Source organism: Symphalangus syndactylus, chromosome 9 (assembly GCF_028878055.3).
Source record: "Symphalangus syndactylus isolate Jambi chromosome 9, NHGRI_mSymSyn1-v2.1_pri, whole genome shotgun sequence".
Classification (NCBI taxonomy): domain Eukaryota; kingdom Metazoa; phylum Chordata; class Mammalia; order Primates; family Hylobatidae; genus Symphalangus; species Symphalangus syndactylus.
Genome location: NC_072431.2, coordinates 70232790 through 70302985, shown reverse-complemented (window position 1 = coordinate 70302985; position 70196 = coordinate 70232790). Strand labels below are relative to the sequence as shown.

At 48.6% G+C, this 70196-nt stretch overlaps 3 protein-coding genes across 3 annotated transcripts; all 3 read right to left on the bottom strand.

The window, feature by feature from the left end:
- Positions 1-4722: 4722 nt before the first annotated feature.
- Positions 4723-17100, bottom strand: LOC129490689 (uncharacterized). Its single transcript, XM_063609958.1, has 4 exons — positions 17092-17100; positions 14604-14752; positions 14232-14532; positions 4723-14010 (listed from the first exon to the last, which is right to left on the bottom strand). Exons 1-4 carry the CDS (start codon positions 17098-17100, stop codon positions 13651-13653), a joined length of 819 nt encoding a protein of 272 aa, XP_063466028.1. The 3' UTR covers positions 4723-13650.
- Positions 17101-34569: 17469 nt separating this feature from the next.
- Positions 34570-44868, bottom strand: LOC134731480 (uncharacterized). Its single transcript, XM_063609957.1, has 3 exons — positions 44809-44868; positions 40030-40305; positions 34570-39808 (listed from the first exon to the last, which is right to left on the bottom strand). Exons 1-3 carry the CDS (start codon positions 44866-44868, stop codon positions 39449-39451), a joined length of 696 nt encoding a protein of 231 aa, XP_063466027.1. The 3' UTR covers positions 34570-39448.
- A 1867-nt stretch (positions 44869-46735) lies between these two features.
- KCTD7 (potassium channel tetramerization domain containing 7) lies at positions 46736-68034 on the bottom strand. Its single transcript, XM_055293003.2, has 5 exons — positions 67685-68034; positions 63512-63681; positions 57838-58016; positions 57045-57417; positions 46736-47400 (listed from the first exon to the last, which is right to left on the bottom strand). Exons 1-5 carry the CDS (start codon positions 67826-67828, stop codon positions 47268-47270), a joined length of 999 nt encoding a protein of 332 aa, XP_055148978.2. The 5' UTR covers positions 67829-68034; the 3' UTR covers positions 46736-47267.
- Between the last annotated feature and the right edge of the window lie 2162 nt (positions 68035-70196).

The window sequence follows — 70196 nt, the reverse complement described above, 5'->3', positions numbered from 1 at the left end:
TGGACACAGGGACCTCACCCAGGGACTTCCTTTTGCTCTCCCACACCTGCCAGTGTTTCCCAGCCCTCAGCACACGACCACGCTCCATTTTCTTTCTCTCTTTTTCTTTTTTTTTTTTTTTTTTGAGATGGAGTCTCGCCCTGTCACCCAGGCTGGAGTGCAATGGCACGATCTGGACTCACTGCAACCTCTACCTCCTGGGTTCAAGTGATCCTCCTGCCTCAGCCTCCCAAATAGCTGGGAATTCACGTACCTGCCACCATGCCTGGCTAATTTTTGTATTTTTAGTAGATACAGGGTTTGACCATGTTGGCCAGGCTGGTCTCAAACTCCTGACCTCGAGTGATCCACCTCCCTTGGCCTCTCACAGTGCTAGGATTACAGGCGTAAGCCACCACGCCCAGCCCCACGGTCCACTTTCTCTCATTTAAAAATTTTTAAAAGTCCCTTAGCCATACTGGATGACTCACGCCTGTAATCCCAGCACTTTGGGAGGCTGAAGCAGGCAGATTGCTTGAGATTAGAGTTTGAGACTAGCCTGGGCAACATGGTAAAACCCAGTCTCTACAAAATTATAAAAATTAGCCAGGCATGGTGTTAGGCACTTGTAACCCCAGCTACTTGGGGGCTGGAAGCGAGAGGATAGCTTGAGCCCAGGAATTTGAGGCTGCAATGAGCTACGATTGCGCCACTACACTCCAACCTGGGCAACAGTGAGACCCTGACTCAAGAAAAAAAAATATATATATATTTTAAAGTCCCTTGTAAGGCCCACGTCCAGCCCCACCCAGCTCTATCTCTCCCTAGCCAAGGTGCTTCAAAGAGTCATCTACACTTTTTTTTTTTTTTTTGAGACAGTCTCGCTTTGTTACCCACGCTGAAGTACGGTGGTACGATCTCAGCTCACTGCAACCTCCGACTCCCAGGTGTAAGTGATACTCCTGCGTCAGCCTCCTGAGTAGCTGAAATTACAGGCGTTCGCTACCACATCCCTCTAATTTTTGTATTTTTAGTAAAGACAGGGTTTCACCATGTTGCCCAGGCTGGTCTCAAACTCCTGACCTCAGGAGATCCTTCTGCCTCAGCCTCCCAAAGTGCTAGGATTACAGATGTGAGCCACTGCGCCCGGCCAGTCGTCTACAAAGTGCTGGGATTATAGGAGTGAGCCACCGTGCCCAGCCAAAGTCATCTACACTCCTAATCCCTCACTTTCTCACGACCCACTCTCTCCAAAACTCTCTCCAGCTTGGCTTTTGTCCCCAGTCCTCCCCGGATGGATGGACAGACGGGGGCTGCAACAACTCTTGTCACTGAATGGTCGCTCCACCTCCCTGACATGGGCCAAGCCACTGCAGAACCTCTTGCTGCAAAGCCCCTGCCCGTGACGGTCTCTCTTCCCGCCTCTCTTCCAGAGCCTTCCTCTGAGCTCCTCTTGCCCATCCCTTTCATGTGAGTGGCCCTCAGCTCTCATCTCAGACCCTTTCTTGAGGTCCTTTTTTTTGAGACAGGGTCTCGCTCTGTTGCTCAGGCTGGAGTGCTGTGGCAAAATTTCAGCTCACTGCAACCTCCACTTCCCAGGTTCAAGTGATTGTCCTACCTCAGCCTCCTGGGTAGCTGGGATTACTGGTGCACACCACTGTGCCCGGCTAATCTTTGTCTTTTTAGTAGAGACAAGGTTTCACCATGTTGGCCAGGCTAGTCTTTACCTTCTGACCTCAAGTGATCCACCCGCCTCGGCCTCCCAAAGTGCTGGGATTACAGGCATGAGCTGCCGCACCCAGGGCCTCAAGGTCCTCTTTCTGAGCCATTCCTCCACCCTGTGGCTTGACACCATACTCTCCCTGGGTCACCAACCTCGTCCTCAACAGGGCTCCAGGCCAGCATGTCCAGAACCAGGCTGACATCTCCACCCGGGGACCCATAGGCCCACACACCCCTAAGTCCAGGGCTAACTGATCCCCCAGCCCTGTTGCTCCCCTCATTGAGAGAAGGGCCCTGACGCCTATCAAAGTACCCAGAGGGTGATACTGGCATCATCGGAGGCTCCGCCCTCCCCCTCCCCTCCACCCTCTGTCCCATTGGTAGACCAAGGCCAATCCACGCAATCCCCGACTTCATTCTCTCCCTACTGCCACTGGCTTCATCCTAAACTCACACTATTTGGCCAGGGTATTGTGACATCCACGTCACCAGCTCCTGGGCCCTGCCCCTCCAGCTGGCTCTCCATAGGGAGCCAAAGGCTTGCATGAACTCCTTCTCAGGCAAACCTGATCGTGCCCCTCCTTAGCTCAATGCCCTTCGCTGGCTCCCCACTGCCCTCCAGGCCCCACCAGGCCCTCTGTGGCCTGGTCCTTTCCCACCTTGCCAGCCAGACCTTATGTTCCGTCCAACTCCCCAGGTTCATCACTCCTAACGGTGCCTCACTGATCCTCACTCCATCTTCTCCCAACTATCACTGCTGCCTGGAATGAACCTTCCTTCACTATTCCACAAACCACCTTGCCAAGTCAAAAGACCCCTCCTTGGTGAAGTGCCCTAGGATCTTTCTCATTCCTGCGGCACCCTTTACTTACCATGCCGGATGCCACCGCTGCCCCACGGTGTCCCCCGCTGCATTGGGACCTCTTTGAGAGCAAGGCTGTGTCTGATCCTTCTGCTCTCTCTGTAGGCTTGGAGCAGAGGAAGAGCAAGAATTTACTCAACAAAGCTGGGTGCAGTGGCTCACGCCTGTAATCCCAGCACTTTGGGAGGCCCAGGTGGGTGGATCACTTGAGGCCAGGAGTTCGAGACCGGCCTGGCCAACATAGTGAAACCCCGTCTCTACTAAGAATACAAAAATTAACCAAACGTAGTGGAACGTTCTTGTAATCCCAGCTACTCTGGTGGCTGAGGCAGGAGAATCGCTTGAGCCCCAGAGGCGGAGGTTACAGTGAGCCAAGATCTCACCACTGCACTCCAGCCTAGGTGACAGAGTGAGACCCTGTCTCGAAAAAAAAAAAAAAAAGAAAAGAGTTTACTGAACAAACAAATGAATGAATGCATGAATAATGAATGAATGATTCCCTGAGGGTCTTAGTCCTCTCTCTGGGGACCCTCCTGAGATGGTGCCATCTGAGTCCAGGCTGCACTCCCAGCCCTGGGCCCTGGCAGGTCCAAGTTCTCAATGTTTCTGAGCACTGGTAAGTGTGGAAAAGTTTTGCTCCTCCAGGATTCTTAACTCCATGGGAGACGGCAGGGTGGGTGGGGGCCTGGGAGCCAGGAGGGCTGGCAGCCGGGAGAGGGGAGAAGGAGGAGTCAGGGGACCAGACACTTGGCTGTGTCTCTGGGGGCAGCAGGGTCTTGGAGCCCAGGGAGGGGCATGAGACCTATCTTCTCACCCTTAGCCATCCCTGCCCTGGAAGCCCAGGCCAGGAAACCAGGGAGTAGGGAAGCCAGGGGAGAGACGGAGTTTGTGCAACAGCATTCAACGTGTTTGCAATAAAGGGGAAATGGAAAAAATGTTAGTTTACTTTTGATGGTGCCCTGGGGGCTGGAAACATACATGACTGTGAAGTCTCCAATTGCTACCCGTTCAGCCCTGCTCTGGACACTCAAGGGAGGGAGGGAATGTGAGGGTGAAGGGTGAGATGTTCCAAATATCCTGTCCCCGAATCTCCACCTCACACCCTGTCACTGTGCCAAATGCTCTGTCCATGAAGAAGCCCGCTCAGGGCTTCTAGAACCACGTGCCTTTCAGCTGAGTGAAAGCCATGGACCAGGGAAGTGGGACCAGCCGGCTCACTGCTTTTGTCCCCAGCTAGGAGGGCCTGGGGCTCTAGAAAAGATCCCCAGCTGGGAGGTGCCAGCCCCTTCCGGCATGGAGGGGCCTTGAGCCTGGTATTACCTGAAACTCCCATGATCCTTGCCTCAGCCCTCAAGCCTGGGGGCTAGGGTCCAGCCAGGACCTAGGTGCCAGGAACCAGCTGACTTCTCAGCAGCTGTGTGGACTCTGTGGAATCACCTCCCTTCTTGGAGTCTCCATGTCCTCCTTGGGAATGTGGAGGTTCCTTAGGAGGGAGTTCCCATCCTAGGCTCAGGGGGATGTAGGACATCAGTGCTTGGCTGCAGAGAGGGGTGGGTGGGAGCTTTAGGTGGGAGGCGGGTGGGGAAGGGATGACCAGGGCCTCTGACTCCCCAATCCCACCACTTAGAACTGGAGGGGCTGGACTGTTCGGCCCCAGATCTCAGGATTGTTGACCTTCCTGTGCAATCTCTGCCCGTCCCTTTACCTGTCACTTTTGGAGAGGTGACAGCAGGAACACAGTCCCTCAGCTCCTTCATGGTGATAGTTTTGGGTGGGAACGGCTGGCAGGGCCACTGTGCCTTGGAGCCACCCCAGCTGCCCCCACCTCACACCAATATCACTCAATGCACTCGCTGAGGTTCTTCTTACCTTAAGACAATGCTGTGGGTGCAGAACTTTTACATGGGAGGAGGTGCCAGGAAGCATGGGTAAGAGAGGGAGGCAGGGAAAGGAAAAAAAGCCAACAAAGGGTCCGCTAATGAGCAGCAGAGGCCCAGTGCCCAAGGGACCTTCCGAAACAGCACTGCCCAGTTGAACTTTCTGCGATGATGGAACTTCTTAACCTGCCAATGCAGATTGTTCAGTATGGCAGCTGGTAGAGCTACCGAGTGCTAGAAATGCAACTAGTGCAACTGCAGAAATGAAACAAATTTATACACTTTTATTTATTTATTTATTTATTTGTTTTTTAAGAAAACAGGGTCTTGCTTTGTCGCCCAGGCTGGAGTGCAGTGGCACCATCATGGCTCACTGCAGCCTCAACCTCCTGGCCTCAAGCGATCCTCCCACCTCAGCCTCCCCAGTAGCTGGGACTACAGATGCATGTCAGCACACTTGACTAATTATTTTTTTTAATTTTGTAGAAATGGGATCTTGCTACGATGCTCAGGCTGGTCTTGATCTCCTGAGCTCAAGTGATCCTCCCGCCTCAGTCTCCCAAAGTGTTGGGATTACAGGTGTAAGCCATGGTGCCGAGCCTTAGCTTAGCCTGTCTTAAACATGCTCAGAACACTTACATTAGCCTTCAGTTTGGCAAAATTATTGAACACAAAGCCTATTTTGTAATAAAGTGTTGAATTTCTCGTGTAATTTATTGGATACTCTACTGAAATTGAAAAACGGGAGGGTTTTATGGGTACTTTAAGTACAGTTTCTACTGAATGCATATTGCTTTTGTTCTATCATAAAGTTGAAAAAATCCCAAGTCAAACCATTTTAAGTCACAGACCACGTGTATATGTTTTTTGGGTCCAACTTTTTTCACTCGGTACATTTTTTGACACTCATTCATGATTCTACATATATTTTGTTCTGAGTACTATCCCACTATATGCATATACCATCATTTACTTTCCACTCTTCTAGGTACAGACATCTGGGCTGTGTACAGTTTTGTACTATTAGGAATAAAGCTGCTTTAAATACTTGTGTTCGTCCTTGTGTAGATGTATATTTTCAATTTCTCTAGAGTAAATGCCTAGGAATATACAGAATTATGTACAGTATGGCAGGTGTACAACTAATTCTTTAAGAAACTGTCAAACTGTCTGTCAGTGTGGTTGCTACTAGTTTACAGTTCCACCAACAATATATGAGAGTTTTCATTAATCCATATCCTCTGCAACATTTGATGTTGTCATTTTCTTTTTGTTTTTTTGAGATGGAGGCTCGCTTTGTCGTCCAGGCTGGAGGACAGTGGCATGATCACAGCTCGCTGCAACCCCCGCCTCCCGGGTTCCAGCGATTCTTGTGCCCCAGCCTCTGAAGTAGCTGGGATTACAGGCGCTCGCCACCACACTAGGCTAACTTTTTTTTTGTTTTTTTTTTTTGGTAGAGACAGAGTTTCACCATGTTGGCCAGGCTGGTCTCGAACCCCTGACCTGAAGTGACCCACCTTCCTCAGCCTCCCAAAGTGCTGGAATTTTAGGGGTGAGGCACCGCACCTGGCCTTATACAATCCTTTTAATAACATTCTGCTAAATTCAATTTGGCAGTGTTTTCTCTTTTTGTAAATTTAATTTTTTTAAATATTTATTCATTTATTTTCTAAGATGGTGTCTTGCTCTGTCACCCAGGCTGCAGTGCGCCATGATGCAATCATGGCGCACTGCAGCCTCAACTTCCCAGATCCTTTCACCTCAGCCTCCCAAGTAGCTGGAACCACAGGCGTGTAACACCACACCCAGCTAATTTTTGTATTTTAGGTAGAGATGGGGTTTCACTATGTTACTCAGGCTGGTCTTGAACTCTTGAGCTCAAGTGATCCACCTGCCTTGGCCTCCCAAAGTGCTGGGATTACCAGCATGAGCCACTGTGCCCAGCCAGTTTGGCAGTGTTTTCTTAAGAATTTTTTTATCAATGTTTATAAACAATATTGGTCAGTTGTTTTCTTGTAGTGCCTTTGTCTGGCTTTAGTTATCAAGGTAATGCTGGCCTCATAGAATGAGTTAGAAAGTATTTCCTCCTCTTCAAGTTTTTGAAAGAGTTTGCAAAAAATTGGCATTAATTTTCCTTTAAATGTCTGGTAGAATTCACTGGTAAAGCCATCCAGTCAGGGGTATTTCTTTGTTGGGAGGATTTTAATTACTAATTTAATCTTCTTACTAGTTATAGGTTTACCCCTATTTTCTTTTTTTTTGAGACGAAGTCTTGCTCTCGTCCCCCAGGCTGGAGTGCAATGGTGCAATCTTGGCTCACTGCAACCTCCGCCTCCCGGGTTCAAGTGATTCTCCTGCTTCAGCCTCCGAGTTGCTGGGATTTCAGGTGCCTACCACCATGCCCAACTATTTTTTGCATTTTTAGTAGAGACAGGGTTTCACCATGTTGGCCAGGCTGGTCTCGAACTCCTGACCTCAGGTGATCTGCCCACCTCGGCCTCCCAAAGTGCTGGGATTACAGGCGTGAGCCACCTTGCCTGGCCAGTTTACCCATATTTTTTATTTATTTGTGATTCAGTTTTGGTAGGTTTTGTGTTTCTAGAGATTTACCATTTCATTTGGTTATTCAATTTGCTGGTGTACCTATGTTTATAGTATTCTCTTATACTCACGTTAATTACTGTAAAGTCACAGTAATGTCCTCATTTTCATTTCTGATTTTGGCTATTTGAGTCTTCTTTTTTTTCTCTTAGTAAACCTAGCTAAAAATTTGTCGATTTTGCTGACCTGTAAAAAACTTTTAATTCTACCTATTCTCTTCTTTTCCTATTCTTTATTTATTTTCACTCTAATCTTTGTTTACTGTATTCTGCTAGCTTGGGTTTAGCTCTTCTTTTCTAGATCCTTTAAAGTGTATAGTTAGGTGACTGATTTGAGATCTTTCTTTTAATTTTTATTTTTATTGATTTTTTTTTTTTTTTTGAGATGGAGTCTCACTCTGTCACCCAGGCTGGAATATAGTGGTGCAATCTCGGTTCACTGCAACCTCCCTCTCCCAGGTTCAAGGAATTCTCCCGCCCCAGCCTCCCAAGTAGCTGGGATTACAGGCCTGCACCACCATGACTGGCTAATTTTTGTATTTTTAGTAGTGAGGGGCTTTTGCCATGTTGGTCAGGCTGGTCTTGAACTCCTGACCTCAGGTGATCCCCCCCGCTTCGGCCTTCCAAAATGCTGGGATGTTGACATGAGCCACCACTCTTGGCTTTCTTATTTTTAAAGGTAGATGTTTACAGCTATACATTTCCCTCTGAGCACTGCTTTAACTGCATCCCATAAATTCTGGTATGTTGTGTTTTCATTTTCATTCATCTCAAAGTGTTTTCTAATTTCCTGTATGATTTCATCTTCAACCAGTGATTGTTTAAGAGTGTGTTTGCATTCCATATATTTGTGAGTTTTCAAGTTTTCCTTGTTACTGATGTCTAGTTTCATTCCATGGTGATTATAAAATACTTAGCACTTTGGATACTTTCAATCTTTTAAAACATTAATACTTGTTTTGCAGCCTAATACACTATATACTCTGGACAACGTCCCACATGCTCTTGAAAAGAATGTGTATTTTGCTGTTGTTGGGTGGGTATCTGTAAACGTCCATTAGATCTAGCTGGATTATCATGTTGTTCAAGTGCTCTCTTTCCTATTGATCTGGTCTCTGATTGTTATAAAGTTGAGGTAGTGAGGTCACCAATGATCATCATGAAACTCTATTTCTCCCTTCAATTCTATCCTTTCTTGCTTCATATGTTTTGGTGCTCTGTTGTTAGGTGCATATATGTTTAAATTATTATATCTTCTTGTTGGATTAAACTTTTCATCAGTATAGAATTCCCTTGTCTCTCATAACCATTTTTGGCTTAAAACCTATTTTGCCTAACAGATGGCCACTCCTGATGTCATTCGGTTACTTTTTTTTTTTTTTTGACACAGAGTTTCACTCTTGTTGCTCAGGCTGGAGTGCAATAACGTGATCTCAGCTCACTGCAACCTCTGCCTCCTGGGTTCAAGTGATTCTCCTGCCTCAGCCTACCAAGTAGCTGGGATTACAGGCATGCACCACCACACCCAGCTAATTTTGTATTTTTAGTAGAGACAGGGTTTCTCCATGTTGGTCAGGCTGGTCTTGAACGCCTGACCTCAAGTGATCTGCCCACCTCAGCCTCCCAGAGTGCTGGGATTACAGTAGGCATGAGTCACTAAGCCTGGCCTCATTTGGTTACTTTTTGCATGGAAGTTATTTCTTCATTCTTTTGTTTTCAATCTCTTTGTGTCTTTGTATCTAAAGTGAATCTGTATTTATAGACAGTATACAGATGGATCATGTTTTATTTTATTTTACTAATTTTTTTTACATTTCCCAAGGCTCTGTCATCCACCTATTCATTTAATACATTCCACCAATCTCTCCTGGGCTCAAGAGATCCTCCCACCTCAACTGCCTGAGTAGCCTGGACTGCAGGAACATGCCACTACTCATAGCCTATATTCTTCTTCTTCTTCTTTTTTTCTTTTCTTTTTTTTTTTGGCTTAAACAACAGAAATTTACTTCTCTTGGTTGTGGAGTCTAGAAATCCAAGATAAGGGCTGGATGCGGTGGCTCATGCCTGCAATCTCAGCACTTTGGGAGGCCGAGGAGGATGGATCGCCTCAGTTCAGGAGTTTGAGACTGGCCTGGCCAACATGGCGAAACCCCGTATCCACTAAAAATACAAAACTTAGCAAGGCATGGTGGTGTGTGCCTGTAATCCCACCTACTGGGGGGCTGAGGCAGGAGGACTGCTTGAACTTGGGAGGCAGAGGTTGCAGTGAGCTGAGATCGAGCAACTGCACTCCAGCCTGGGCAACAGAGCGAGACTCTGTCTCAAAAAAAGAAAAAAAAAAAAAAAAGGCCGGGCGTGGTGGCTCACAGCTGTAATCCCAGCACTTTGGGAGGCCGAGGCTGGCGGATCACGAGGTCAGGAGATTGAGACTATCCTGGCTAACACGGTGAAACCCCATCTCTGCTAAAAATATAAAAAATTAGCCAGGCGTGGTGGCGGGTGCCTGTAGTCCCAGCTACTCGGGAGGCTGAGGCAGGAGAATGGCTTGAACCCAGGAGGCAGAGCTTGCAGTGAGCCGAGATCGCACCACTGCACTATAGCCTGGGCAACAGAGGAAGACTCTGTCTCGGCCGGGCGCGGTGGCTCACGCTTGTAATCCCAGCACTTTGGGAGGCCAAGATGGGCGGATCATGAGGTCAGGAGATCGAGACCATGGTGAAACCCCGTCTCTACTAAAAATACAAAAAAATTAGCCGGGCGTGGTGGCGGGCGCCTGTAGTCCCAGCTACTCGGAGAGGCTGAGGCAGGAGAATGGCGTGAACCCGGGAGGCGGAGCTTGCAGTGACATTGCGCCACTGCACTCCAGCCTGAGCGACAGAGCGAGACTCCGTCTCAAAAAAAAAAAAAAAAAGACTCCGTCTCAAAAAAAAAAAGAGAGAAAAAAGTTCTACTATAAATAAAAATTACACTTCCTATCCTACTGACGGTCACTTCATTGAAAATAGGAATTTCACAGGAAACTTGAAAACAGCACCAAAAACTATGATGTTTTCCTACAGCATTTTAGGAGCCTTATCCAAACATCAAACAAATAAACATGTTAAAGAGTATTAAATAGGATACCTGTTGTTTCACATGTTTACGTATTATGACAATAGTCTAGATTATTTAAACTCACTTCAGCCATGTGAAATAACACACATGATGTTTCTACAGTGCTCTATGATAAAAGTGTATTTAATAAGACTTTCAAAATGTTTGGCCTGTATTATGAAACTTCTTTTTATGGAGACAGGGTATCACTCTATCATGCAGGCTGCAGTGCAGTGGCCTGATCACAGCTCACTGCAGCCTGGAACTCCCGGACTCAAGCGATCATCCCACTTTGGCCTCTCAAAGCACTGGTATTAAAGGCATGAGCCACTGCATCAGCCTGAAACTTTTGGTTTTAGTGTGATCACCTTTTTTTTTTTTTTTTTTTTTGAGACAGAGTCTCACTCTGTTGCCCAGGCTGGAGTGCAGTGGCACGATCTCGGCTCACTGCAACCTCCGCCTACTGGGTTCAAGAGATGCTTGTGCCTCAGACTCCCGAGTAGCTGAGATCACAGGCGCACACCACCATGCATGGCTAAGTTTTTTGTATTTTAGTAGAGACGAGGTTTCGCCGTCTTCATCCAGGCTGGTCTCAAACTCCTGGCCTTAAGTGATCTGCCCACCTCAGCCTCCCAAAGTGGTGGGATTATGAGCCACCGCAGCTGGCCTATAGTGTGGTAACTTCACTGATGGGCTAAGAAGCCACTTCGTACCATTTCTATTCTGAGTCACAGGTGTTAGGTTTACACAGGTATTTCCTACATTTGAGGGATAGGTCATCTCTGCTAGAGATGTTTGCTCTGCAGCCAATAAAACCCCACGTGCCAGAAATTAAACGCACACAGTCAAGACTGAAATTCTATGTCTCTAGCCAGAGACTGACATAGGTAAACAGAATCTTAGTTGTATATGTAGACATCACAATGAGTAAGTACTGGTAACATTTTGTTCACTGAAAACCAGCAACAAAAATCAAAGAAATCAATGAATTATTCTTATCAAATCAGTTAAATACTCATTAAACACTTGTGTGCCCAGTTGGGGTTGAGAATGCAAACAGAGAAATGAATGCAGAATTCCTGTTTACAAATTAGCCGGGTCAGACATCCTTACAGAAAGAAACAACTAGGAAATGAGTATACATTCACTTCAAGCATCTTCTCTTTTTTTTTGTAGAGATGCAGTCTTGCTATGTTGCCCAGGCTGGTCTCCAACTCCTGGCCTCAAGTGATTCTCCCACCTTGGCCTCCCAAAGTGCTGGGATTACAGGCGTGAGCCAACATGCCTGGCCTCACTTCAAACATCTAATGAGCAGAGGCAGAGAAGATTAAAATACAAGACAGCAGTAATTAGCTTGGCATGGTGGCACGTGCCTATATTCCCAGCTACTCAGAAGGCTGAGGCAGGAGAATCACTTGAACCCAGGAGGTGGAGGTTGTAGTGGCCAAGATCACACCACTGCATTCTAGCCCGGTGACAAAGCAAGACTCCATCTCAAAAAAAAAAAAAGCAAATAATCCAGCACTATACCGAAAACATTTGTCCTTATCAGCTACATAACAGCCTGTACATAAGAGCTACATAAAATTCCATTTTAAGGCCAGGTGCAGTGGCTCATGTTTATAATCTCAACACTTTGGGAGTCCAAGGCTAGAGAATCACTTGAGGCCAGGGGTTGGAGACCACCCTGGGAAACATACAGGAATTCCATCTCTACAAAAAAATTTAGGCCAGATGCAGGCACCCGCCACCATGCCCGGCTAATTTTTTGTATTTTTAGTAGAGACGGGTTTCACCATGTTGGTCAGGCTGGTCTTGAACTCCTGACCTCGTGATCCGACCGCCTCGGCCTCCCAAAGTGCTGGGATTACAGGCATGAGCCACCGCGGCTGGCCAGGGAGACCCATTTTAACCACATAAGGACCTAGCTAACAACCCTTCCCTGGTGCTGTCACCATCAGATTAAAGCCTAAGCTTCTACATCTCTGTCCTGTACTTTTTCTCTTTAATAACCACCCTCCAGGCTCGGTAGCCGATGCCTGTAATTTCAGCACTTTGGGACAGTTGAGGCGGGAGAATTGCTTGAGTCCAGGAATTCAAGACTAGCCTGGGCAAAACAGCAAGTCCCCATCTTTACAAAATCTTTAAAAATCAGCTGGGTGTGGCAGCACCCATTTGCAGTCTCAGCTACTCGGGAGGTTGAGGTGGGAGGTTCACTTGAGCCCAGGCAGTTGAGACTTCAGTGACTCGTGATCGCATCACTGTACTCCAGCCTGGGTGACAAAGTGAGACCCTCTCTCTAAATAAATAAATAAATAATTAAGCACCTCCTTGTAGTTACTGGCCTCCTCTCCTTTGGTTCCCCCCTCTCCCTCACTCCACCCTGTTAGTCTGAATGTTACTCATTCTTCAAGACACTTGCAGAAAGTATTCCCTGATCCCTTCCAGACTCCACATTCAACAGCGTGGCCTAAATGCCCGACTCCTTCCTCGGTGCTCCATCTTAGCTCACACTCCTTACCACACTGTATTGAAAGTATCTTGACTGTCCTTTCTCTTCAGTTGGCTAACTTCTAGAGAGCAGAAACATGACTGCTTGGAAAGTCATTAAGAATTCAAATCCTCGCGGTGGCTCAAGCCTGTAATCCCAGCACTTTGGGAGGCCGAGGCGGGCGGATCACGAGGTCAGGAGATCGAGACCATCCTGGCTAACACGGTGAAACCCCATCTCTATTAAAAATACAAAAAATTTGCCGGGCGTGTTGGCGGGCGCCTGTAGTCCCAGCTACTCGGGAGGCTGAGGCAGGAGAATGGCGTGAACCTGGGAGGCGGAGCTTGCAGTGAGCGGAGATCGCGCCACTGCACTCCAGCCTGGGCGACAGAGCGAGACTCTGTCTCAAAAAAAAAAAAAAAAATTCAAATCCTGAACATTTCTTAATCCTGCGGATATGAATCAGTAACTCTTAAAAGCAAAATGTTATTTATCATTAAATGTTAACAATATAATCACATTTTCTTGCATCTCTGGCAAGTTTCCTGGTACAACAATTTTAAGGAACAGACTCTTTAACAGCAGTTAAAGCCGCGCAATGGCTCAGGTCTCTAATCCCAGCACTCCGAGACGCCGAGGCGGGAGCATCGCTTAAGGCCAGGAGTTTGCCACCTGCCTGGGCAACATTGTGAGATCCCATCTCGAAAAAAATAATAAGGAAAAACAAAGCAGTTTTAGATTTAGAGAGGGGAAAGTAGCTCTCCAAGCCAAAAACCAACTCCCAAGGTGCTCCTGTAAACTCGTCCTGGGAAAATTTCCTATCTTATCTCAAAGGCAAAACGAGTCCACGGGCGCCCACGACACATTTCCCAACCGCAAGGATTGGTCACCCGCACGGAGACACCGCCAGCTGCCTATGACCTAGCCTCCAAGGCAGCAGAGTCCCTCCCTCTCTCTCCCTAAACTGCAGTGATGGGCATCCCTCGGCTCTTCTCCCAGACGGTTCGGAAGTAGGGACTTCTGCTCCTAACCCCAGCCCCGCAGCCTCGCCCTCAGCCACGGGGTGGAAGTCAGGACCACAGGCTTCAAATCCCCTCCCAACTCCGGGACGCTTCTGTCCCCCCAGGGCGACACGGTATCAAGTCCCGGCGCCCCTGCCGTGGCCGGGGGCTGTGGTCTGGGTCCAAGCGTCCCATCCCGGCGCGTTCCGGGGAGGTCCTGGGAGGAGTCCCGCGCGACCACAGATGTTGCTTCGCAGTCAGCGTCCTGGACGGGGAAGTGGGAGCCGGGCCGAGGGGAGCCGCCGGAGAGAGAGGCGGCCAGGAAATGATCCAGGTCACGCCGTCGAAGCTTGGCCGGGCGCTGGAGATGCCGGCAACGAGCACGCTGGACAGAGAGGCCGCGCACTGTGAGGATTAAGGGAATCGAGGGCTGCCTGGAAAGGGGCAGGCGGCGCTGACGGGGCCGGAATATGGGACGAAGGACAGCTGGAGGCACCGACGCGCAACTGTCCCGGCCGCGCGGATGGCACGGACCAACAGCCCCGCCACCCCCGGCCCAAGATGCCCCGCCGCGCAGCTCTTAGCCCCAGTCTGTCCGCTCCGTACCTCGCCCGCGTCTCCGCCGGCATCCAAGCCGCAGCTCGCCCGCGTCTCCGCCGGGGTCCAAGCCACCGCTCGCCCTCGTCCCTCGGCAGGTCTGCGCTCCGCGGTCCGCTCCAGCCTCACACACACACCACCCTGCTTGCCCCGCACCCCCGGCACCTCCAGCGCACGCGTGTATCGCAGGGCGCGCAAACTCACTTCCGGCGCCTTCGGCCGATGACGTGACGAAGTGCCAGCCGGATCCAAAGGCTCATAGAGTAGGGTGCCGCTCTGACGCCCAAGAACAAATAGAAGAGGGCGGCCTCTGCGTTAAAGCTGGGGCGCTGGGGAGCCCCGGAGAAACCGGCGTTTCCTAGTCTGTGGCTCAGTCCCTGCTTCCGGCTCCCGATGCGCAGCAGCGGGAGGGCGACGCTGGCCCCGCGGCGACTCCTGGAGCCGCGGCCACGGTGGTAGCGCGAGTGGGAGGTGGAGCGGAGCCACTGCGCGAGGGACGCTTCAGAAACTGTTTCAGTCCTTCGCGGATCCTAGGATGTGACAGGTGTTCCAGTTAAAGGGTCTTAAGCCGATCGGTTGATCCAAAAGCAGCTGAATCTTTAGGAGGCCCAGGCAGGAGGATCGCTTCAGGCCAGAATTCGAGACCAGCGTGGGCCACAGAGGGAGATTCCCCATCTCTACAAAAGAAATTTTACAAATCAGCCGGGCGTGATGGCGGCACCTGTGGTCCCAGCTACTGGGGAGGCTGAGGTGGGAGGATCGCTTGACAGGAAATTGAGGATGCAGAGATCCCTCCACTGAACTCCAGCCCAGGTGACAGAGCAGAGGGAGACCCTGTCTCAAAAAGTAAAAAAGCATAACTGAGACCCAGAAGTGAAATAATTAGCCAGTGTCACAAAGTATGAATGGTTGAGTCACAAATTGGATGCTGTTTACTTTCTTTACGTGATTCCCACGTAAGGAATATTAAAAACAGTAGCTACATGCTGATTGCTTTGCGTCCTGGATGCCATCTATGGTGAAAGGTGCAGTCACAGCAAGAAAAAAAAGAAAATACAATGCTGTGGCTCTTAGACCTGGCTTGGAATCCCAGCTTTGCTAATTGACGCTGTGGTGTTCTTGGACAGGTTGCCTAATTTTTTAGTCTTCTTTTTTTCTGTTTTGAGACAGTCTCGCTCTGTCACCCAGACTGGAGTGCAGTGGTGTGATCTCGGCTCACTGCAACCTCCACCTCCTAGGTTCAAGCGATTCTCCCACCTCAGCCTCCTGAGTAGCCGGAATTATAGGCGCCCACTACCACGCCCAGCTAATTTTTTCGTATTTTTAGTCGAGACGGGGTTTCACCATGTTGGCCAGGCTGGTTTTGAATCATGACCTCAAGTGATCTCCCCGCCTTGCCCTTCCAAAGTGCTAGGATTACAGGTGTGAGCCTCGGCACCCGGCTAATTTTTGTATTTTTACTAGAGACAGGGTTTCATCATATTGGCCAGGCTAGTCTAGTACTCCTGACCTCAAATGATCCACCTGCCTTGGTCTCCCAAAATGCTGGGATTACAGGCGTGAGCCACTGCGCCCGGCCCTAATTTCTGTTCTTGCTCATTATTGGTAAAGTGGGGATTAATTGATTCGTTTCTCAAATTCTTCCTAGGTGCCTAATGTGTGCTAGGCTGAGGGTACAACAGAGTATAAAACAAAAGTATGACTGGGTGCGGTGGCTCACACCTGTAATCCCAGCACTTTGGGAGGTAGAGGTGGGCGGATCACCTGAGGTCAGTAGTTAGAGACCGGCAGAACCAACATAGAGAAACCCTGTCTCTACTAAAAATACAAAATTAGCTGGGCGTGGTGGCGCATGCCTGTAATCCCAGCTACTTGGGAGGTTGAGGCAGGAGAATCACTTGAACCCAGGAAACAGAGGTTGCAGTGAGCCGAGATCACGACATTGCACTCCAGCTTGGGCAACAACAGGGAAACTCTGTCTCAAAAAAAAAAAAAAAAAAGAAAAAACAAAGTACCTGTGCTAAGGAGGTGGAGGAGCGAATAAACAATAAATGTAAAGTAGTACATTACATGGTGATAATTGCTATTACCAAGAGACAATAATATTTACTTTAAAGACCTTAACTGACTTGTGATCATAGAATCAGGCAACACACCATTCTATAAGCCATTCTGTGAAATAGAATGAGTGTTTCCTCTTTTTTTTTTTTTTTTTTTTTTTGAGATAGGGTCTCACTGTTGCCCAGGCTGGAGCTCAGTGTTGCAATCTCAGCACACTCCAGCCTCCAACTCCCTGGCTAAAGTGATCCTTTTGCCTCAGCCTCCCCAGTAGCTGGGATGGTAGGTGTGTGCCACCACACTCAGCTAGTTTTTGGGGTTTTTTTTGTAGAGACAAGGTTTTGCCATGTTGCCCTGGCTGGTCTCGAACTCCTGGACTCAAGCAATCTGCCAACCCTGGCCTCCCAAAGTGCTGGGATTAGACGCATGAGTTTAGGCCCCTGGCCCCAGAATGAGTGTTCAGTGAGCTGAGCAGAAGAGGTTGGTTTTAAAGACAGAAAAGGCCTGAGGAAAGCAGTAACAAAAAGTGGGTATCATTTCAAAGTTTCCTTGTGAAGGTTAAGACAGAGAGGACTGGCCGCGTGCGGTGGCTCACGCCTGTAATCCCAGCACTTTGGGAGGCCGAGGCGGGCAAGAATGTTCTAGGCACCGAACAGCAAGAGGGAAGACCCTTCTGACACAGCTAACCTGTTTAGCAGTAGCAGAGAGAATTAGGGGATGTAGAAGAGGTCAAAAGGCAAAGCAAGAGCCAAACCAACATCAATATGGGAGGGAACTAGCAAGAGCACGGATGCTGGAAGGTCTGACTTACTGGGACCATTAATGGAACCATCTATCACACATGACTTTATGATTCCACTGCTAATTTTGATATTGGTTATTGGTTTAGAGGAAGGATTCTTTATCATTCCAAGTGAGTACTTTCTTAACTCAGGAGTGAAAACGTGGTTACCATCTTTACCTGTAATTCTGTGAAAACACTGACTACCTCAGTATTAAAATGACTGTTAATCTAGGTGTGTTTATGAATTTCCTTTGTCCAGGCTTGCCAGCAGTTATTACAATGTCTGAGTTTCCCTTTGGGAGGCCGAGGTGGGAGGATTGCTTGGGGCCAGGAGTTTGAAACTAGCCCAGGCAACATGGTGAGACCTCATCTCTACAACAAATAAAAATAAAATAAATAAAATGTCTGAGTTTCCACATTGCCACATTGTCCTGTCTCCTCATCCCTCTCCCTCCCTGGGTCCACTGGATTACCTTTTCTTTTTTTTTTTCTTTTTTGAGACGGAGTCTCGCTCTGTCACCCAGGCTGGAGTGCAGTGGCGCGATCTCGGCTCACTGCAAGCTCCGCTTCCTGGGTTCACGCCATTCTCCTGCCTCAGCCTCCAGAGTAGCTAGGACTACAGGCGCCCACCACCACGCCCGGCTAATTTTTTGTATTTTTAGTAGAAACAGGGTTTCACCGTGTTAGCCAGGATGGTCTCGATCTCCTGACCTCGTGATCCGCCCACCTCGGATTCCCAAAGTGCTGGGGTTACAGGCATGAGACACTGCACCCAGCCTACTGGATTACCTTTTCTCTTCTCCCCAAATCTTTTGGTCTAAAATACCAGCAGGATGGGAGGGGCAGGGGAAAGAGAATTGCCTTGAGGAAGGTTATCTCATGGGTAGATGGAGAATCCAAGGGCCATACCTTTTTCCGTGGGCTATTAGATGTTGAGACTACATTTTACGAACTTGCTTAGTAGCATGGGTTTTCCTTTGTAGGTTTTTTTTTTTTTTCGAGACAGGGTCTCACTTTGTTACCCAGACTGGAGTGCAGTGGCACAATCTCGGCTCACTACAGCCTCAACCTCCCAGGTTCAAGCGATCTCTTGCCTCAGCCCCCCGAATAGCTGGGACTACAGGTGCATGCCACCATGCCTGGCTAATTTTTGTATTTTTCATAGAGACGAGGTTTTGCCATGTTGCCAGGCTGGTCTCGAACTCCTAGACTCAAACAATCCACCAGCATCAGCTTCCCAAAGTGCTAGGATTACAGCATGAGCCACCAAACCCAGCCTTCCTTTGTAGATTTCTATAAACAGAGAAAAGTACCATCAGGTTGGTACTTGTCTTGTTTCTGATTTCTTATTTTTTATAGAGATGGGGGTCTCACTTTGTTGCCTAAGCTGGTCTCAAACTTCTGGCCTCAAGTTATCCTCCTGCCTTTTTTTCCGACCTTAGTGGAAAAGCTTCTAGTTTTTCACCATTAAGTATGATGTTAACTGTAGATTTTTCATGCGTGGCCTTTATCATGTTGAGGAAGTTACACGCTATTCCTAGTTTGTTAGATTTCTTTTTATCACAAAAGAGTATTAAATTTTTTAATTAGATTTGTATTGTGGTAAAATGTACATGACATAAAATTTATGTAAAAGAATGAAGTTAGATCTTTACCTATCACCATCTACAAAACTTAATTCAAAAATAGATCAAAAGCCAAAATGTAAGCATGAAAAATACAAAACTCTTAGAAGAAAACCTGGAGGTAAAGCTTCATGACTTTGGATTTGACAATGATTTCTTGGCTATGAAACCAAAGGGACAGGCAATAAAAGAAAATAGACAAATTAGACTTCATCAGAAGTTTTTAACTTTTGTGCGTCAAAGGACACTATTCACAGACCAGGTGTGATGACTTATGCCACTAATCCCAGTGCTTTGACAGGCCGAGGTGGGAGCTAGGCTTGAAGCCAGGAGTTTGAAACCAGCTTGGGCAACATAGTGAGAAACCCCTCCAAGCAAACAATTTTTTAAAAACTTAGCTGGGCATGGTGGAGCTTGCCTATAGATCCAGCTAATTGGGAGGCTGAGGTGGGAGAATCGCTAGAGCCCAGCAGTTCCAGGTTGCAGTGAGCTAGGATTGCACCACTGCACTCCAGCCTAGGCAACAGAATGAGACCCTGTCTCAGAATAAAAAGGCAATCCCCAGAATGAGGGAGAGAGAATACAGTTCACCCTTGAACAACACAGGTCTGAACTGCGCAGGTCCACTCATACATGGATTTATTTAACCAAATACGGATTGAAAATACATTATTTGCCCGATGTGAAACCCACATATGTATGGCCGGGCACGGTGGCTCAAGCCTGTAATCCCAGCACTTTGGGAGGCCGAGGCGGGCGGATCACGAGGTCAGGAGATCGAGACCATCCTGGCTAACACGGTGAAACCCTGTCTCTACTAAAAATACAAAAAAAAAAAAATTAGCCGGGCGTGTTGGCGGGCGTCTGTAGTCCCAGCTACTCGGGAGGCTGAGGCAGGAGAATGGCGTGAACCCGGGAGGCGGAGCTTGCAGTGAGGCGAGATCGCGCCACTGCACTCCAGCCTGGGGGACAGAGCAAGACTCCGTCTCAAAAAAAAAAAAGAAACACACATATGTAGAGGGCTAACTTTTTGTAAGCAGGGGTTCTGCAGGGCTGACTGTGGGACTTGAATACGCTTGAGTATGTGAGGATTTTGGTATATATGGGCATTCTGGAACAAATCCTCTATGTATACCGAGGAATGATTCTATCTGCAAATCAAATAGATATATATATATATTTTTGAAATGAAGTCTCGCTCTGTCACCCAGGCTGGAGTGATGTGGCACGATCTCGGCTCACTGCAACCTCTGCCTCCTGGGTTCAAGCAATTCACGCGCCACCACTCCTGGCTAATTTCTGTATTTTTAGTGGAGATGAGGTTTTGCCATGTTGGCTAGGCTGGTCTCAAACTCATGACCTCAGTGATCTGTCCGCCTCGGCCTCCCAAAGTGCTGGGATTAGAGGTGTGAGCCACCATGCCTGGCCTGAAAATCACATATTTGATAAGGGATTGTTATCCAGGATATATATAGAGAGCTCTTAAAACTTAACAAATTAACAACCCAAGTTACATGACATGTCTTTCCATTTATTTGTCTTCTTTGATTACTTTCAGCAATGGTTTGCAGTTTTCAGTGTACAAGTCTTTGACCTCCTTAGTTGAATTTACCCTAAGGTATTTTATACTTTTTCATGCTGTCATACATGAAATGTTCTTAATTTCCCTGTTGGGATATTCACTGTTTGTGTGCAAAAATGCAACTAATTTTTGTGTGTGTTGATTTTGCATCCTAGTACATTTCTGAATTTATTAGTTCTAACAGTTTTCGTCTATGTTGGATCCTTATGGTTTTCTACACGTAAGACCACATAATTCATGAGTAATTTTATTTCTTCCTTTCCAATTTCAATCTTTTAAATTTTTCTTGCTGAATTGTCCTGACTAGAACTTCCAATGCTCTGTTGAATAGAATTGGCACAAATTGGTATCCTTGTCTTGTTCATGATTTTAATGGAAAAGCTTCCAATCTTTCACCACTGAGTATATTAGCTGTGGGGAGTTTTTTGGGTTTTTTGTTTGTTTCTTTTTTTTTTGAGACGAAGTCTTACTCTTGTCCCCCAGGCTGGAGTGCGACGGTGTGATCTTGGCTCACTGCAACCTCCACCTCCCAGGTTCAAGCGATTCTCCTGCCTTGGCCCCCCGAGTAGCTAGGATGACAGGCTCCTGCCACCATACTTGGCTAATTTTTGCATTTTTAGCAGAGACAGAGTTTCATCATCTTGGCCAGGCTGGTCTAGAAACCAGACTGCCAGCTGTGTTTACACTGGGTAAATAAACTTAACCTCTCTGTGCCTCAGTTTCCCTGCCTGTAAAATTGGAGAAAATAATAAGATCTCATAATGTATTAGGGAATTAAGTGATTAGAAAATCCCTGGCACAGAGTAGGGCTTCAATAAGTGTTATTAGTTGTTATCAATAGGCAACTATAATTACTATTATTAGGTATAATGTTTGGTATTATTAGGTATATGTAAGTGTAATGGAAAAATCTAGCCCTTTATATAGTTTTAGAATTCAGGTAAAATATTCAACAAATGTACAAATATTAACTGTACAGTTCAATTTTTTTAAGTATGAATATACCCATCCAACCACCACCTAGATCAAGATGAAACTTTTCCATGCCTTAAGGTTCCTCATGCCACTTCCCAGTTAATCCCTACGGAAGCAACCACTCTAACATCTCCTTCGATCAGTAATGATGAGTTTTGCCTTTTCTTGAAATTCATATAAATAGAATTCTATAGTATGTTCTCTTTTGTACTTGGCTTCTTTCCTTCAACATGTTTTTGAAATTTATCCACCATATTGTGTGTACCAGTAGTTTGTTTTTATTATTTATTATTATTTATTATGTAAGTATACCCTTGCATGAATACCTGTTGTCTTGTTGATGGACATTTGGGTTGTTTCCAGTTTTTGGCTATTATGAGTAAAGCTGGGATGAACATTCCTATGTAAGACCTTTAGGCCGAGCACAGTGGCTCAAGCCTGTGATCCCAACACTTTGGGAGGCCGAGGTGGGTGGATCACCTGAGCTCAGGAGTTCAAGACCAACCCAGCCAAAACCGTGAAACTCCATCTCTACTAAAAAAAAAAAAAAAAATTAGCCAGGTGTGGTGGTGGGTGCCTGTAATCCCATCTACTCAGGAGACTGAGGCAGGGGAACTGCTTGAACCTGGGAAGTGGAGGTTGCAGTGAGCTGACATCACGCCCCTGTACTCCAGTCTGGGTGACAGAGTAAGACTCCATCTCAAAAAAAAAAAAAAAAAGCCTTTAGTGGACACGAATTTCTTTTGAGTAAGTATTAGGAGTAGAATTGTTCAGTCATAGGGTAAGCGCATGGTTAACAAAGTGGTTGCAGCATTTTACATTCCCACCAGCAATGCAGAAGAATTCTAGGTGTTCCCCATCCTTGCCACTTAGTATTATTCTGTAGCTATGCAGAGCAGGTAAAATGCCTAACCCTAATGTCTGAACAAACTGGTTCCAGGGCTGAATAAAATCACATATTGCATTTTCTTAAAATAAAAAGTCAGTCCTAATTCACTTTTTAGATTTTTTTTTTATTTTTTTTAAGAGATAGGGTCTCGTTCTGTTACCCAGGCTGGAGGGCCTCTAACTCCTAGGCTCAAGCAGTCCTCTTGCCTCAGCCTCCCGAATAGCTGGGACCATAGGTGCAAGCCACCAGCTTTTTAGATTATTTAGTGCTAAGAGTAATCAGATACATCACTGGTACGTGTGGAAGAGAGTGAGTAAACCCCAAGATTATGCTGCTACCTCAATAACAGCTTAGTCTATGACCTAATACAACACCAGCTAACACTCGCTAAGTATTACTCGGTGCCAGCCGCTATTCATGGGTTATCCCATGTAATCCTCTCAATGACATTGGGGGTGTGTGCTATCTTATCTCTATGTCATAAATGAGGCTCAAGTGGGACCCAGACAGGTTCAGGAACATGCTTGCTCAAGCAGCCACCGCTGCCAGAGGCTCAGATCCAGCCATGGCTGACTCTACACCCACATCCACCATGGTCCAGCTTCAGCAGCATTTAGACCAGAGTGTGGCAAGCTGATAACAATGGAGAACAACGCCAGGTGGAGGCCCAAGCAGCCTTCACGGTGGATGCTAGGGGTACATAAGCTGTATAGTAAGAAATGCACCCTACGAAATGCCCTGAACCCCCTATTTTATCTGAGTCATTCAACAACTTCATCTGCTGCTGATTAATCATTAGGTCACACAGAGCCAACCACTTCATTCTGAAGCAATGAAGGACCCTCAGCCTTGTCCACAGGCTCAGTGGGAAGGTGTGCATGTCTCTGTTGGGATCCCTTGAGTGCTGTGAGCTCCGGGCCTTGGGCCTGCCCCTTTCCCTGTCCCCTCAGTTCAGCCCCCACCCCCTGGATCCGCTCTGCAGAACTCTTTATTAGTTTTTTAGAGACAGGGTCTCTGTCACCCGGGCTGGAGTGCAGTGGTGGGATCACAGCTCCCTGCATCCTTGAACTTCTGGGCTCAAGCCATCCTCCAACCTCAGCCTCCTAAGTAGCTGGGATCAAAGGCATACACCACCACGCCTGGCTATTAAATTTTTATAGACACGGGGTCTTGCTATGTTGCCCAGGCTGGTCTTGAACTGGCCTCAAGCAATCCTCCCACCTCAGCCTCCCAAAGTGCTGGGATTATAGGCACATGCCACCATAGCCAGCTAAGTTTTAAATTTTTATAGAGAGAAGGTCTTGCTATGTTGCCCAGGCTGGTCTCCAACTCCTGGCCTCCAGCAATCCTCCAGCTCCAGCCTCCCAAAGTGCTGGGGTTACAGGCCTGAGCCACCACACCTAGCCCTGCAGAACTCTTTTTTTTTGAGACAGAGTCTCGCTCTGTCACCCAGGCTGGAGTGCAGTGGTGCGATCTTGGCTCTCTGCAAGCTCCACCTCCCGGGTTCACACCATTCTCCTGCCTCAGCCTCCCGAGTAGCTGGGACTACAGGCACCCACCACCACGCCCGGCTAATTTTTTGTATTTTTAGTAGAGACGGGGTCTCACCATGTTAGCCAGGCCCCTTAGAGGTGTGGTGAGCATTCATTGAGATAATGCTTATAAAGTTTTCATGCCAAAGCTACTGAAAAGCAAGTGTGAAATTTGTTGTTTTTATTATATAGTATTGCCTGATCTCCCACCCAAGCCCACAGGTTTCACTGTGGTCTCGATCTCCTGACCTCGTGATCTGCCCGTCTCGGTCTCCCAAACTGCTGGGATTACAGGCCTAAGCCACCCCGCCCGGCCCCTGCAGATCTCTTTAGAACCACATAGATTCCAGTTTGAACCCCACCTCTGCCATCCATATCTACTAGTTATGTGAGTGTTCTGGGTCTGTGGAATGGGGTATTCAACAACGTTCCCTTAGGGGTGTGGTGAGCATTCATTGAGATAATGCTTATAAAGGTTTCATGCCAAAGCTACTGAAAACCAACTATGAAATTTGTTGTTTTTATTATTTAGTATTGCCTGATCTCCCACCCAAGCCCACCATAAAGGTCTGATTATGAAATCCACAAGCCAGAGGCCCCCACCACCTTCTTGTCTTTTGCTGCCTCCCCACCCCACCAATCCCATAGCAACCTTACAAAGCTCTGATGGTGGGATTCCAGGCATTGTCAAACAATGGGAAGGGAGGGGGCACTGAGTTACCCCATATTGGCATGTGGCAGCCTCTGGGGGCCGTGGGCAGGGTTGGCCTCCTCTGGTGACTGGGGAGGGAGCTGGCAGAAGGCCGGGGAAGGGGGACAATGGGCCTTTGACTTTGCCAAGGTTTCTCTGTCCAAGATGCTGTAGCTCCTAGACAAACATGACCTCATTCCTCCTCCAGGCTCTAGGACCCAGGGCAGAGACAGGCTTGGAGTTGGACGCACCCACCCCATTTCACAGACTGGAAAACCAAGCTGCACAAGGAAAGAAAACAAGAGGACACCGAGGCTCCAGGCCTAGGACCCAGCCAGAAGTCATGCCCTCCTGGGTTGCTGAGCCCAGGGAGGGGACTCACAAGAGGGTCTTCTAGGCAGCAAAGGTCTAGCTAGCCCACAAGCTCCTGGGACAGACAGGTTGCACTTGGATCTGCTACTCACAGCTGTGTGGCTCTAAGCAGATTACTCACCTTCTCTGGGCCCTGGTTTCTGCATCTGATGCAGGACTGGCAGCCTCTTTCTTGCAAGGTTACAGTGCCCTTGGAGATCGCTGCTAAGAATTCAGAAAGGCCTGCTTCAAGCCATGGCACCCGCGCCCACTGCTCTGCCTTTAAAGGAGTGATCTTCCAGGGAAGACAGTGGGGATTAAGGCCCATCCCACGTAAGCCTCCAGGGTCCATAAACGTCCCTCTCTTGCCAGGGGCTCTGCAGTGACGAGGCCTGGTACGAGGCTGGCATATCTTTCTGGTAGCTTCCTAAGTGACATTCTCCCACACTGGTCCTGCTGGGCTTTCACCCCTGCCCACAGCAGCCCTCACTTCCTATGCCAATTCCCCCCTCCCCAGAGGGTCTTCTCCAACCTGGTCTCCATCTCCACAACCATCTGGGGACACCCCTGCACCTGAAACCTCAGCAATTCAAGTTGCAAGATGCCAGCTGGAGGGACTACCAGCCATTCTCTCAGTCTCATGTCTAAAATGGGATAGTGGGGCTGGGCATGGTGGCTAACGGCTGTAATCCCAACACTTTGGGAGGCCAAGGCAGAAGGATGGCTAGAGGCCAGGAGTTCGAGATCAGCCTGGGCAACATAGCCAGACCCCATCTCTACAAAAAAAATTTAAAAAATTAGCTGGGCATGGTGGTGTATGGTCCCAGCTACTCGATAGGCTGAGGCAGGAGGATTACTTGAGTCCAAGAGTTCAAGGCTGCAGTGAGCTATATTTGCACCAATTTACTCCAGCTTGGGTGACAGAGCAAAACCCTGTTTCTAAAAATAAGTAAAATGGGGCTGGGCGCGGTGGCTCACACCTGTAATCCCAGCCATTTGGGAAGCCAAGGCAGGTGGATCACCTGAGGTCAGAAGTTCGAGACCAGTGTTCTCAACATGGCGAAACCCCGTCTCTACTAAAAATACAAAAATTAGCCAGGCGTGGTGGTGTGTGCCTATAATTCCAGCTACTAGGGAGGCTGACGCAGGAGAATCACTTGAACCTGGTTGGTGGAGGTTGCAGTGAGCCGAGATTGCACCATTGCACTCCAGCCTGAGTGACAGAGCAAGACTCCATCTCAAAAATAAATAAACAAACAAATAAATAAATAAAATGGGATAATGGTACTTTTGGGGACTTGGGAGCATTCGGTGAGAGAGGAGACTCCAGGGACCTACACAGGGCTGGACAGAGTAGATGCTTATGAAATGACACCCTTATTAATACCAATTTTTCATCCTTCTCAAAGATCATTTAGAACAACCTTCCAAGTCACTTACAGAAAGTAAAACTAGAGAGGGTGAGGTCTCAGCCGTTGTCACACAGCCTGTCAGTGTCAGGGCATGGTGCAGACCCGGCCTCTGCGTGCTGCCTTAGGGGTTCTCAGGCCAGGCCATGGTTCTCAGCCCAGGGACCAGGTGAGGGAGGAGGGCGAGTGAGGCTGGAGATGGCCCAGGCTCTGGACTTTCCCGTGGCCCCATCTTCCACCGCGGCTGCATTCCCAGTGAGATAAACAAGGGATCAGTGGGAACAAAATGGATGAAGTAACAGGGAAGATATGAGTGGGCGCACACAGCCCCCAGCCCGCCCCACCCACCTACCCACCTACCCGCCAACAGGGACTGCTTCAGGAGAGGCGCGGCCGGTCCCTGAGGCTCAGCCCGTGCCTGGCACTAAGGGTGCTCAGTGCTGGCCAAGCCCTGCCTGACCTGATCCCCGGGTTCAGGTGGCAAACCTCCTGTGGTGCCCTTGGACCCTCCCTGGGCCCTGTCCCTATGCTCCACCCTCCCTGAGCTGGGATTATTTCAAATCTCCTCCACCAGAGCCTTGGAGGAGACAATTGCATGCTCCCAAGTGCAAATTCAGAGCCCCAGGGCTGTCTGGAGTGGACATGGGATTTCCCACCCTGGCTCAACTGGTCTGGGGTTCAGCCTGACACAGCCTGTCTGTGTCTCTGGGGCACCCGCAGTGCCTTGCTGCCTGAGGCCAGCTCCCTACTGTGGTGGAGAGGCTGTGTCTGCCCAAGGCCTCCCCAACCCCAGTGCCAGCTCCCTGCCCCTGCAAATTTCTGCCCATCCTGACCTCTCCAAGGAGCCCCAGAACTCAGGGGACCATCTCCAGGGCCGGATGGGAGGCTGGCACTGCTGCCAAAGCCTGGACACCCACCCAGCAGGACACTACCCTGGGTACCTTCCCCTGCTGAGACATAGACAAAGAGCAAGAGTGTTGGCCGGACAGGGCTCCACCTGCCGGCTGTGAGCAGCCAGGACCTGCAACCTTGGGCCAGGGACCCCAGAGGCTCAACATCTGCCCCTCCTTTCCTCAGAAGGAGGCAAGAAATGAGCCCTCTGCCTGCCAGGAAACATCACTGGAGTGCCCACCGATACCCTGAGCTGTGAGCCTGGCACAGATGGGGTGTGTGGTGGGCACCCTAGGGCCTGCCTGGCTCACTTCAGCCTCAGTTGCCCTCAGCAAACAGTCCCCAAACTGCACCAGGCCCTGACTAGGCTAAGAGGGGGCTCTCTTCCCTCTCAGGTTTTTTGCAACCAACAGAGCTGGGATGGTGGAGCCCGAGGCCCTGGAATCTGCATTTTGGGACTCCTCGGGTGATATGAAGGCAGGTGGTCTCTAAGCACAACTGGAGAGACTCCACTCTGGTCCCTTCCCCATTTCCCCGTCCCCTCCCTGGCTTCAGAGGCCCCTGTCCCTACCTGCAGAGAGAGGCTCCTTCATCCCAGCTTCCCGGGTACTCAGGTCCCCACTTTGCCGGCTGACATTCTGCCCCCCAATGCCCCAGGCATCCTCTGTTATGACCATGGAGAACCACATATGTTTCCCCAGCACACAACTACCTTCCCTCGTCAAGATCTGCTTCTTCTGTCGGAAATGCTTGTTCCGTGGTCTCCTTTCTACCCAAAATATTCCCACTCAGCCTCGCAAGCCAGCTCCTATGTCGCCTCCCAGAAGACTTCCTTGACCTCCACCTGGTCCGTGCGGTCCCTCCGTTCTAACATCTCTTCTACTAGTGCTCATCACACTGGAATAAAATCGCCTCTCCTCTGGCTAGGAGCTTGTCAAAAACTGAGACCGTGTCTGAACCTCCCATACTGAGCCAGCCAAGGGCTGCTGGCTGAGCAGGACAGGCCATGGGGCCAGGCCACACCCCAAGCTACAACACACTTGCCCAGACTAACATGTCTCAGGGGACGTCACCTTTGGAGTGTTGGGGAAAGGCACCCACATTTGCCGAAGTCCTACGACGTTCTACGTTCTCTTGTCCCCTTTCTTCAAAGGAGAAGACTGAGTCCCAGGGAAGGGAACTGACTCGCCCAGGGTCACTCAGCTCAGAGGTGGTGAGGTTGGCCTGGCAACCCCTGTGATCATTTTGCAAACCTCGCTGACCCCATGGGACCACAGTCTCCAGCTCATCCCGTCCCCCAGCAGGACACACACTGCATGAAGTTAAGAAAAATTCAAGGCCAGGTGCGGTGGCTCACGCCTGTCATCCCAGTACTTTGGGAAGCCAAGGTGAGAGCATCGCTTGAGTACAGGAGTTTGAAACCAGCTTGGGCAACATAGCGAGACCCCACCTCTACAAAGAAAAAAAAAAATTAGCAAGGCATGGTGGTGTGCACCTGTAGTCCCAGCTACTAGGGAGGCTGAGGTGAGAGGATTGCTTGAGCCCAGGAGGTTGAGGCTGCAGTTAGCCAAGACTGCACCACTGCACTCCAGTCTGGGTGACACAGTGAGATTCTGGTTTAAAAAAAAAAAAAAAGAATTCTGAGAACAAGGATTTGCCCAGAGCCGAGGCCCAGAGCCAGGGGCCTAACTCTAGACAGTGGAACCAAGAAGCCGGCACTCGGGACATACATGGTCCCTGTCTGTGTGGCATACAGTGGATGCATGTGGCGAAACTCGCCAGCTCACGAGTGCAGGAACCCTGCCCCTCTGGCCTGGGAGCCACCTGCCCCGGGGGCCACAGGCTCCTAAAGCTGCTCCCCCAAGAGTCACCAGGCAGGGTCTGGATTGCAGAGTTGATACTAAACACATCCTCGTGCAGTAGACAGGTGTGGGAGGCACCCCCGAAGAGGCCAGTGCTGTTTTGAACAGAGTGGGGATGAGGTGACCCCTGACTCCCTGACAGGAAGCTACTTAGGCGGCAGCCACCGGCGCACCAAAGACACCCAATCTGTCAGCACGGGCTGCGTGATGGCCATGAGGGGAGCCACCAGAGGGGAGCCAGATGGGCCCAAAGCCCCGGCTCAGGGGGAGGCAGGGACTGTGGTCGCCATCTGTAGAGAGCCACTGTCTCTTTTATTTTAAATTTAAGAGACAGGGTCTCGCTCTGTTGCCCAGGCTGGAGTGCACTGGCACAATCATGGCTCACTGCAGCCTCAACCTCCTGGGCTCAAGGATTTTGAGGCTAATCCTCCCACCTCAGCCTCCTGAGTAGCTGGGACTACAGGTGCACTCCACTACCCCTGACTAATTAAAAAAAAAAAAAAAAAAACTTTTGTAGAGATGAGGTCTTGCTATATTGCCCAGGCTGGTCTTGAACTCCTGACCTCAAGTTGGCCTCCCAAAGTGCTAGGATTACAGGTGTGAGTCACTGTGCCTGGCCCAAAGTAATTTTAAGAGTTGCCTGTGTTCACTGTTTACACATTTCACTTACTACTTTCCTCCTTCATGCCCTCCAACCTGGTTTCTGTCACCCCTATTCCACCAAAACTCCTCAATTCAAGTTCACCAATGATCTTTCTGTGGATCAATCTTGTGAACTCTTTTCACTCCTTATTTTACTCAAAATTGCTGCAGCATTTCATGTTAGGTTTTTTTCTTCTTTTTTCTTTTTGAAACAAAGTCTCACTGTCACCCAGGCTCAAGTGCAGTAGCACAATCTTGGCTCACTGCAACCTCCACCTCCCGGGTTCAAGCAATTCTCCCACCTCAGCTTCCCAAGTAGCTGGGACTACAGGTGCGCACCACCACGCCTGGCTAATTTTTGTAGTTTTAGTAGAGATAAGGTTTTACCAGGTTGCCCAGGCTGGTTTTGAAGTCCTGCGCTTAGGTGATCCACTCACCTTGGCCTCCTGGGATTACAGGCATGAGCCACCATGCCCGGCCATTCACACTAGTTTTATTTTTTTTGTGTGAGACGGAGTTTCGCTCTGTCACCAGGCTGGAGTGCAGTGGTGTGATCTCAGCTCACTTCAACCTCCACCTCCCAGGTTCAAGTGATTCTCCTGCCTCAGCCTCCCGAGTAGCTGAGGATTACAGGCGCCCACCACCACGCCCAGCTAATTATTGTATTTTTAGTAGAGACCGATGCAGAGACCAGCTCGGTCAGTGAGACCCTAACCCAGTGGCGCTATAGGAATTAAAGACACACACACACAGAAATATAGAGGTGTGAAGTGAGAAATCAGGGGTCTCACAGCCTTCAGAGCTGAGAGCCCCAAACAGAGATTTACCCACATATTTATTAACAGCAAACCAGTCATTAGCATTGTTTCTAGAGATATTCAATTAACTAAAAGTATCCCTTATGGGAAATGAAGGGATGGGCCGAATTAAAGGAATAAGTTGGGCTAGTTAACTACAGCAGGAACACGCCCTTAAGACACAGATCGCTCATGCTATTGTTTGTGGCTTAAGAATGCCTTTAAGTGGTTTTCCACCCTGGATGGGCCAGGTGTTCCTTGCCGCCATTCCCGTAAATCCACAACCTGCCAGCTTGGGCGTTAGGGCCATTATGAACATACACACCTGCACACGCATGCCTGCACACCTGCACATGCATGCCTGCAAACACACACCTTGCACATACACACCTGCACACACATGCCTGCACACGTCTGTAAATACACACCTGCAGATGCACACCTACACACACATGCCTGCACACACACACCTGCATACATACACCTGCACACACGCTTGCACACACGTCTGTACATACACAGCTGCACACACATGTGCACACACGTCTGTACATACACAGCTGCACACACACGCCTGCACACTCAAACTCTTCCTGGCGCTAGATTTTGCCACAGGGAGGAACAAGGAGCAGGGTTCTCTAGAATGATCCCTCCCTCCAGCCTGTCTCTTGAAGATCAGTTGATTTGTGGGGTCAGGGTCTCCTGACCCATTGGGAGGCCTCCCTGCCTGTCTCTACCTTCCAGCACAGTTCAGGAGATCCGTGGGGTTGATGTCAGCTCCTCAGACACCCTCAGCTGGTATGGGACAGGTGGAAGTTTCTCAGGGTCTGGAGCAGCCAAATGAGGGGAACAGGGAGAGAGGATTATCCAGCCTGATCACCTCAGGCTCACTGCAGCCTCAATTTCCCAGATCCTTTCACCTCAGCCTCACAAGTAGCTGGAACCACAGGCATGTAACACCACACCTAGCTAATTTTTGTATTTTAGGTAGAGATGGGGTTTCACTATGTTGCACAGGCTGGTCTTGAACTTTTTTTTTTTGAGACGGAGTCTCGCTCTGTCGCCCAGGCTGGAGTGCAGTGGCGCGATCTCAGCTCACTGCAAGCTGCCCCTCCTGGGTTCATGCCATTCTCCTGCCTCAGCCTCCTGAGTAGCTGGGACTACAGGTGTCCGCCACTGCGCCCAGCTAATTTTTTTGTATTTTTTAGTAGAGACAGGGTTTCACTGTGGTCTCAATCTCCTGACCTCGTGATCCACCCGCCTTGGCCTCCCAAAGTGCTGGGATTACAGGCATGGGCCACCGCACCCAGCCGGTCTTGAACTTGAGCTCAAGTGATCCACCTGCCTTAACCTCCCAAAGTGCTGGGATTACCAGCATGAGCCACTGTGCCCAGTCAGTTTGGCAGTGTTTTCCTAAGAATTTTTTTTTTTTTTTTTGACACGGAGTCTTGCTCTGTCGCCCAGGCTGGAGTGCAGTGGCGCAGTCTTGGCTCACTGCAAGCTCCGCCTCCCGGGTTCACGCCATTCTCCTGCCTCAGCCTCTCTGAGTAGCTGGGACTACAGGCGCCTGCCACCACACCCGGCTAATTTTTTTGTATTTTTAGTAGAGACGGGGTTTCACCATGGTCTCGATCTCCTGACCTAGTGATCCGCCCGCCTCGGCCTCCCAAAGTGCTGGGATTACAAGCGTGAGCCACCACGCCCGGCCTTTCCTAAGAATTTTTTAATCAATGTTCATAAGCAATATTGGTCAGCTGTTTTCTTGTAGTGCCTCTGTCTGGCCCTAGCATCAAGGCAATGCTGGCCTCATAGAATAAGTTAGAAAGTATTTCCTCCTCTTCAAGTTTTTGAAAGAGTTTGCAAAGGATTGGCATTAATTTTCATTAAATATCTAGTAGAATGGACTAGTAAAGCCATCTAGTCAGGGGTATTTCTTTGTTGAAAGGATTTTAATTAGTAATTTAATGTTCTTACTAGTTATAGGTTTACCCCTACTTTCTTTTTTTTTGAGAAGTCTCGCTCTTGTCCCCCAGGCTGGAGTGCAATGGAGTGCACTCCGAAAGTGCTGGGATTACAGGCGGGAGCCACCGTGCCCAGCTGGTTTACCCATATTTTTTCTTTATTTGTGATTCAGTCTTGGTAGGCTTTGTGTTTCTAGAAATTTGCCATTTCATTTGGTTATTCAACTTGGTAGTGTACCTATGTTTATAGTATTATCTTATAATCACTTTAATTGCTATAAAGTCACAGTAATGCCTTCATTTTCTTTTTTTTTTTTTTTTTTTGAGACGGAGTCTCGCTCTGTCACCCAGGCACCCAGGCTGGAGTGCAGTGGCGCGATATCTCGGCTCACTGCAAGCTCCGCCTCCCGGGGTCACGCCATTCTCCTGCCTCAGTCTCTCTGAGTAACTGGGACTACAGGCGCCCGCCACCATGCCCAGCTAATTTTTTGCATTTTTAGTAGAGACGGGGTTTCACCATGGTCTCGATCTCCTGACCTTGTGATCCACCCGCCTCGGCCTCCCAAAGTGCTGGGATTACAAGCGTGAGCCACCGCGCCCAGCCTAATGCCCTCATTTTCTTTTTTTTCTTTGCTTTTTTTTTTTTTTTTTTGGAGATGGAGTCTCGCTTTGTCACCCAGGCTGGAGTGCAGTGGCACAATCTTGGCTGACTGTAAGCTCAGCCTCCTGGGTTTACGCCATTCTCCTGCCTCAGCCTCCTTAGTAGCTGGGACTACAGGTGCACACCACCGTGCCCGGCTAATTTTTTTGTATTTTTCAGTAGAAACAGGGTTTCACTGTGGTCTCAATCTCCTGACCTTGTGATCCACCCGCCTTGGCCTCCCAAACTGCTGGGATTACAGGCATGGGCCACCACGCCCAGCCAGTCTTGAACTTGAGCTCAAGTGACCCACCTGCCTTAACCTCCCAAAGTGCTGGGATTACCAGCATGAGCCACTGTGCCCAGGCAGTTTGGCAGTGTTTTCCTAAGAATTTTTTAATCAATGTTCATAAGCAATATTGGTCAGTTGTTTTCTTGTAGTGCCTTTGGCCCTAGCATCAAGGCAATACTGGCCTCATAGAATAAGTTAGAAAGTATTTCCATTGTTAACTACTTTCTTTTTTTTTGAGAAGTCTCGCTCTTGTCCCCCAGGCTGGAGTGCAATGGAGTGCACTCCGAAAGTGCTGGGATTACAGGCAGGAGCCACTGTGCCCAGCTGGTTTACCCACATTTTTTCTGTATTTGTGATTCAGTCTTGGTAGGCTTTGTGTTTCTAGAGATTTCCCGTTTGATTTGGTTATTCAATTTGCTGGTGTTCCCATGTTTATAGTATTATCTTATAATCACTTTAATTGCTGTAAAGTCACAGTAATGCCCTCATTTTCTTTCTTTTTTTTTTTTTTTTTTGAGATGGAATCTCGCTTTTTCACCCAGGCTGGAGTACAGTGGCACTATCTCGGCTGACTGCAAGCTCAGCCTCCTGGGTTTATGCCATTTTCCTGCCTCAGCCTCCTGAGTAGCTGGGACTACAGGCGCCCGCCACCACCCCCGGCTAATTTTTTTGTATTTTTAGCAGAGACGGGGTTTCACCGTGTTAGCCAGGATGGTCTCGATCTCCTGACCTCGTGATCTGCCCACCTCGGCCTCCTAAAGTGCTGGGATTACAGGCATGAGCCACCGCGCCTGGCTTAATGCCCTCATTTTCATTTCTGATTTTGGATATTTGAGTCTTTTTTTTTTCTTAGTCAATCTAGCTAAAAATCTGTCAATTTTGCTGACCTGTAAAAAAACTTTTAATTTTACCTATTCTCTTCTTTTCTTTTTCTTTATTTCCACTCTAATCTTTGTTTCCCATATTCTGCTAGCTTGGGTTTAGCTCTTTTTCTAGATCCTTTAAAGTGTATAGTTAGGTGACTGATTTGAGATCTTTCTTTTATTTTTTATTTTTATTTTCTTTTTTTTTTTGAGATGGAGTCTTACTCTGTCGTGCAGGCTGGTATGCCATGGTGCAATCTCAGCTCACTGCAGACTCAACTTCCTGGTTCCAGTGATCCTCCCAACTCAGCCTCCCAAGTAGCTGGAACCGCAGCCAGGTAACACCACACCTAACTCATTTTTGTATTTTAGGTAGAGGTGGGGTTTCACTATGTTCCCCAGGCTGGTCTTGAACTCTTGAATGCAAGTGATCCACCTGCCTTGGCCTCCCAAGGTGCTGGGACTACCCGCCTGAGCCACTGTGCCCAGCCAGTTTGGCAGTGTTTTCTTTTTTCTTCTTCTTTTTTTTTTTTTTTTTTTTTTGAGATGAAGTCTCACTCTGTTGCCCAGGCTGGAGTGCAGTGGCGCAATCTCGGCTCACAGCCACCTCCGCCTCCCGGATTCAAGCGATTCCCCTGCCGCAGCCTCCCAAGCAGCTGGGGTTACAGGCACCCACCACCACGCCTAGCTAATTTTCTTTATTTTTAGGAGAGACAGGGTTTCACCATCTTGACCAGGCTGGTCTCGAACTCCTGACCTCGTGATTCACCCGCTTTGGCCTCCCAAAGTGCTGGGTTTCCAGGCGTGAGCCACCACACCCAGCCAGCAGTGTTTTCTTGAGAATTTTTTTTATCAGTGTTCAAAAGCAACATTGATCAGCTGTTTTCTTGTACTGCCTTTGTCTGGCCCTAGTATCAAGGCAACACTGTCCTCATAGAATGAGTTAGAAAGTATTTCCTCCTCGGCCGGGTGCGGTGGCTCGTGCCTGTAATCCCAGCACTTTGGAAGGCCAAGGCGGGCGGATCACGAGGTCAGGGGATAGAGATCATCCTGTGGAACACGGTGAAACCCCGCCTCTACTAAAAATACAAAAAATTAGCCGGCCGTTGTGGCAGGCGCCTGTAGTCCCAGCTACTCGGGAGGCTGAGGCAGAAGAATGGCGTGAACCCGGGAGGCGGAGCTTGCAGTGAGCCGAGATCGCGCCACTGCACTCCAGCCTGGAGGACAGAGCCAGACTCCATCTCAAAACAAACCAAAAAAAGAAAGTATTTCCTCCTCTTCAAGTTTTTTAAATACTTTGCAAAGGATTGGCATTAATTTTTCCTTTCAACGTCTGGTAGAGGCTGGGCGCAGTGGCTCAAGCCTGTAATCCCAGCACTTTGGGAGGCCGAGGCGGGCGGATCACAAGGTCAGGAGATTGAGACCATCCTGGCTAACACGGTGAAACTCTGTCTCTAGTAAAAGTACAAAAAAATTAGCCGGGCGTGGTGGCGGGCACCTGTAGTCCTAGCTACTCGGGAGGCTGAGGCAGGAGAATGGCGTGAACCTGGGAGGCGGAGCTTGCAGTGAGCGGAGATCGCGCCACTGCACTCCAGCCTGGGTGACAGAGCTAGACTCCGTCTCAAAAAAAAAAAAAAAAAAAAAAACAATGTCTGGTAGAATTCACTGGTAAAGCCATCCAGTCAAGAGTATTTCTTTGTTGGGAAGATTTTAATTGGTAATTTAATCTTCTTACTAGTTACAGGTTTACCCATATTTTCTTTTTCTTTTTTTTTTTTGAGATGAAGTCTCACTCTTGTCCCCCAGGCTGGAGTGCAATGGTGCGATCTCAGCTCACTGCAACCTCCACCTCCCGGTTCAACTGATTCTCCTGCCTCAGCCTCCTGAGTTACTGTGATTGCAGGCACGTGCCACCACGCCCAGCTTATTTTTGTATTTTTAGTAGTGACAGGGTTTCACCATGTTGGTCAGGCTGGTCTTGAACTCCTGATCTCAGGTGATCCGCCCACCTTGGCCTCCCAAAGTGCTGGGATTACAGGCCTGAGCCACTGCGCCTGGCCGGTTTACCCATATTTTTTCTTTGTGATTCAGTCTTGGTAGGTTTGTGTTTCTAGAGATTTGCCATTTCATTTGGTTATTCAATTTGCTAGTGTACATATGTTTATACTATTCTCTTATAATCACCTTAATTGCTGTAAAGTCACAGTAATGCCCTCATTTTCATTTCTGATTTTGGCTATTTGAGTCTTCTTTTGTTTCGTAGTCAATCTAGCTAAAAATTTGTCAATTTTGCTGACCTGTAAAAAACTTTTAATTTTACCTATTCTCTGATTTTCCTTTATTTATTTCCACTCTAATCTTTGTTTCTTGTGTTCTGCTAGGTTGGGGTTACCTCTTCTTTTTTCTAGATCCTTTAAAGTGTATAGTTAAGTGACTGATTTGAGATCTTTCTTTTTTATTTTTATTGATTTTTTTTTTTTTTTTGAGATAGAGTCTCACTGTCACCCAGGCTGGAATGCAGTGGTGCGATCTCGGCTAACTGCAACCTCCCTCTCCCAAGTTCAAGTGATTCTCCTGCCCCAGCCTCCCAAGTAGCTGGGATTACAGGCCTGCATCACCATGCCTGGCTAATTTTTTTTTTTTTTTTTTTTTTTTTTGAGACGGAGTCTTTCTCTGTCCCCCAGGCTGGAGTGCAGTGGCACAATCTCGGCTCACTGCAAGCTCCGCCTCCCGGGTTCACGCCATTCTCCTGCCTCAGCCTCCCGAGTAGCTGGGACTACAGGCGCCCGCCAACACGCCAGGCTAATTTTTTGTATTTTTAGTAGAGACGGGGTTTCACCGTGTTAGCCAGGATGGTCTCAATCTCCTGACCTCGTGATCCGCCCGTCTCGGCCTCCCAAAGTGCTGGGATTACAGGCTTGAGCCACCGCACCCGGCCCATGCCTGGCTAATTTTTGTATTTTTAGTAGTGATGGGCTTTTGCCATGTTGGTTAGACTGGTCTTGAACTCCTGACCTCAGGTGATCCTCCCACTTTGGCCTCCCAAAATACTGGGATGTTGGCATGAGCCACCACTCCTGGCTTTCTTATTTTTAAAGGTAGATGCTTACAGCTATACATTTCCGTCTGAACGCTGCTTTAACTGCATCCCATAAGTTCTGGTATGTTGTGTTTTCATTTTCATTCATCTCAAAGTGTTTTCTAATTTCCTGTATGATTTCATCTTCAACCAGTGATTAAGAGTGTTTACTTTCCATACAGTTGTGAGTTTTCAAGTTTTCCTTTTACTGATTTCTAGTTTCATTCCATCATGATTATAAAATACTTAGCACTTTGCCTACTTTCAAACTTTTAAAACATTAATATTTGTTTTGCAGCCTAATACACTGTATACTCTGGACAATATCCCACATGCTCTTGAAAAGAATGTGTATTTTGCTGTTGTTGGGTCAGTGTCTGTATATGTCCATTAGATCTAATTGGATTATCATGTTGTTCAAGTGCTCTTTCCTATTGATCTGGTCTCTGTATTATTAACATTGAGGTAGTGAGGTTGCCAATGATTGTCAGGAAACTCTATTTCTCCCTTCAATTCTATCCTTTTTTACTTAATATGTTGTGGTGCTCTGTTGTTAGGGGCATATATGTTTTAAATTATTATATCTTCTTGTTGGATTAAACTTCTTATCAGTATAGAATTCCCTTGTCTCTCATAACCATTTTTGGCTTAAAACTTATTTTGCCTAACACATGGCCACTCCTGGTCTCGTTTGGTTACTTTTTTTTTTTTGAGATGGAGTTTCGCTCTTGTTGCCCAGGCTGGAGTGCAATGGCGTGATCTCAGCTCACCACAACCTCTGTCTCCCAGGTTCAAGCAATTCTCCTGCCTCAGCCTCCTGAGTAGCTGGGATTACAAGCAGGAGCCACCATGCCCAGCTAATTTGTGTGTTTTTAGTAGAGACGGGGGTTTCACCATGTTGGTCAGGCTGGTCTCAAACTCCTGACCTCGTGATCCACCTGCCTCGGCTTTCCAAAGTGCTGGGATTACAGGCATGAGCCACCACGCCCAGCCAGAGAGACCCATTTTAACCACACGAGGACCCAGCTAAAAACCCTTCCCTGGTTCTGTCACCATCAGATAAAGCCTAAGCTCCTACATCTCTGCCCTGTACTTTTTCACTTTAATAATGACACTCCAGGCTCAGTAGCTGACGCCTGTAATTTCAGCATTCTGGGAGACTTGAGGCGGGAGGATTGCTTGAGTCCAGGAGTTTGAGACCAGCCTGGGCAACACAGCAAGACTAACATCTTTACAAAATCTTTAAAAATCAGCTGAGCGTGGCGGCACACATCTCAAGTCTTAACTACTTGGGAGGCTGAAGTGGGAGGATCGCTTGAGCCCAGCCAGGTGAGACTTCAGTGACTCGTGATCGTGTCACTGTACTCCAGCCTGGGTGACAAAGTGAGACCCTCTCTCTAAATAAATAAATGAGCACCTCCTTGTACTTACTGGCCTCCTCTCCTTTGGTTCCCCCCTCTCCCTCACTCCACCCTGTTAGTCTGAATGTTACTCATTCTTCAAGACACATGCAGAAAGTATTCCCTGATCCCTTCCAGGCTCCACACTCAAGAGCATGGCCTAAATGCCCGGTTCCTTCCTCAGTGCTCCATCTTAGCTCACACTCCTTACCACACTGTATTGAAAGTATCTTGACTGTCCCTTCTCCTCAACTGGCTAACTTCTAGAGAGCAGAAACATGACTGCTTGGAAGGTCATTAAAAATTCAAATCCTGAACATTACTTAATCCTGTGGATATGAATCAGTAATTCTTAAAAGCAAAATGTTATTTATCATTAAATATTAACAATATAATCACATTTTCTTGCATCTCTGGCAAGTTTCTTGGTACAGCAATTTTAAGGAACAGACTCTTTAACAGCAGTTAAAGCCGCCCGATAGCTCACGCCCATAATCCCAGCACTCTAGGAGGGCAAGGCGGGAGGATCGCTTAAGGCCAGGAGTTTGACACCTGCCTGGGCAACATTGTGAGATCTCATCTCAAAAAATATAATAAAGAAAAACAAAGCAGTTCTAGGTCTAGGGGGAAAAGCAGCTCTCCAAGCCAAAAACCAACTCCCAAGGTGCTCCTGTAAACTCGTGCTGGGAAAATTTCCTATTTAATCTCAAAGGCAAACGAGCTCACGGGCGCCCACGACGCATTTCCCAACCACAAAGATTGGTCACCCGCACGGAGACACCGCCAGCTGCCTATGACCCAGCCTCAAAAGTGGCAGAGTCCCTCCCTCTCTCTCCCTAAACTGCAGTGATGGGCATCCCTGGGCTCTCCTCCCAGACGGTTCGGAAGTAGGGACTTCTGCTCCTAATCCCAGCCCCGCAGCCTCGCCCTCAGCCACGGGGTGGAAGTCAGGACAACAGGCTTCAAATCCCCTCCCAACTCCGGGACGCTTCTGTCCCCCCAGGGCGACGGGGGACCAAGTCCCGACGCCCCTGCAGCGGCCGGGGGCTGTGGTCTGGGTCCGAGCGTCCCATCCAGGCGCGTTCCGGGGAGGTCCTGGGAGGGGCCCCGCGCGACCAGAGATGTTGCTTCAGAGCCTGCGTCCTGGACAGGGAAGTGGGAGCTGGGCCGAGGAGAGCCGCTGGAGAGGGAGTCAGCCAGGAAATGCTCCGCGTCAGGCCGTCGGGGATCGGCCGCCGCGCTGGAGATCCCGGCAACGAGCGCCTTGCACGGAGAGGCCGCGCATTGTGAGGATTAAGGGAGCCGAGGGTGGCCTGGAACGGGGAAGGTGGCGCCGACCGGGACGGATTGTGGGACGAAGGACAGCGGGAGGCACCGACGCGCAAGTGCCCCGGCCGTGCGGACGGCACGGACCGACCGCCCCGCCGCCCCGCTCCCGTAGCTGAGAGCCGCGACGCTCTTAACCCAGTCCGTCCGCTCCGTACCTCGCCCGCGGCTTCGCCGGCATCCAAACAGCCTCCCGCCAGCGCAGCTGGAGTAGATCTGGTCTCCGCGATCCGCTTCCGCCTCACACTCACCCTCCTGCTCGCCCCGCCCTCGGTACCGCCTGCGCTCGCACGATACGCAAGCCGCGCAAACGTCACTTCCGGGGCCTTTGGCTCTTCACCGAAGGAAATGCGAGCCGGATCGAAAGGGTCTGAAGAGGGCGGCCTCCAGGCTAAAGCTGGGGCACTGGGGAGCCCTGGAGAAACCTGTCTTTCCTAGTCTGTGGCTCAGTCCCTGCTTCCGGCTTCCGACGCGCAGCAGCCGGAGGGCGACGCTGGCCCCAGGGCGATCCTGGCGCTGCGACCGCGGTGGTAGCGCGAATGAGAGGTGGAGCAGGGTCACTGCGCCGATGGACGCTTCAAAAAGTCTTGAGTTTCAGCCCTTCGCGGATGCGAGGATGTGACAGGTGTTCGAGTTAAAGGGTCTTAAGGCGATCGGTTGATCCAAAAGCAGCTGAATCTTTAGGAGGCCCAGGCAGGAGGATTCCTTCAGGCCAGGAGTTCGAGACCAGCCTGGGCCACAGAGCAAGATCACCGTCTCTACAAAAGAAATTTTACTCGCTTGGCGCGGTGGCTCACGCCTGTAATCCCAGCACTCTGGGAAGCCGAGGCGGGCGGATCACGATGTCAGGAGATCGAGACCATCCTGGCTAACACGGTGAAACCCCGTCTCTTCTAAAAAATACAAAAAAATTAGCCAGACGTGGTGGCGGGCGCCTGTAGTCCCAGTTACTCGGGAGGCTGAGGCAGGAGAATGGCGTCAACCTGGGACGCGGAGCTTGCAATGAGCCCGCGCTGCACTCCAGCCTGGGCGACAGAGCAAGACTCTGTCAAAAAAAAAAAAAAAAAGAAAAGAAAAAAAGAAATTTTACAAATCAGCTGGGCATGATGGCATGCACCTGTGGTTCCAGCTACTGGGGAGGCTGAGGTGGGAGGATCGCTTGATAGCCCAGGAAGTTGAGGCTACAGAGATCCCTCCACTAAACTCCAGCCCCGGTGACAGAGCAGAGCGAGACCCTGCCCACCCCCTCCCCCCCCAAAAAAAGCATAACCGAGACCCAGAAGTGCAATAAATTAGCCAGTGTCACAGAGTTTTAATAGTTGAGTCACAAATTTAATCCTGTTTACGTGATTCTTTACGTGATTCCCATGTAAGGAATGTTAAAAACAGTATCTAAATACTGATTGCTCTGCGTCCTGGATGCCATCTATGGTGTAAGGTGCAGTCAGCAAGAAAAAAAAGAAAATACTAAGCTGTGGCTCTGAGATAGGCCTGGGTTGCAATCCCAGCTTTGCTAATTATCGCTGCTGTGTTCTTGGACAGGTTGCCTAAGTTTTCAGTTTTTTTTTTTTTTTTTTTTGAGAGTCTCACTTTGTGGCCCATACTAGAATGCAGTGGTGCGATCTCGGCTCATTGCCTCCTAGGTTGAAGGGATTCTCCCACCTCAGCTTCCCAAGTAGCTGGAATTGCAGGCGCCCACCACCACACCCAGCTAATATTGTATTTTTAGTCGAGACGGGGTTTCACCATGTTGGCCTGGCTGGTTTCAAATCCTGACTTCAAATGATCCACCCCCCCTTGGCATCCCAAAGTGTTAGGATTACAGGGGTGAGCCACTGCGCCCGGCTAATTAATGTATTTTTACTAGAGACAGGGTTTCACCATATTGGCCAGGCTAGTCTTGAACTCCTAACCTCAAATCGTCCACCTGCCTTGGTCTCCCAAAGTGCTGGGATTACAGGCATCAGCCACCGTGCCCAGCCTGAATTTCTTTGTTCGCTCTTGTTGCCCAGGCTGGAGTGCAATGGCACGATCTCGGCTCACCACAACCTCCACCTCCCAGGTTCAAGCAATTCTCCTGCCTCAGCCTACCGAGTAGCTGGGATTACAGGCATGCGCCACCACGCCTAGCTATTTTTTTTTTTTTTTTTTTTTGAGGCAGTCTCGCTCTGTCGCCCAGGCTGGAGTGCAGTGGCATGGTCTCGGCTCACTGCACTCAGCCTCCCGGGTTCACGCCATTCTCCTGCCTCAGCCTCCCAAGTAGCTGGGACTACAGGCGCCCGCCACCACGCCCGGCTAATTTTTGTATTTTTAATAGAGACGGGGTTTTCATCGTGTTAGCCAGGATGGTCTCCATCTCCTGACCTTGTGATCTGCCCGCCTCGGCCTCCCAAAGTGCTGGGATTACAGGCGTGAGCCACTGCGCCCAGCCAATTTTGTATTTTTAGTAGAGAGGGGGTTCCTGCATGTTGTCAGGCTGGTCTCAAACTCCTGACCTCAGGTGATCCACCTGCCTCAGCGTCCCAGGCATGAGCCACCAAGCCCAGCCTCATTTGGTTACTTTTTGCATGGAATTTATTTTTTCATTCTTTTGTTTTCAATCTCTTTGTGTCTTTGTATCTAAATTGAGTCTCTTACAGACAGTATATAGATGGATCATGTTGTATTTTATTTTACTTATTTTTTTACATTTCCCAAGGCTCTGTCATCCACCTTTTCATTAAATCATTCTACTAGTCTCTCCTGGGCTCAAGTGATCCTATCACCTCAACTGCCTGAGTAGCCTGGACTGCAGGCACATGCTACCACTCATGGCCTATATTCTTCTTCTTTTTTGGGGGGGTGGGGGGGCGCTTAAACAACAGAAATTTATTTTCTTGGTTAGGGAGTCTAGAAATCCAAGTTAAGGGCTGGACGCAGTGGCTCACGCCTGTAATCTCAGCACTTTGGAAGGCCGAGGCAGATGGATCACCAGAGGTCAGGAGTTCCAGATTGGCCTGGCCAACATGGCAAAACCCCGTCTCTACTAAAAATATGAAACTTAGGCATGAAAATAAAAGAAATCCAAGATCAGATCATAGAACTGGCAGGTTTGGTTTCTCCTGAGGCCTCTCTCCTTGGCTTATAGATGGTCACATTTTCACTGTGTCCTCACATGGCCTTTTCTCTGTGAACATGCATTCTTGGTGTCTCTGTGTGTATCCAAATTTCCTCTTTTTATAAAGTCACCAGTCAAACTGGACTAGGGCCCACCCTACTGGCATCATCTTAACTCACCTCTTTAGAGACCCTATTCCTAAATACAGTCACATTCTGAGGTATTGGAGTTAGGACTTCAACATATAAATTTGGTGGGGATCACAAGCCTATAACATAATCATAATTACTTAAAAAATAAATAATAGTGATATAGAATAAGGAGGCAGGAGTGAGGTTTTGGGAGCCTAGGGAGAACCTAATAAGATGATGGCACCAAGTTGACACCATAAAGGACTGTGAGGGTGAAGCCATGTGGGAAGGAAGAGGAGAAGGAAGATGCCAGACAGTCCTGGAGGTTAGACAGGACTTAAATGACTTTCAGAATGGTCACTAATCCAAATATGAAAACTCTTGGGACTCAGAAAATGATAGGACTAAGCAAAAATCCAGCACCAGGGCAGGTGGCTCATGACTGTAATCCCAGCACTTTGGGAGGCTGAGGTGGACAGATCACCTGAGGTCAGGAGTTGGAGACCAGCTCTGGCCAAATGATGAAACCCCGTCTCTACTAAAAATACAAAAATTAGCTGGGCGTGGTAGCGCACACCTGTAATCCCAGCTATTGAGGAGGCCGAGAGAGGAGAATCGCTTGAACATGGGAGGCAGAGGTTGCGGTGAGCCAAGATTGCGCCATTGCACTCCAGCCTGGGCAACGAGTGAAACTCCATCTCAAAAAAATAAAAATGCAGCACCAGTGCAAATGTTTTGGCTTCTTCTTGTGTAGCTCATCTCATATCTCCCAGCTAGAAAGTTTCCTTGTAATGTAGAATCCCTCTTGCTGGGATATAAACCTGTATCCTCCTGTTCTGTCCCCACGGAAGAGATGTCACAAGTCTGTTCATGTACTGGAATACTATTATTTATCTTTTCTGTAGACTTATTTTCCGCAAGTTGTTTTGGCTTCTTTTCTGTAACTGGATCTGGGTAACCTGGCAGTGCAGAGCCAGGCCCTGGGCTTCAAGACAAGGACACACCAAGGCTCAGGACACAGACATGCCCCCACTCTGCTACCCACCAGCCTAGGGACTCAACTGGGCTAGTTAGTCGGCTTTGCCAAACTCTTCATCTGGAAAACAATGTTAGATTCTGGTTAATTTAGCTCTGAATGTAATCATATCTATTTAAACATTTTTTTTTTTTTTTTGGAGATGGAGTCTCGCTCTATCACCAGGCTGGAATGCAGTGGTGCAGGCTCCGCCTCCTGGGTTCAAGTGATTCTCCTGCCTCGGCCTCCTGAGTAGCTGGGATTACAGGCATGTGCCAACACACCCAGCTAATTTTTGTATTTTTAGCAGAGATGGGGTTTCACCATGTTGGCCAGGCTGGTCTTGAACTCCTGACCTCATGATCTGCCCACCTCGGCCTCCCAAAGTGCTGGGAATACAGGCGTGAGCCACCACACCCGGCCTATTTAATCATTTTTAAGGTTTTCTAAAAATCAAGCCCTCTGTATTACTTCTCTCAAGCTTTGGGGCCTAAACTAGAAGAAATCAAAGTCTGATTTCTGCCTCTTATTTTTCTTTACATTCTATTTCAGCTCATAATGCTTGGTCATTTTTTCAGACAAATGGCAGCTTGGACTCAAGTTCACTATGAAGTTCACAATTACTCCTTGGCCATTTCGAGCCAACAGTGGTGTGGTACGGCCATTCCCTTCCTCATTTCAGTCACCCACTGACCTCCAGGTTGCTCCTCAAATCCAATAGTTTGTGGGCACTTGGCACACAGTGGATCTCCATGCTGGACATCCATGACAACAGCCCATTTGATTTTTCGGTTTTGTTTTGTTTTTTGAGACAAATTCTAGCTCTGTTGCGCGGGCCAGAGTGCAGTGGCACGATCATCGCGGCTCACTTGAACCTCCACCCCCAGATTCAAGGGATTCTCCTGCCTCAGCCTCCTAAGTAGCTGGGATTACAGGTAGGTACCATCACGCCCAGCTAACAACGGCCCATTTGATATTCTCACCTTCTGGCTTCTAACTGCCACCTCCTCTCGTAGAGTTAGGTAGAGTTGATCCCATCCAAAATCTAGTCTTACGGAATCCCCATCTGATGACCATCATCTCACTTCCTCAACACCCTTGTGTCATAAGCTTGCTTTCAGACCCTATCAGGCTTTGGACCTGTACCCCTTTCCAAGCTGCAGAGTCCAGAAACTGGCCTGTCTTATTTCTTCTTTACTTCACCCAGGTCCTATCATTCCAACCACACTCCCGCAGGTTAGCCCCGTCCTTTGATGCTCACTGCTCGCGCACTGCCTCTACTCATCATCTTGCCAGGACCCCCCAGCTATCTGGCTTTCTTGCTCTCCCAATGCTGATCTCTGGGCCTTGTGAGACAAATGAAAAGCCGATCTGATCTGAGTTACTACAACTCATCAGAGCTGGTTTTCTCACTTCATCCAGGTCCTCAGTGCTGCTTGGCAGTTATTCTGTTTGTCCTCACGCAGTTTCCTCTCTCTCCCACAATGGCTAGCCCAGAATGTCACCACTTTGCTCCAGCCGCTTTCTTGACCTGCCTATTTTTTTTTTTTTTTTTTGAGACGGAGTCTCGCTCTGTCGCCCAGGCTGGAGTGCAGTGGCGCGATCTCGCCTCACTGCAAGCTCCGCCTCCTGGGTTCACGCCATTCTCCTGCCTCAGCCTCCCGAGTAGCTGGGACTACAAGCGCCCGCCACCACGCCCGGCTAATTTTTTTGTATTTTTAGTAGAGACAGGGTTTCACCGTGGTCTTGATCTCCTGACCTCGTGATCCGCCCGCCTCGGCCTCCCAAAGTGCTGGGATTACAAGCGTGAGCCACCGCACCCGGCCAAACCTGCCTATTTCTTTACAGTTATCTTTATTTGCTGTCCTTCACTTCTCTAAAGGTATAAATTATTCAAATTACTCCGTGATTTCTTTCTACTAATACAAATAATCCTAAATACAATACAGGCCAGATGACCCAAGGAGACAATGAGTGTAGATTTTTTTTTTTTTTTTTTTGAGACTGGGTCTCACTCTGTTGCCCAGGCTGGAGTGCAGTGGCCTGATTACAACTCACTGCAGCCCCTCGCCGGGCGCGGTGGCTCACGCCTGTAATCCCAGCACTTTGGGAGGCACAGGCGGGTGGATCACGTGGTCACGAGATCCAGACCATCCTGGCCAACACGGTGAAACCCCATCTCTACTAAAAACACAAAAAATTAGCCGGGCATGGTAGCGGGCACCCATAGTCCCAGCTACTTGGGAGGCTGAGGCAGGAGAATGGCGTGAACCTGGGAGGCGGAGCTTGCAGTGAGCCAAGATCGCACCACTGCACTCCAGCCTGGGCAAGAGCGAGACTCCGTCTCAAAAAAAAATAAAATAAAACAACTCACTGCAGCCTCGACCTCCTTGGCACAGGCAATCCTCCCATCTCAGCCTCCTGAGTAGCTGGGACTACAGACATGTACCACCACAGCAGCCATTTTTTTTTTTAATTTCTTGAAGAGACAGGATGTCACCATGCTGCTCAGGCTGGTCTGGAACTCCTATGCTCAAGCAATCTGCCATCTCAGCTTTCCAAAGTGCTAGGATTACAGGTGTGAGCCCCTGCACACAGCCCAATGTCTTACATGTCAGATATAAGGTTGCAAGAATTCCATGTTATTTATTTTGAACGGGTGACATGCAAATGCACATGGGATGGCATTTGGGCAGAGCAGCAGCGCCTGAGTTCATCTTCCTCTCTTGGGTGGGACATCAGGAATAGTCCCTGCTGGTGTCCACTTTGGGGAGCTCTGGGATTCAGCTGGCCTCTGCTGCACATGGGTACCTAAATGCAACTTGCAGTGGCTCTTCTCAGTCAGGCATAAGAGCTGGAATTTGTTAATCTCTCAATATTTGCATATGTAATTGTCTTCTGAAGCCAAAATATTTGCAAAACAATGTGCCCCCCCCCCCCCCACCAACAACTTATTGTGTGGGTCAAAATCTCAGGTTCACCTTCGCTGCTCCAGGCTGCTGTGGATAGTTATCCCTGAAGGGCTTCTTTCAAAAGGTGCCTCTAGATCTTGAAACTATTGATTATATTGCAACTGTCACACCTACAAGGACTGCTGGCCTCAGCGAACTCCTCATCGTGAAGCTGCAGAAACATGGGAGAGGCTGCCCCTGCTCATGGCCCTCTGTATAGCCTTCCTGAGGGGTTCAAGTGTGTCTTGGGTAAGGCAGGATAGGAGAAAAGATATACAGGGTTTTCAGCTATTGGAATGCTGGATCCTTGGCCAGGGATCGGGTAAACCCATGTCCTAAAAAGACAGAATGATTAGGTAAAAAACAGGGTCACAAATGGCCAGTACTGCTTATAAACCCCAGAAATCCTGGGACACAATGAGAGCCTTCCACTCTGGAAACATCACTTGATACCTTGGTTGGACTGTCTGGAAATTCTACCTTTGGATCTCAATCCACAAATCCAGGTTGTCCCAGGGGTGTTGTTGCCATAAAAGGGTCAGAATTGCCATACATACAGATAATATGCTGACAGGTGTTCAAAATCAAGTCATAAACCCTATCTCAATGGAATCCTCTAGCCCATGTAAGTGGTGGAATATTCCTGCAGGTAACTGGACAGGGATTTCTTCTCATTGTTCTGCCTCTCTGGACAAATGGGAGTTTCCAAATACAGCTGCCTTTGAAGAATAAAATTAGGTAATTGGGTGGAATAACCCCTGAATATGTCTGGAAGCAATTACATTCTGCCTTGACTCCTGGGAGTGCTGACTGAATGCCACCCTCATTTCATCCAATAGCGATGTGGTCAGCTCATTAGTGAACTTCATATTTTTGTTAGGAAACTCATGGTGAACTCAGTTTCCAGGTAACATATTTATTTATTTATTTTACTTTTTATTTTAGAGACAGGGTCTTGCTCTGTCACTGAGGCTGGACTGCAGCAGTGCAATCATGGCTCACTGCAACCTCAACCTCATGGGCTCAAGTGAACCTCCCACCTCAGGCTCCCAAGTAGCTGGGACTGCAGGTGCACACCACCATGCCTGCCTTATGTTTCTGAATTTTGTTTTTTTAGACACAGGATCTTGCTATGTCGCCCAGGCTGGTCCTGGTCTCCTGGACTCAGGCAATCCTCTTGCCTCTGCCTCTCAAAGTGCTATAGGATTACAGGTGTGAACCACCATGCCTGGCCAGGCAAAATAATTAGATTCTTCCTTTCTGGTGCAGGTGAAACTAGTGTGTCTGCTCAGTGGGATCCTGCAGGCATCCTCTGCAGCTGTTGTGGAGGTAGATACAGAGCTTCCAGGATGTGTATCCACCTTACCTTAACTTAGGTGGATATACAGCCTGCAGGATCCTCTGCTGCTGCTGCTGTATGGAGACTGAAAATGCTCTCCAGTTCCTACCAGGCCAGATGTAAAAGCTGACATGGAAAGCAAGGGACATCAGTGCTGAGAGCACCTACCTGCCTGAGAATAAGAAGCAGACAGTCCTGGGTATGGCATCACTGTCATGATTGGCTAACAGGAACCAGATAAGGCATGGCCAGAAGTGGCCAACCAGCTTTTAAATGCCAAAGACAGGACAAACAGAGGGGAGAGGTGGAGAGGACATGGTGAGAGGGACAGTAAACACCTGCAACATGTGCACACACAGGTGGGCCCTTGGGGCAGAGTCAGCTGAGGTACAGTTGGTGATGAAGATGCTATGTTGAGAAACTGGATATCCAAGGCATTTATAAAAGTTCACACACATCGTAGGGACTTAAACCTACTCATGATACCACCCTGACCTCTTTACAAAAATACTGAAGATATAAAGATTTCTTCAACTGGACTCTGAACCTGTAAATTTCTTTTAATGAGGGTCAAGCTCCAAGTTTTGTGTTGCTATGTGATTCTACTTCTTGATTTTAATAATGACTGAGAAAAGTATGGATACTTCCATTCCAAAAATCTACTGGGACTGGGCCATCTGCCAGGATCATATGATACAGGGAAGAAATGAGGGTCTGTATTACATTAAGAGAATCCTAGCCGAGTACAGTGGGTCACGCCTATAATCCCAGCACTTTGGGAGGCTGACGAAGGTGGATCACAAGGTCAGGAGTTCAAGACTAGCCTGGCCAAGATGGTGAAACTCCATCTCTACTAAAAATACAAAAATTATCCGGGTGTGGTGGAGAGTGCCTGTAATCCCAGCTACTTGGGAGGCTCAGGCAGGGAACTGCTTGAACCCAGGATGCGGCGGTTGCAGTCAGCCAAGATTGCAACACTGCATTCCAGCCTGGGCAACAGAGCATGACTCCGTCTCAAAAAAAAAAAAAGAATCCTCTAGAAGTCATAGTTTGTTGAGGGGTGAATAAGGTTGATATAGAAGCCAGAGGTGGCTAGAAAAGGTACATCATAATCTGATGACAGGCCCCTGTTATGGAGTGTTTCTGGATGGTTCAGTCTTTCCCACAGCTGACTAGATCTTCTCCTCGTGTACAATAAATAGCTCTGTGTCCACCTGGTGTCAAGTGGTTGGAGAAGGGGGACACCTAGGATCTCCAGATCATGTCATTCCTCAAGAAAAACAAGTGCGTGAGGGAAGAAGTCCTTTGCAGTCCAGGAATTGAACTGCCCTCTTCCTAAGGCTGCTCTGTTTATTATTTTGTGTGTGTGTGTGTGTGTGTGGGTGTGGTGTGTTGGAGGGTCGGGGGTGCATTTTGGAAGAAGACATAAAATTCTTTCCTTTGAATCTACCTAGATAATGCACATCTATGAATTTTATAGTAATACTGACAGTCTTCCTTTGCATTTAGATTTTAGAAGCAGATATTCATCTGAGAAAAAATGAGGTACGTAAGTTCACAGCTAATAAGATCACTGTAGACGTGACTAGGGAAGGGAAAAGAAAAGCACATTACTATCCTTGCTCAGAACAAAAACTACTAGGCTGGGTGTGGTGGCTCATGCCTGTACTCCCAGCACTTTGGGAGGCCAAGGTGGGCAGATCACCTGAGGTCAGGAGTTCGAGACCAATCTGGCCAATGGGGTGAAACCCCGTCTCTACTAAAAATACAAAAATTAGCCGGGCTTGGTGGCGTGTCTGTAATCCCAGCTACTTGGGAGGCTGACGAAGGAGGATCGCTTGAACCCAGCTGGAGGAGGATGTAGTGAGCTGAGATTGCACCACTGCAGGGCCTGGACAACAGAGCAAGACTGTCTCAAAAAAAAAAAAAAAAAAAAAGAACGTTTAAAATTATGTTTAAAAAACAGAAATTGGCCGGGCGCAGTGGCTCACGCCTGTAATCCCAGCACTTTGGGAGGCCGAAGTGGGCGGATCACCTGAGGTTGGGAGTTCGAGACCAGCCTGACTAACATGGAGAAACCTCATCTCTACTAAAAATACAAAATTAGCCAGGCGTGGTGGTGCGTGCCTGTAATCCCAGCTTTTCGGGGGGCTGAGGCAGGAGAATCACTTGAACCTGGGAGGCGGAGGTTGTGGTGAGCCGAGATCGTGCCATTGCACTCCAGCCTGGGCAACAAGAGCAAAACTTCGTCTCCAAAAAATAAATAAATAAATAAAAAATAAAATAAAAAAAATAAAAAACAGAAATTAAGCCATAGTACATGATAGGAAAAACAAAATGGTAAGGAATTAAAAGAAAGCTAAAGGTAAGTAAATAAAAGCTAAGGAAACATGCTGTGAGTTCAACAAACCAAAATTAAGTAAAGCTAGTGAAGAGGTCATCTACACAATAATGAAGAAGGGACACTTGGCAGTATAGAGATCTAAGTCCAAGGGCCACGAGTCCCAATCCAGGCACATGGCATCCCCTGAACTACACTAAGGAGACTCCCATTCTGTTACGCTTCTGATGTCGGAAGTAGGCTATACAGCTTGTCTATGCAGGGACACCTGTCGGGCTTCAGGAGTCTCATTAACTCAGGTGGTTCCAGATCATCCCACCCTTGGGGTCCAGCCAAGGAGCCATGACTCACCTACTCTGTCATACTCCATTCATCACCCTGTGAGCAGGGCCTCCTTCACCTAGTGGATATGTGTCCCTCACTAAGAAGGTCAGTAAATTGGGAGCCCCATCTACCCCCTTAACACAGGGGCTACGTAAGGACTACACATTTGATGTGGTTTGGCTCTGTGTTCCCACCCAAATCTCATGTTGAACTGTAATCCCCACTTGTCAGGGGAGGGACCTGGAGGGAGGTGATTGGATCATGGAGGTAGATTTCCCCTATGCTGTTCTTGTAATAGTGAGTGAGTTTTCATGAGCTCTGATGGTTTAAAAGTGTGGCATTTCCCCACTCTCTCTCTCTTTTTTTTTTTTTTTTTTTGAGCTGAAGTCTCACTCTGTTTCCAGGCTGGAGTGCAGTGGCGTGATCTCGGCTCATTGCAACCTCCGCCTCCTGAGTTCAAGTGATTCTCCTGCCTCAGACTCCTGAGTAGCTGGGACTACAGGCGCATGCCACCATGCCCAGCTATTTTCTTGTATCTTGTTTTTTAGTAGCGATGGGGTTTTACCATGTTGGCCAGGATGGTCTCGATCTCTTGACCTCGTGATCTGCCTGCCTCAGCCTCCCAAAGTGCTGAGATTATACAGGCATGAGCCACCCCACCTGGCCTCCCCACTCTCTCTCTCCTGCTGCCATGTAAGACATGCCTTGCTTCTAACTTCGTCTTCTGCCATGATTATAAGTTTCCTGAGGCCTCCCAGCCATGCGAACTGTGGGTCAATTAAACCTCTTTTCTTTATAAATTACCCAGTCTCAGGTAGTTCTTTATAGCAGTGTGAAAACGGACCAATACAACATCTATGGGAGAATTTTTTTCCTTTTTTCCTAGAATCCTTTCCTGAAGTATGAAGACTTTCTAATACTTGTCCTAGATATGTGCTTTCCAAATCTTCACAGGTCAGGTAGAGTGAAGCCCTGAACCTGAGGAGGAGGATACTGAGCTGTCAAGAGGCAGGGAGGATCATGCTGTTGAACACCCCCGAGGATTTCAGAAAGGGGCTCTGGGTTTGAATCCTGACTCTTCCACTTACTAGCTCTGAGCTCTTGGGGAAACTATATCTCTATGAGCTTCAGTTTCCAGCCTGTATTATTAGTGTACTATTACTATGTGACTGTACTCAGTAATTAGATCAGGGAATACATTTGGCACAGATGATACAGTGTTTTTGTTTAAAAGCCAGAATAATCAGAGGGAAGCAATTGGAGGGTATGAAGCTACTCAGAGCTTCAGAACTCACCTTTCTGCGTTAATCCATGATGTGACTCCAAGGGGCATCTTGATGAGGACACTCATTAGCCAAGAAGGTGTCAAGCTCTGCTTTCAAAGGAAGGGCAACTTACGTCCATTTTCCTTAAGGGTCTTAACCACTGAGGCTCACAGAAATTTAGAGCTACTAATTTCCCTGTTGAAAAGGAAGTGGTGATATGACAGGAGGAATTTATTTTAGAACTACCTGACATGGTTGTGAGCCACACACATGACTGCACCTGTAGTCTCTCCTTTCCTTGGAGAACTCTCAACAGAAGAGGACAGAGATTTTGCCTAGGCTGGGATGGGCACATGCCTACATGAAACAGAGACAAGCCTAGAGTAACTCCAGAAGGGTCCTCAAGAGGCCCACCTCCCTTTCAGGGCAGAAATTCAGCTGTTGGTCTCAGGGAAAAACCTGTCTTGTTGTGTGGGGCATCCCCAAACGTACCACATTTTAAGCAGAAATAAAAAATATTTGCTGGCAAAGTGGGGGTCAGAGAAGGGATGAGAGCACATCTCTAAAAAAGAAAGGCACAGCACCCAGTTTCTAGTTCTTGACTTTAATGCCCTTGGAGTGTACTGAGGCTCCATACACCAACGCACTCACAGACAGGTATATGAACTCACACAGGAAGTGTTATAGTGTGTACATAAACCCAACACCGTACAGAAGTAAGACGATGGACCCAGGTGACCTCCCACACTCGAGGTGACCGTGTGTTCCCATACCCACTGTTTGTTCCCACCTCCCTCAACCCGCCAACCCCCATCGTTCCCCACTCAATATGTATATACACAGATATGATTCTTTCAGAATTCCAAAAAGTGCCTCTCCCACCCCAGTTCCCAACATTCCAGCCTTGGATGAAAAAAGCCTCTCTCTTTTAAGGGTCATGAGACAGGCACCACCTTCATGCAAGAGCCCCAGCAAAATAGTACCCAAGAAAGCTTAATAATGTATATTGGAATCAAATATGGATAGAACATATGCAGAAGGACAATATTTGAAACATTACTGGGATCAAAATGCTCAGCATGGGTAGTTTTTGTTTTGTTATTGCTCTTTGCTTTAACCTGTTCAAGAGCTGGTTTAGACCAAGACCACACGTGGATGCTCACATCGCCTGTGTCTTATAAATGTCACTTCCTATTCCTCCAGCAAGCAGCCCAGAACAGGAAGATTATATCACCTGATAAGCCTGAGGTACAAGGCTCAGACAGCTCCCAGAATATCCTAAGCCTCAGGAAAGAAGAACAGAAACTTCCAGAGTACAGCTGACTGCTTTCTGCATGGTAAGCACTGGGCAGCCTGGTGAACAAGGCAGAGGTAGAATAAGGAAGGTGATGATTCCTTCCATTTATTTAGAGTGTTACGCAAAGAATTCCTCTCCTAGAATGGGATGTATTTCAGTGTGGTTTTGCTTCAGTCTTTTTCGTTGCTGTAACATTAGCTTTTTTATTTTTAAGGAATTTTGTTATGGCGAGCATTGCACCATGTGGTCCCATCTCCTGAAACTTTCACTTTGGTTTGACTCACTGATAACTACTGGCCTGTCTCAAGGCAAGATGAATCCAGTCCCTTGTCAAGTGAGAGGGATTTACTGACATTACGCACAACAATTCTATAAAGATGCACTTCCTTATGATCAGGGAGAAGCTTTCAACCTTTGGAGCCTTCCTTCCAGACCCAACCCTTCTTCTGCTCTGGGCCTGGCCATTTAGAGTTGAAAAGGGATCAAATGGGGAGAAGTCACTTCCACAGGGATAACCCCTTTATTTGGAGGCCGTTACCACAATCCACCACATCTAATTGCACTTTTCGGCCTGGCGTTGGTTTCTCATCAGCGAATGGCAAAACTAGGCCACTGAATTCGTTCACTCCATTTAGAAAGAGCTCTCAGCTTGCTGCCCAGTGTCACCTCTCTGCCTGCTCTACTGGCCCAGAGCCTGTGTCCTACAGTGGCACAGAATACATTATTGTGAGGATCACAAAGGGAGTCAGAAAAACAGGGGTTTCTCCAGCGAGAGACACAGGAACGGTGTTCTTACCCAGCATCCCTGTAACCCTAAGAAAGCCTTCAGGACCTGTTTTGGAGCAAACTTGCATTTGAGCAAACAAGTTTCTCCCTGGCTTGCATGTATGGACTCTAAATAACCAAGCCCTGCAATGCTCCATGGGAGAGGCGGGAAGCAGAAGGGGTCAAGGACACATTACTGAAAGCACTGGGCTTAATGAATTGCTCTCTGTTCACACAGACTTTTTCAATAGTCTGCCTCTCTGTCAAAAAAATGAACACATATTAGGCAGCAGGTAACACCAACCAGAAGAACCAAAATGAAAGACTTTTCTCTTAGAACAATACAAGAGCCATGTTTTTGGGCTAACCTCCAAGCAGGGACATCAGCTCCAGAAAAGAGACCATCCCTTTGTGTATGAGAACAATAGAGAGAGCACATATCTCAGAACATGAATGACTGTCCTTTCCTCTTAGATCTCAGTATCCACCTCTTTTCCACCTCTAAGAGTACAACAGGAGTGCAAAACCATGCCCTGGAATCTTTGTTTACACATAGGGAACAGGAGGTCACTGCCTTCCAGCCCCACGGAGGAATTCAGCCAAAGTCCCAGGGCTTGGTCTTCTCTTCCTCATATGAACACAGACTTCAGCTCCCCCATACCTGTCTCATCTATCTGGTCCTGTAAGTCTGAGACCAGTGAGGCTGTTCTCCCCAATTTATTTATTTATTTATTTTTACGATGGTGTTGCCCAGGCTGGAGCACAGTGGCTAGCCATAGGCATGATCATGGTACACTACAGTCTTAATCTCTTGGGCTCAAGTGATCCTCCTGCCTCAGCCTCCGGAGTAGCTGGTAGTACAGGTGTGTACTCGAGTGGCCTGGACTACAGGTGTGTGCCCAAGCAGCTGGGACTACAGGCATGTTCCTGGCTCGCATCAATTCTTTACACGTTAAAAAATATATATATATATCCCTTTACCCAGGAAGAGACAGGTACAATCATGATTAGAGAGAGACACCCTAACGCAGCATGGAAATGTTACATTGTGAACAATGGTGCTACACAGTTCTTCCTTTAGGAGATGCATGTCCAGACCCTGACTAGTTGGCCCAGGCTATAGACAGAGCAAGAAGGAAATGCAGTAGTAACAGATCCTTGGGGATCTTTTTCAATTTCTGAAATAGAGGAGTAAGTAAAACAAAATATAGAGGAGTGAGGAGTGAAACAAAATATAGAGAAGTGAGTAGGCCGGGCGCGGTGGCTCATGCCTGTAATCCCAGCACTTTGGGAGGCCGAGGCGGGTGGATCACGAGGTCAGGAGATCGAGACCATCCTGGCTAACACGGCGAAACCCCGTCTCTACTAAAAAGTACAAAAAATTAGCCAGTGTGGTGGCGGCTGCCTGTAGTCCCAGCTACCTAGGAGGCTGAGCCAGGAGAATGGCATGAACCCGGGAGGTGGAGCTTGCAGTGAGCCGAGATCGCACCACTGCACTCCAGCTTGGGTGACAGAGTGAGACTCCGTCTCAAAAAAAAAAAAAAAAAAAAAAAAGTGAGTAAAACAAAAATAGATGAGTGAGGACTAAAACAAAAGGGAAGTTTTGTCTTCCTACGGCTCCTAGGATAGCTGTGTGTCTTACCCAGCCCATCCTTTACCTTCTCAGAAGAGATGCTCTCCTAGAAGGAGAATGTTACCAGGACAGAGCAACAGGGTTTAAAGAGGGGGTCCCCTTCCAAAGAGGTTCACCACAAATTGGATTCTAACACATGAGATAGCAGCCAAGGAGGTGTTCTGAGCCTCTAGAAAGGATGTTACATGTCAAAGATAACAGATCTAGGCATCTTGCCTGCTTGACTTTGGGAATCTTCAAAAGAAGCCTCTGAAATTTGCATTCCAGCCCTGTGAGAAGATAACCCTGCAAGCAAGGAGGGTGGTGGAAGATAGGAGAAGCCATGGCCCTAAGACAGGGCTGTAAACATTGTGGTTTTCTAAGGCCAACTGGGTGCATAGCTTTGGCAGCTATGGTTAAATCTCCAAAAGGTGGTGAAGAACATGTTCCGGAAGGAAAAGAAAAGTCTTTCCACATTTTCGGAATGTGGGCAACTATTCTTGGAGGAGAAGGGGTGCAGTGGGAGAGAAGATGCTCTTTCTTCTTCAGCCAGGGTCTATGGGGTGGCTGGTCAGATAAATCCCCCATTGTTCCGTGTTCACACCAATACACTGAGCACAAGGGAGGGATGCTTGAACAGGGTTGAGGAAGTGATCAGGCCTACATCGATCTGGTAACGTGGCTCTAAAATGGGCAGAAACTCTCTTGCAAGGTCAAGAAGGTGACAAAACTTCTCGGGACTTCCTGGTCAAGCCCTAGCTATCAGCCTCAAGGAAAGACTACCATGCCTTGAGGAAAGGCCAGGTGAGCGCTGGCCGGAGTGCCTGCAGGCCACAAGCCCTGAGCCCAACTCTGAGGTACAGTCAGGGAGACTGGAGCTACACCTCTGTCCCCTGGGAGCTGTGCCTCAGGACGCGGTCCTCACCTTGGCAGATTCTGGGGCAGTCAGCAGCCCCTTTAGGGATCTTACTCCCAGAGCCACCAAGCAGGGCGGACATCCTCCCTGATGGGACTCTCGCCTACCAGGGCTACTCACCACCATGTGATCTTGAACTCATAGATTGGGCGCTTGCAGTAGTAGTGGTTCACGAGGTGCTTATCACACACTCCGATGCACTGGTGGTCCACGGTGAGGCCTTGGGCCGAGAGGTCCGTGACCAGGCAGTGCAGCAGGTCATAAACATCAGCCACAGCCTCCCAGGGCCCAAAAGACACATCCACTTCACAGTGGTGCTCAAAAAGCTGCCCGTCACTCTCACTCCGCTCAAAGCGCAGGGAGTTGAGGAGCGGACACTCATAGGGGGTGATGGGCATCTCCTCCTTGAAGACACAGACCTTAAGCTTGGCAAAGCGGGCCTTCCGCTGGACCGCACGCAGCCGGGCAATCTCCACAATCCGCTCCAAGTGGTCTATAAGGATGAACACAACACCAATCACTGGGGTGAAGGGGCAGGACAGGGCGGCAGAGATGCACAGAGAAATAGTCCTGAAGATGGCAGGATGCAGGAGGGGAAAGACAGATTTCCCAGGGAAGGGACTCAGGGGGCCAATGAAGGGCACAAACTTAAACAAGGGTCATGGTTCTCCACAGCAAAGGGAAGCCAATGGGACGAGGGCTATCCTTCTGAAACACAATTTGCTGACTGTCATAGGCCAGGTAGGCCCACATTAACCTGAATCTCCCCAGCGTGACTGGGAGGGGACGACACTCCGTCCCATCTTGAGTAATCTGGATGAATGCTGCCCCCGGTATTCTGATGGAGACCTAACACTCACGGATGCCTTGCAGACCTCCCACATACTCACCATCCTGGGCAGCTGACCCTCACCTTTGTAATAGGGCATGAGTCCCAGAAACGCTTGGCGCACCTTCTCGCCCTTCAGTGGCTGCATGTTCTCCAGCTGCTCCAGGAGGGGCCCGATGGCATAGTACTGGGCCTCTTTGTACACAGCCCGAACACGCTCCCTGGGTGGGAGGTCCCCTGAGCGCAGGAAATTCAGCACATCTCTGAGCAGGAAGGAAAGAGGGTTGGTGACAAGGAGCTCATGCTCCTGGGCAATACCACACAGTGTGCATTGGACAAAATCTAAAACCAGACTGCCAGCTGTGTTACACTGGGTAAATGAACTTAACCACTCCATGCCTCAGTTTCCCTGTCTGTAAAATTGGAGAAAACAATAAAATCTCATGTGTTAGGGAATTAAGTGATTAGAAAATCCCTGGCACAGAGTAGGGCCTCAATAAGTGTTATTAGTTGTTGTTATCAGTAAGCAACTATAATTACTATTATTAGGTATATTATTAGGTATAATATTAGGTATTATTAGGTATACGTAAGTATAGTGGAAAGACATGACATCTAGCCCTTTATATATATATATATAGTTTTAGAATTGAGGTGAAATAGGCCGGGTGCGGTGGCTCACGCCTGTAATCCCAGCACTTTGGGAGGCCGAGGTGGGCGGATCACGAGGTCAGGAGATCGAGACCATCCTGGCTAACATGGTGAAACCCCGTCTCTACTAAAAGTACTAAAAATTAGCCAGGAGTGGTGGCAGGCGCCTGTAGTCCCAGCTACTCGGGAGGCTGAGGCAGGAGAATGGTGTGAACCTGGGAGGTGGAGCTTGAGGTGAGCCCAGATCGTGCCACTGCACTCTAGCCTGGGCAACAGAGCGAGACTCCGTCTCAAAAAAAAAAAAAAGAAAAAGAAAAAGAAAAAAAAAGGAAATATTCAATAAATCTACAAATATTAACTGTACAGTTCAATTGTTTTTTTTTTAAGTATGAATATACCCATCCAACCACCACCTAGATCTAGATGAAACATTTCCATTCCTTAAGGTTCCTCATGCCACATCCCAGTTAATCCCTACGGAAGCAACCACTCTAACTTCTCCTTTGATCAGTAAAGATGAGTTCTGCCTTTTCTTGAAATACATATAAATAGAATTATATAGTATGTTCTCTGTCGTACCTGGCTTCTTTCCTTCAACATAATGTTTTTGAAATGTATCCACCAAATAAATAATAAAAACAAACCAGTAGTTTGTTTTTATTATTTATTATTATTCATTATGTAAGCATACCCTTGCATGAATATGGTATAATTTATTTACCCTGTTGTCTTGTTGATGGACATTTGGGTTGTTTCCAGTTTTTGGCTTTTTTTGTTTGTTTGTTTGTTTGAGACAGAGTCTCGCTCTGTTGCCCAGGCTGGAGTGCAGTGGCGCCATCTTGGCTCACTGCAAGCTCCGCCTCCCGGGTTCACACCATTCTCCTGCCTCAGCCTCCCGAGTAGCTGGGACTACAGGCGCCTGCCACCACGCCCGGCTAATTTTTTTGTATTTTTAGTAGAGACGGGGTTTCACCGTGGTCTCGATCTCCTGACCTTGTGATCCACCCGCCTCAGCCTCCCAAAGTGCTGGGATTACAAGCGTGAGCCACCGCGCCCGGCCCCTAATTTTTTTATTTGTAGTAGAGACAGGGTTTCACTGTGTTAGCCAGGATGGTCTCGATCTCCTGACCTCATGATCCGCCTGCCTCGGCCTCCCAAAGTGCTGGGATTACAGGAGTGAGCCACCGCGCCCGGCCCAGTTTTTGGATATTATGAGTAAAGCTAGGATGAACATTCCTATATAAGACCTTTAGGCCAGGCACGGTGACTCACACGTGTGATTCCAGCACTTTGGGAGGCCGAGGTGGGTGGATCACCTGAGCTCAGGAGTTCAAGACCAGCCTAGCCAAAATGGTGAAACTCCATCTCTACTAAAAATACAAAAATTAGCCGGGTATGGTGGTGGGCGTCTGTAATCCCAGCTAGTCAGGAGGCTGAGGCAGAGGAACTGCTTAAACCTGGGAAGCAGAGGTTGCAGTGAGCTAAGATCACACCACTGCACTCCAGTCTGGGTGACAGAGTGAGACTCCATCTCAAAAAAAAAAAAACCTTTAGTGGACACAAGCACAAATTTCTTTTAAGTATTAGCAGTAGAGTCATTCAGTCATAGGGTAAGCATGTGGTAACAAAGTGGTTGCAGCATTTTACATTCCCACCAGCAATGCAGAAGAGTTCTAGGTGTTCCCCATGCTTGCCACTAGTATTATTCTGTAGCTATGCAGAGCAGGTAAAATGCCTAACCCTAATGTCTGAACAAACTGGTTCCAGGGCTGAATAAAACCACATATTGCATTTTCTTAAAATAAAAATTCAGTCCTTCTAATTCACTTTTCAGATTTTTTTTCTTCTTTTTTAAGAGATAGGGTCTTGTTCTGTCACCCAGGCTACAGGGCAGTGGTGCAACCATAGTTCAAGGCAGCCTCTAACTCCTAGGCTCAAGCAGTCCTCTTGCCTCAGCCTCCCGAATAGCTGGGACCATAGGTGCAAGCCACCAGCTTTTTAGATTATTTAGTGCTAAGAGTAATCAGATACATCACTGGTACGTGCGGAAGACAGTGAGTAAACCCCAAGATTATGCTGCTACCTCAATAACAGCTTAGTCTATGACCTAATACAACACCAGCTAACACTCGCTAAGTATTACTCAGTGCCAGCCGCGTACATGGGTTATCCCATGTAATCCTCTCAATGACATTGGGGGTGTGTGCTATCTTATCTCTATGTCATAAATGAGGCTCAAGTGGGACCCAGACAGGTTCAGGAACATGCTTGCTCAAGCAGCCACCGCTGCCAGAGGCTCAGATCCAGCCATGGCTGACTCTACACCCACATCCACCATGGTCCAGCTTCAGCAGCATTTAGACCAGAGCGTGGCAAGCTGATAACAATGGAGAACAACGCCAGGTGGAGGCCCAAGCAGCCTTCACGGTGGATGCTAGGGGTACATAAGCTGTATAGTAAGAAACGCACCCTACGAAATGCCCTGATCCCCCTACTTTATCTGAGTCATTCAACAACTTCATCTGCTGCTGATGAATCATAGGTCACAGGAGCTTATCAGCCAAAGTAAGAATGTCACCATCTCCTGCTTTCTGCCATGCCCTTGCCTGGCGCTGTCACTCTCTAGCTGTGGCCACCTGGGCATGGGCACATGCACCTCAAGTCAAACCCAGACTCCCCTCCCCAAAATCCCTTCTAGATCTTCAGCAAACTTGGTGAGCTCTGAAAAACAAAACCCTGGGGCAAGGCCCAGCTAAGGGTGCTGTGGGAGCTGCCAGCTGGGGCCGGCAATTTCCTTCCCCAAACAGCCTGCAAACAAACATCTTTTTATAGTTCTGCAGAGCAATGTGACACTTTGTTTTCTCAGCATTGGAGGCAGCTGATAGCCCACTGGGGAAACCCAGATGCTTCCAAGCAAGTTATCTGACCAGGGGATCTTTTCTGAGAATAAAAATGATCTTTCCCACAACGTGGGCAACCCTACTTGGAGGCCAGTACAGAGATGTAGTGGTTGGAGTTTCTGCCTCCTGGGAACTTGGTTCAAGGTCTCTAGTCATCTCCAATGTCAGACTGAAGGAGTTAAGAGTTCCAGCCACGTACTCTGAAAAGGACATGGCTAGGGGTCACACCAAGGCTCTTTATATAATCCTCATTGACAAGCCTGTGCAGCAGCTACGATTATTTCTCATTTCACAAACATGGAACCCCTGAGACATAAAGTCTTTAAATTGTTTACGTGTAAGACTGTCAGAAGTCCTTTCTTGGGAAAGGTTTTGTTTTCTTTTTTAAGACACAGAGTCTCGGCTGGGCACGGCCTGTAATCCCAGCACTTTGGGAGACCGAGGCAGGAGAATCACTTGAGCCCAGGTGTTCAAGAACATCCTGGCCAACATAGTGAAACCTCATCTCTACAAAACATCAAAAATTAGCCAGCCGTGGTGGTGTACACCTCTAGTCCCAGCTACTTGGGAAGCTGAGGCAGGAGAATTGCTTGTACCTGGGAGGTCAAGGCTGTAGTGAGCTGTGCTCGCACCACTGCACTCAGCTTGGGCAACAGAGCAAGACGCTGACTCAAAAAAAAAAGACAGCCTCACTCTGTTGCCCTGGCTGGAGCACAGTGGTAGGATCATGGCTCACTGCAGCCTCCAACTCCTGGGCTCAACCAATCCTCCCACCTCAGCCTCACAAGCAGCTGTGACTACAGGCAAGTGCCACCACGCCTGGCTGCTATTTTGCTGTTGTTGACATTGTGTTTTTCCACATTTTAGTGTTAAGTGACAGGAACAACAGAGGTTTTTTTTTAAAGACTTTCCTTGGCAAAATTAAAGGAGAACAACACTATATCAGTCTTTCATCTTTTTTATTGTTTTAAACTACTGAAAGAAGTCTGGTAACCACTGCTACACACCATGCCTCTTTCCCATGGCAAGGCTGAGCCCCGAAATCCGGATCTAAAGGTACTCTCCATGTTGTTTTAGACTACCCCCCTACGTGGGATTACACTTATTCCTCTCCACACAGATGACAACTTCCTGGTCTCATATTGCGTAGGATAGCCAGGTATGGTGGCACACGCCTGTAGTCCCAGCTATTCAGGAGGCAGAGGTGAGAAGACTGCTTGAGCCAGGAGTTTAAGGATGCAGTGAGCTATGATGGCACTGGTGAACAGCCACTACATTCCACCCTGGGCAACATAGCAAGACCTTATCTCCAAAAAAACAGCCCCCCCCCCAAAAAAACTACCTAAAAATTAAATAAGTACTGTAATACCCGCATTTTGGGAGGCCAAGGTGGGAGGACTGCCTAAGGCCAGGAGCTTGAGACCAGTCTGGGCAACATAGCAAGATCCTATCTCAATAGATAGATAGATAGATAGATAGATAGATAGATAGATAGACAGATAGATAGTATCACACACATTAAGACCAGTGGAAGCCCCAGTGCATCACAGCACATATATATACATACAGATACATATATACACATATATATGTGTGTGTGTACATCTGTGTGTGTGGGTGTATAATTAGATAAATAAATAAAAATGAAATTTTGTTTTGTTTTTTGAGATAGAATCTCGCTCTGTCGCCCAGGCTGGAACGCAGAGGCGTGATCTCGGGTCACTGCAACCTCTGCCTCCTGGGTTCAAGCGATTTTTCTACCTCAGCTTCCTGAGTAGCTGGGATTGCAGGTATGAGCCACCACACCCAGCTAATTTTTGTATTTTTAGTAGAGATGGGGTTTCACCATGCTGTAATGAGCTGGTCTCGAACTCCTGGCCTCAAGTGATCCACCTGCCTCAGCCTCCCAGTGCTGGAATTACAGGCATGAGCACCGCGCCCAGCTGAAAATAAAAATTGTTTAATTGTCTATGATTGAAGCAATTTCATCCAGCCTGTGTGTGTTATTTCGAATTTCTCTGGCTGTCTTTGTCTCCTTTGGCAAAAAAAAAAAAAAAATTGATCTCTTTCAATAAACCCATTTATTAAATTCCATCAATATGCTATCTCCTCTTCTAGGTACTATGGAAGATACCAAGGTCCCATATTCAAGCCCATGCTAATCACTTGCTGGGACTACAAAGTTGATTGTAGAGGAAGAGACATACCCAAAGTGTGTGCCATCTCGGTCGATGAAGTACCGGCCCTCGGAGTCCGTGGGGATGTAGTGCCGCCCACTGAACATGGCTGCCAACATGGTGTCTTCATAGCACCGCAGTGTGGACAGGCGTGTAGTGAAGTGAGCCCCTCCAATGTTAAGGGGAACAACCTCAGGAAACTGGAAAGAAATCACCAGGGCTCTCAGGCAGGCAGCAGGGAATGAGAGCTGGGGCTGCTCCATCTTCAGTCCCTCGGGTCTGATTGGTGCCACACCATTCATTCAGTCACTCAAGCCCAGGGGTCCATCTGAACACTTTCTTCTCTCTCCTCCCTCTGCCCCACCCTCATCACCTGCCAAGTCCTACCCATTCTAACCCTGATAGCTTTTTTTTTTTTGAGATGGAGTTTCACTCGTCTCCCAGGCTGGAGTGCAGTGGCGTGATCTCAGCTCACTGCAAGCTCTGCCTCCCAGGTTCATGCCTTCAGCCTCCCCGAGTAGCTGGGACTACAGGGACCTGCCACCACTCCTGGCTAATTTTTTTGTATTTTTTTTAGTTTTAGTAGAGATGGGGTTTCACCGTGTTAGCCAGGATGGTCTCGATCTCCTGACCTCATGATCCACCCACCTCGGCCTCCCAAAGTGCTGGGATTATAGGCGTGAGCCACTATGCCTGGCCCCGACGGCTCTTAAATCAGGTCTCTCCACCTCAACTCCATTATCGCTGCTCTAGAGCTCAAGCCTTCAGTGTCCTTTCACTTCCTGAATTTACTATCTTAGTGCTCTTACTCACATTGTCTTCTTTGCCCAAAATGCTCTTACCACTCTCTTTCTTCTTCTGTCTATATGGCAAGTTAAATGGCCCCATATAGTGTTATAGGTTGTTCACTACACAAAAGCATCTGGATGAGAGTCATCTGCTATGTGCCCTTTTTCTTTTCTTTTCTTTGAGATGGAGTCTCAGCCTGTGTCACCCAGGCCGGAGTTCAGTGGCGCGATCTCAGCTCACTGCAACCCCTGCCTCCTGGGTTCAAGTGATTCTCCTGCCTCCCCTCCCACGTAGCTGGGACTACAGGCACCCGCCACCACGCGCGGCTAATTTTTTGTATTTTTAGCAGAGATGGGGTTTCACTGTGTTAGCCAGGATGGTCTCGATCTCCTGACCTCATGATCCGCCCGCCTTGGCCTCCCGAAGTGCTGGGATTACAGGCGTGAGTCACTGCGCCCGGCCTTCTATGTGCCCTTTTTCTAATTCACACCAACGCACCATACAGGTTAGTGGCATCTACTCATTCTAGAAATTTCTATTCAAGTTCCCCTCATCTGTGAGCATTTCTACTCTACTGTCCCTCATCTGCCCCCAGGATAGAGTTAATGACACATTCTTCGACGGTGAACGTGTGCCACATTCTCCCCTATAATAGCACCTAGCACAATACATTGCCAATTATTTTCCTCCATCAATTCACTCCACTAGACCCCAAGCTTCCCAAAGACAGGGAAAGCATCTTGGTCACCAATCATCGGCTGCCCACGTCAGAGCTCAGCAGTTGTGTGTTGAATACTTCCAGGCATCTACTCCTCTCCTAATCTGTACAGTGAGACTGGTCTCCAGTCCAGCTAAGGTTCTGGAGACAAGGGTTGAGTGAGGAACATGAAAATGATGGTATAAAATGTGCCCTAAGAAGCTCGAGGTTTCCCTTAAAATTCAAGGCTTTTTTTTTTTTTTTCCTGTTTTGCACTGCTTGTGGTTTCTACCAAACTGCATTTCAAAGAAATGAGGTCAGTTTAAGTTCTCTTTAATCTTCCCACAAACTTCCTCCAGATCAATTCAAATTTTATCCCTATGAATTTTTTTTTTTTTTTTTTTGAGACGGAATCTCACTGCAACACCCAGGCTGGAGTGCAATGGCATGATCTCGGTTCACTACAACCTCTGCCTCCCGGGTTCCAGAGATTCTGCTGCCCCAGCCTCCAAAGTAGCTGGGACTACAGGTGGGCATGGCTACACCCAACTAATTTTTGTATTTTTAGTAGAGATGGGGTTTCACCATGTTGGCCAAGCTGGTCTCAAACTCCTAACCTCAAGTGATCTGCCTGCCTTGGCCTCCCAAAGTACTGGGATTATAGCCATGCATCCTTTTCAGTATTACATCTCTCCTGCTCCAGTTAAAGTCTGCTTATCTACACAGTCCCTTTCCCAGCTTTCAAATCCTTTGTGAAATAAAATAGGGTACAAATACATTAAATAAAGCTGACCCAGGGCCTTGTGCAGTGCCTGGCTCAAATAAAGACCCAAAATTCACTGAATGAATGAACAAAATAGGCAGTTACACCTCCATGTGTGAATGCACTGTTACTCTTCTGCACCTGTAGGACATGAAAATACCTTGTGCTTACTCTGTAGGTCCTCTAAAACCATTTTATGTGTATATCAAGGGCTCAGATATCATTTTGCAATAATAATACTTAACATTTCTGGAGCTCTTTAAACCTTTTCCAAAGACACTTCATACCAATCCAAGTGTTTGCTCCATATTAGAGATGAGAGGATTGAAGCAGAGAGGACAAAAGCCATTGGAAACAGTTTTGGAGATCACATGGGGCAATGTCATCAGTTGGGGGAGCTGGCGGTGGGGCCCTGGTCTGCATTCTGTGGTCTTGTGCTCTTTCCCTCAAACCACATCATTTTCCCAATGACAGTGCACAAAAAAATAGCACCACTGTGACTAATGACTTTTTTCCAATTGCAGAGATTACTTCTAGATTTTTGCTCATTTTCCCATGACATTGTGTGTATAGGGCTTGCAATCTCAGCACAACACTATCTGCTTCCCAAGAGCATCACCTAGCCCAGCCCACTGAGGGCCTCTATCCATTGTCCTGGGACTCCCGCATATCACATGCTCTTGGATCTGGCACTACCTTAGTCCCTGCCGCCTAGAAGCCATCTTCGGTGTCCAGTAATGCTTCACCTTCCCTCCTGTTTATTTTTTATTTGTAGAGATGGAGTCTGTGTTGCCCAAGCTGGTCCCAGACTCCGGGCCTCAAGCGATCCTCCCGCCTTGGCCTCCCAAAGTGCTGGGATTATAAGTGTAAGCCACCAGACCTGGCATCGTTTTCCTTCTCTTGCTTTTTTTGTTTTTGTTTGTTTGTAGGTACGTTCTTACTGTGTCACACCCAGGCTGGAGTACAGTGGCACAATTATGGCTCACTGCAGCCTCAACCTCCAGGGCTCAAGCAATCCTCCCAACTCACCTTCCTGAGCACCTGGGACTACAGGCACACACCACCAAGCCTGGCTAATTTTTAGTTTTGTAGAGGCAGGGTCTCACTGTTGCCCTGACTAGTCTCTAACTCCTGGGCTCAAGCAATCCTCCCACCTCAGCATCCCAAAGTGCTGAGATTACAGATGTGAGCCACCATGCCTGGTATCTTTTCTCGTCTCTTGAGTGTCCTTTCACAGGTGTTGACACGATAGCATCACACACATTAAGACCCGTGGAAGCCCCCGTGCACCAGAGCACAGCAGCCTGTGAGTGGAAGCCATGGGATGCCAGGTGACCGTGCCTACATCTATGAACTGGCCTGCCCCTTATCTGCAGACAGCTCCTTGCCTTGTTCCTTAGGTAGCTGGAGACTAGGTGTGGGCAACCACTGTAGCATCTTGTTGGATTCTCTAGAAGACATCTTTTTCTTTTCTTTTTTTTATTCATCCAACCCAAAATGCCTTTTTTTGTTTTTTCCAGTCGTAGTAGGGACAGGGCCTCGCTATGTTGCCCAGGCTGGCCTCCAACTCCTGCCCTCAAGCGATCCTCCCTCCCAATGTGTTGGGATTACAGGCTGGAGCCACGGTGCCTGGTCAGCTCTCGGGGCTCCAGAGTCCCCCTCCCACGGCCCACCCTCCCGTCTTCGGTAAAGGTGGGACATGGGGATGGGGGCAAATCACCCGAGTGAGTACTGGGCGGAGGGGGTAGGGAGTGGGGAAGCACACCTAGTGGGTGCAACTGACAGGGGTTGAAGGTGGGTGGGGAGGGGTGCAGGTGAGCGGGGGAGGGGCGCAGGTCCGCGGGCCCCGCCCCCAACCCCGGCACCGCCCACCCGCCAAGGTCAACTATGCCCCGCGCCCGCTTCTCCCCCGCGCCCCTCCCCACGCCCCCCGGCCCGCCGCCCGCCCGGGTACCTCCTGGGGCAGCAGGGGCAGCGCGTGCCCCGCCTGCGTGGCCGTCGGCGTGGCCGGTTCCAGAAAGTCGTCTTCGGCGTCGGAGCTGGACATGGCACCGTCCTGGCGACGGCTGTCTGGCTCCCGCCCCGTGACTACCACCATCCCTCTGGCTCTGGGCAGTGGGCGCGGCTTCGGGCGGGCGGGCGGAGGCGGCGGCCCCGGGCACTCCCTACCGCCAAGCAGCGGCTGGCATGACGCCGCCGGTTGCGGGCGGGCCGGAGGGGGCCGAGAGGCAGCGCGCAGGCGGGAGGGCGGTGGCTCCCTCAACGCCGACCCGCTAGCGCCCAGCTGCTGGCCTGACCCGACCGCCTCCTGCTACTGGCCGACGCCGCGCTGGTTCCGCCCTGATTGGCAGGAAGCTCGCCCAGTCGAAGAGCAGGCAGCGCCTGGGGCCTGCGCCTGAGTGGTCCCTGGGGGGGTCGGGGGGCGGCCTCCGGGCCTGCCGTGCACTGATTGGTCCTCTGGCCAGCGGGCGCGCCCTCTCCGAGAGACCCGGCGGTGGTGCGCTGCTACGCTCGCATAACTGGGCCTCCGAGGCTGAGGTGAGGAGGGTTCTCACCCGCGTCAGGGTGGACGCCTTAGCCCTTCACACAAGGGCTCACGACTTTTTCGTATGTCTGTCCCCAGGGCAGCTGGTCCTTGTCTCCTCAATGGAAGGCCTGAGCAGCCTTTCCTGGAGGATGTGGCGGGAGGAGGGCTGAGGTGGCTGCGGCCCCGCGACCGCGGCTGGCCCCGCCCCGAGCCTCAGGGCACCGCCCGGGTGTCCAGTCCTTCCTCAGTCACTCACGCAGGAATCCGAATGAGAAAACCCAAAATAGGAGCACTTGAGTTCAGTGAATAATGACAGTGACTCTCCACTGTGACCATTTTTCCACCGGGACACACAGATGGAGACAGGCCTTTTCCCCAAGATGCTCCCAGGCTGGGAGGCGGAGTCAAGCCCCAGAGGCTCGGTCAGCGCAGGGACTCTGCTGGGTATCAAGGTTCTTAGCCCGTTCAAGCCATTTTCTCCTTTCTTTAAAAGACAAGGTCTCTCTCTGTTGCCCAGGCTGAAGTGCAGTGGCGCAATCATAGCTCATTGCAACCCCTGGGCTCAAGCGATCCTCCCGCCCCAGTCTCCCGAGTAGCTGGGACCACAGGCGTGCGCCCACCACACTCAGCTGATTTTTTAAAATTTTGGCCGGGCGCGGTGGCTCACGCCAGCAATCCTGGCTCTTTGGTAGGCGATGCGGGTGGATCACCCGAGGTCAGGAGGTTGAGACCAGCCTGGCCAACATGGTGAAACCTCATCTCTACTAAAAATACAAAATTAGCCAGGCATGGTGGCACACCTGCAATCCCAGCTACTAGGGAGCCTGAGGCAGGAGAATCGCTTGAACCCAGGAGATGGAAATTGCAGTGAGCCGAGATCACGGCCACTATACTCCAGCCTGGGCAACAAGAGCGAATCTCCGTCTCAAAAAAGAAATTTTTTTTTTTTTTTTTTTTTTAAGAAATAGGGTCGGCCGGGCGCGGTGGCTCACGCTTGTAATCCCAGCACTTTGGGAGGCCGAGGCGGGCGGATCACGAGGTCAGGAGATAGAGACCACGATGAAACCCCGTCTCTACTAAAAATACAAAAAATTAGCCGGGCGTGGTGGCGGGCGCCTGTAGTCCCAGCTACTCGGAGAGGCTGAGGCAGGAGAATGGCGTGAACCCGGGAGGCGGAGCTTGCAGTGAGCCGAGATTGCGCCACCGCACTCCAGCCTGGGTGCCTGGGTGACAGAGCGAGACTCCGTCTCAAAAAAAAAAAAAAAAGAAATGGGGTCTTGTCATGTTGCCCAGGCTGGTCTCAAACTCCTTGCCTCAAGCTATCCTCCCTAGTCAGCCTCCCAAAGTGCTGGGATCGCAGGCAGGCGCAACCATGCTTCTCCTTTTCAAGCCGTTTTCACACCCAGTTCCTCATCTCATTCTCACAGTGTAGTGACAGAAAAGAAAACTGAGTTATAGATTAGACAGCTCCAGGATGGCAAAGATGAGCTGGTGGCACAACACTTTCTCTGTTAGACCATCACACTCCCGGCTGTAGGAGTGTCCTAGGTCTGTGTTTTCTCCAACTTCAGTTGCATCAAAATCCCTGGAGGGAGACCTTGTTTAAACACAGATGAAAAGGAATGAAATCACGTCATTTGCAACAAGTGGATGGACGTCATTATGTTAAGTGAAATAAGCCAGGCACAGAAAGACATAAATATTGCATATTCTCATCTGTGGCAGCTAAAAAAAAATCGATCTCATAAATTTAGAGAGTAGAAAGAAACCAGAGGCTGGGAACGGTTGGGTGAGAAATTAAGAGAGTTAGGTTAATGAAGGACATACAGTTAGATAATAAGGTTTATGCTCTATGGTTCAAAAGCAGAGTAGTGACTATAATTAACAACAATGGATTGTGTATTTCAAAATAGCTGGAAGACACTTTGGGAAGCCAAGG

Coding starts and splice junctions, on each gene's coding strand:
- LOC134731480 (XM_063609957.1), bottom strand. CDS start 44,868: ATGGAGATCCACTGTGTGCCAAGTGCCCACAAACTATTGGATTTGAGG. Junction 40,306..44,808: donor ATTTGAGGAGCAACCTGGAG/GTCAGTGGGTGA, acceptor GCCACAGACTAG/GAAAGACAGGTTTCTCCAGG. Junction 39,809..40,029: donor CCGGCGAAGCCGCGGGCGAG/GTACGGAGCGGA, acceptor TCTCCGTGCAAG/GCGCTCGTTGCCGGGATCTC.
- KCTD7 (XM_055293003.2), bottom strand. CDS start 67,828: ATGGTGGTAGTCACGGGGCGGGAGCCAGACAGCCGTCGCCAGGACGGT. Junction 63,682..67,684: donor TGCCCCTGCTGCCCCAGGAG/GTACCCGGGCGG, acceptor ATTTCTTTCCAG/TTTCCTGAGGTTGTTCCCCT. Junction 47,401..57,044: donor GAGTTCAAGATCACATGGTG/GTGAGTAGCCCT, acceptor CTGTCTTTTTAG/GACATGGGTTTACCCGATCC.
- LOC129490689 (XM_063609958.1), bottom strand. Junction 14,533..14,603: donor CTGCGCATCGGGAGCCGGAA/GCAGGGACTGAG, acceptor GCTTTAACGCAG/AGGCCGCCCTCTTCTATTTG. Junction 14,011..14,231: donor CCGGCGGAGACGCGGGCGAG/GTACGGAGCGGA, acceptor CTCTCTGTCCAG/CGTGCTCGTTGCCGGCATCT.